The following is a 72089-nucleotide window of genomic DNA, read 5'->3' on the forward strand; positions in this document are numbered from 1 at the left end:
CAACACCGCTGAGCTTGCAACCTATTCTTCTCCCACTTTTCTTTTTCTTGATGAGCTAAGGTATGTATGTACATCTAACCCAGATATTTTGAGATTGTTATAGGAGGTGTTGAATGATTCGGATCACCATCTAAAGTAGAAGAATCGAGGTAGTTTGCTACTAAATCGCGGATGCATTCGAGTACCTGCAAATGATGGATTGCGGCAGAAATTATTAGAGCACTTCCCCCAAACTTTAGAGGCTGGTCATGAGGGTGTCTTGAGGACTTATATGAGGATATCTCAGAGTTGTACATAGCCAGGTTTGAGGCACGATGTGAGGAGTTTTGTTCGTGTTTGCGAAGTCTGTCAAAGGGCTAAGGCAACTACACTAAAACAGGCCAGATTACTTCAGCCTTTACCTATACCAGATCGTGTTTGGGAAAACATTTCTATGAATTTCATCGAGGGTCTTCCGCTAGTATGTGGTTATTCCGTTATCTTTGTGGTGGTTGACAGATTTTCTAAGTTTGAGATTTTCTAATAATAACATTTTATAATAAGAGTTTGAGATTTTCTAATTGGTTTTGTTTTATAAATATGATTCTCACTCAGTTTTTGAAAACTAATTCAAATTTATTTTATTTTATTGACTTTTACTTTGATTCATTTTTACTTTCCATATCTCCTAACCTAGTTAGTTCCCAGCTATCTCCCCCACAAACTTTCAATTGGTATTAGAGCGGGTTCCTCTTCTCTAAGAGAAATTTTTGAGATATAGACTTACTTAGAGAATGTCTCTACTATTATACGTCCTCTTCGAGATAGTTCTAAGTTCTAACTATCCTTATTGAAAAGCAAGAATGAAGATCTTCTTTAAGTGAATTAATGTGTATGAATGTCAGTGGTATGAGGGTGTTACAATCCGACTATATGGTTTAAGTCAGTCGAGTCAATTCGAGTTGAGTCAACTTAGTTAATTATATTTATTTATTATATTAAATTTAAATAAAGTAATTCATATGTGGATCCAATCCGCTAGGACTTTACTCTTATAAAAAAGGGTCAAGAGTTGATTTCATCATAGAATTGATCGTTGAGTTTTGTTATTTTATTATCTCGTTTTTATCTTTTACTATAGATGTTAGATCATTTTGTATTTTTCTAAAAGTAGATCATAACCATAAAACACATCCAAGCTTCCAAACCCTAACCATCATCCTCCACCGCGAGCCACCCCACTATACAACCATCCATCACAACCCTTGACCATCCACCACCCTCCAACAACCGCTTCAACATCAGATATTTCTACTTTTATCTCGTTCTAACCTTCTTCCATTGTTTTATTTTTAACTTTTCATCCCAACCTTCGATTTATGTAAAACTAAAGCCAGTAGATTTATACCTTGTGAGGCTACCACTACAAAAGTTCTAATAGTTTTATTACATCCATATTGGTTCAGATCTGGTTCGTACCATTAGTTTCATAGCCAACGTTCCTCAGACAATGATTAACACGTGATCCAAGACGAACAAGGAAGGAGCAACAAAGGAGGACTAAAAACTCATCTTTGTTCTTGTAGGAATTTCTCTGGTGTCGCCACCACCACTAACAGCTACCATCGATGACGAGCCACCCATGTAACAACCTTAAAAAAAATTTATTTAGGCTCGCACGTGCCCTGACTTAAGGGTGTCACGTGCACCTCTTTCCCTTTTTCCTTCCTCTTTCTTTTCTTTCTTCTCTTCTTTCCCTCTTCTTTTCTTTCTTTCTTCTCCCCGCCAGTAAACCTTTGCCCCCCCATCTCCTTCCCACCACGTCAGAGTGCCACCGAAACCACCAACCCCATGGATCGAAGCATCGGAGCTACCTCATCCTCTAGGTAAGTCAGATCTGTAGTTAATTAATTTATGTTGAGTTCTTTCCTTCGGTGTGCCCTTCTCTCGATCTTGCTGTGATTCGATCGGCCGATGGCTTCGTGCCTTGCCACGCCGGTTTGATAAGATTCCCTTCTTCGCAATGATCCCCCCAGTCACTTCCTTCGAGGCCCTCATGGCCTGTGCCCTCGGGTGGCTCCTCGCCTTAGCCGGCAGCCAAGGCAAGGTGGGAGTTCGGCTTCCCCTCGACTAGCTTCTACTTGCCAAAGGGAGCGTGTTGGTGCATTCGACTAGGTTAGCCAGCGGTTGGGTTAGCTGGCAACCAGCCTTCCTCCCTCCTTTCGGTCGAGGTGAGGAAGAAGAGGGCAATCGGACTAGGTGCAGCCTAGCCTAAGCGTCGGGTTTCACTGGGTGGGGCCAAGTCCATGAGGCCTTTAGGCCTATTTCCCCTAGGGCTTTGAGCCCAATTTTTCTTGTGAGTTTGTGCTTGGCCTTTAGTCGGCCAAGCTGATTAGTTGCTTAATAATACTTTTAATTTATGCTAGTCATAGTACTCTTTTATTCTTGTCCACTTAAACCCTAATCATTAATCATTTCTTTGTAGATAGAAGTGTTTGCTTTATTAATTGTCCTATAAATTAATTTTAATGAATTAGACTATGGCCTGAGAGTGGTGTTATAAATAACATATAAAAGAAGCTAACTCTAATTTGGGATTTAGCGAGGTCGTGTATACTTGGTTAAATTAATTTTAGTGAATTGAGTGGGTGATCTGGGTTTATTTATATTAATTGCTCCTACCGGTGAATTAATACAGATTATTGTAGGAAAAGTATATTAAGCATATCATCTTAATTAACGAAGCGGATTAATCTAGTGTGCCTATGTGATTTACTTAAATGATAATAATCAGTGGAATAAAAATTCAAGGTAAATTATTTTAAATTATTTTTAATAACGTGTTAGGTGCTAGTACAACTATACTAGCTCAACCTAATTAATAAATATGGAAATTCGCAGATGGACCTACCCAAACCTATAGTGAACATTAGTAAGATTATTTAACTAATTAGTAGTAAGAATTTTGTGCTCATTTTTCTATTTACTTTTTTTATTGAGATGGACTCCGTACTCTATGAGAATGATCTCGTGGCGTTATTACAACTAGTATTAGGAAAGCGGTTCAGACGAGTGAAACTTACATAATCTAGGAGTAGTGTAGAGAATAAAATATTGTACTTATAAAATCATCACATCCATATCATGCATGTGCATACGTTTTTCTTACCGTTATTATTGCACATTATGCATAGTAATTATATTTTGCGATTCGATAAAATTTCATATATTATAATGTCTTCGCATATTTATTGGGCATGATCACTTGTTTAGCATGCAAAACATGATAATGGTGGGTGTTACATTATGCTTGCTATATTGAAAAATATCATGCCACTTGCACACGTGCATGACCATAAAAGGGGTAACTGCTACGCCTCGACAGTACTTAACACCTCCCTAGCTAAGGTTAGGGGCGAGAGATATTCTTATACTTATATATATTAGGGCCCCACGCTTGAGGTCTTAGTCCATTGATCCTATATAATCAGGCAACCGTTTCGTAGGGCAATGGGTGATTTACTATTGATCAATGAGTCATACTCTTTAGGGTATTTAAGATAGAGAGATAGAAGGGTGAGATGATGTAGACCTACTATTTAAGATAAAGAGAGAGAAGGGTAGATGATGTAGACCTATCGGTACCCGATGACGTGTTGTATAAATACTAATAGCGGTGTGATAAACCGTGCTGTATGAGTACTCCACCCAAGGTAGGTAAGCTAGCCATCTCTTCAGTTGCTCCTAGGCAAAGCATCACAAATATTGCTCGAGACAGTGATTAACGACCTCGGATTGTCCATCGGTTTGAAAATGATATACCGAGCTCATTTTCAATTCAGTACCTTGTTGCTTGAAGTACTCTTGCGAAAAGTGACTCATGAAGATTAGGTCACGGTCTGAAATTATTGACCTTGGCATTCCATGCAACTAGGCTACTTCTTTCACAAAAATTTTTGCTACATTCCTCGTAGTGTACAGGTGCATTAGAGCTGAAAAGTGCGCACTTTTCGTCAACTAATCGACCACCACCATTACCACCATATGTCCTCTGACTTGGGGTAGTACTTCAATGAATTCAATCATCACATCTTCCCAAATTTTCTCCGAAATGGGTAGGGGTTGTATCTCCCCAAATTTTCTTCGAAATGGGTAGGGGTTGCAGTAGTCCCGTTGATTTGGTCAAGTTCACCTTAGCACATTGACAAACTTCACATGCTCGGATATAAGACAGCACCTCCTTTTTCACCCCTGCCCATACACAATTTTATGTCAACCACTTGTAGGTTCTAAAGGTTCCTTCATGCCCCACCATAGGAGTATCATGAAAGTAGTGAATTAAAGCCACCTGTAGTTTGGGTTTGGCTGGGACTTGTACTCGCCCTCGGTCTAGTAGTAAACCGTCCTTCACTTCTAGCCAGGGATAGCTAGATGGTTCTTCCTTGACTTTCTTCATGAGCTCCCTCATCTATGGATCTTCCACACAATGCAACTCTAATCTCCGAAAGGTAGGTAAATATCGAAATAGAAATCATGGCTAATCAGCCGGTTCGAGTAGCCACGATACTGTATCGATGCCCAATTTTTAGTTTCCTTCTTGTACACCAAGTTGTAGTTGTACCCTCAAAAACTTTGTCACTCACCGTTGTTGTGCCGGAGTGTGGATCTATTGCCCAAGAAAGTAAGGAAGAATTCGCTGGTCTGTATGCACTACAAATCGCCGACCGATGAGATATGGTCTCCATTTGGTGATAGCATGGATAATGGCTAGCATCTCGCACTCATAGGTAGACATCATCTAGTTCTTCATTGATAATACCTTGCTTATGTATGCCACCGGCTTCCTTCTTATATGAGTACAGCTCCAATTCCAGTTCTTGACATAACGCATTCCACCACAAAAGGCTTGGTGAAATTGGGTAAGGCTAAAACTGGAGCAGTGGTCATTACCTTCTTCAACGCTTCAAAGGTCTTCGTTGCCACCTTAGTCCAATGAAACTCTCTTCTTTAGTAATGATATCAAGGGATCAGCAATCTTGTCGTAGTTGGCAACAAATCAACAGTAGTAGCCCAATCCAAGGAAGCCCTGCAATCTTACAATGTCTCTAAAATTTGCCACTGCACCATGTTTTGCACCTTGGCAGGATCAGTTTCCACTCCCGCCATTGAAATAATGTAGCCAAAATACTCCACTCTCAGCTGGCCTCATAAACATTTGGACTCCTTCACCTTCAACTTATTGTTCTTTAAAATCTGTAACACTTTACGAAGGTGAGTGAGATGTTTTTTCCATGAGCGGTTGTACACAAGGATGTCGTTGAAGAAGACTAGCACAAACCGCCTCAATAACACCCTAAAGACATCATTCATTAAACCTTAGAAGGTGGAGGGGGCATCAGTGAGTTCGAAAGGCATGACCTTGAATGCATAATGCCTATCATGGGTGCAGAATGCAGTCTTGTGCACATTCTTGGGCCTTACACGAATTTGATGGTAGCCGGCTTGTAATTCTAACTTGCTGAAGTAAAAGGCCATCAAAAGCTCATCCAAGAGTTCTTCAATGACTAGTATAGGATACCTATCCTTCACCGTGATGTCATTGAGTGCATGGTAATCCATGAAAATGTCATGTCTCATCCTTCTTCTATACTAGGAGCACTAATAGGGAGTAAGAGCTTCGGCTCGATTAGATGATTTCGTTGTTCAGCATCTCCTTGACAAGTCTTATGATCTCCTTTGGCATAAATGGGTACCTATAGACCCGCACATTAGCTAGTTCTGCTCTGGGAGTAATCTCAATGCAGTGGTCTTCGGGTCGAGCCAACGGCATGCCGCGTGGCTCCTCAAACACCTTGCTGAATTCTTTCAGTAAGGTGGACAAATTAGTGGATACTTCTTCTTCCTTTACATAGCCTACTTGACTCTAGATCAATTCCACTAAAAGCCAATAGCATCCGGCCTTTGGCAGTCCCACCATTAGTTGAAGTTGCGCTCCAAGACATGGTCAAATTTCGTCTAACTGCACTCGTTTGTCACTTCATTTGAAGTCCATCCACATCTTCAAGAAGTCAAAGGTCATTGGGCCCAAGCTTTGCATCCATTGCATCCCCAATACAATGTCAGCCCCTCGTAAAGCCAGTGGGTGAAGATCCAAGGTGAAGGAATTGCCTTGAATCTTTAAAAGAACCCCTCGACATATGCTATTTGCTTGGAGAGTCGTGCCATCTCCCAATGCTACATCAAATCTTGAAGTAGCGTCTATAGCCATCCCTATCTCCTTGAGCACTCGCTCGTCTGTGAAGTTGTGCATGCTCTTGATGTCGATGAGAATCCTTACCATTTGATTATTCACTATGCCATCGACCTGCAACGTCCGAGGTGCATTGGCGCCAATGTAGGCATGCATGGATATCTCGGCGTGGATCTCCTCACTACCCTCCAATGCTTCTTGGTCTTCCGCCACATCCTCTAGTTCAGCTTCCATTATCTCCTCTTCCTCCACATTCTCTACTTCATCCAACACCATCACAGTAGCCGCCGGCCAAACACATTTGTGCTTGGGAGTGAATCGCCCATCACAATAAAAACATAGCCCTTTAGCTCTTCCCTCTTCAACTTAGGCTGGAGTAAGTCCTCATAGTAGTTCAAGAAGGTCCCCTCACTTCTGGTTGTGGCCGTGGAGGTATTCTTGCACCCGTTGCTCTCGGTGGAGGCGCCGACACATGATGTGTGGCTGCTATTTGCCGAGGCACTCCTCTAGATTCCGTGGTGCTCTAGCCCCCTTTTGCCACTATTCGTAGCTCTCAAAGCTTCTCTTCCATCAATTGAGCTATTGCAAAAGCCTCCAACAACATAATTGGTCGAGCGACCTTCACTTCAACTTGAATGGCCTATCAAAGGCCACTAATGAAGGTGCTCTTGAGTTGAGAATCCGATCAGCCCTACACTCGATTGCTAATTTGCTCAAACTCCTCTTGATATGCTCTCACCGTAGTCCTTTCAGTTAACTTGGTAAGAGCAGCTTGGAAATCCTCATAGCTGGAGGGTCCAAATCGGACGCAAATCGCGTCCACAAACTCCTCCCACGATCGATAGGGTTGAGCTCGATTTGTTGCCTGGTACCATCGAATGGCGGTGTCTTTGAGATGGAAAGATGCCAACAATACCTTTTGGGCATAGGTGTTCTTTGGTATTTGAAGAACTACTCCTCTCGGTAAACCCAATCGAGTGAGTCTCCTCCATTTAAGGGTGGGAAGTTGAGGCGAACCATCTCTGCACAGACACCTCGTTCTTCTTCTTCATATCGGTTGGGCCTCTATTCTCTTGGGTTAAATCCAGCATCCCTAGGATGGTGTCGTAGGGTTGCTGGTTCATCATAATTCGCTCACTCGTCATCATCACTGTAGAGTGATAAATCCGGTGCTCGATTATGGTGATGAACCGGCAGTGGTATATCACTGGGAAAGACTGGCAGTGGTACGTTGCACCTCTCGGCTGGTGTGGGCAGCAAGGGTGTTTTGGCATGTCCACCCATGGGATCTTCATGGTCTTCCTCCCACCTGGTATGGAGTGGTGGAGGCGATGTCCTTTAGCAAAAATGTGGTGCCCTTGGCGGTGTAGCCTGGGCTCGATTAGGGAACTCAGTCGTCGCCATACCCCTTAGTGCACCTAAAAGGGCTTGAGTCATGACTTCCATTGATGTTTACATAGCTCGTTGTGTCTCTATCATATCCGCAAACATCTTGATTAGATCTGAGTTTACTATAGAAGTCGTTGGAGATGTTTCAATCAGTGAGTTAGGGTTAGCATTTGATCTGATAATCTTCATGGCTTCTCCCTCCACGGAGGTGCCTTCATTGGGTCTTGATACCATGGATCTCGTGGTGGGCATGGTGGCTAAAGAACGGTGGCTCTGATACCACTTGTTATTGTCCAAACGTTCGCTTTCCAATCTGGATAGAATGCAGGAAAGCAGCCCGTGCAGTCCAGATATTCTACAGTAGTCAGAATATTATTAAACCAAGGGTGGTTGATCTGTAACTTCCTGATCTACGTTTTTTATAATTACACCCTTTGCATATCCAGACTGCAACTAAGATGAAAATACATAAAAGTGGAGTGATGGTGGAAGTGACGGGTGGTGGTGAAGGTAAGGTTAAGGATAATAATGATGATAAGGGTGGATGGTTTGAGATGTTTAGGGGATAAGGATGAAGAGGGAGAAGGGGCTGAGATCCTAAAGAGGAGGGAGGACTTAATAGACGAGGGAGATTAGGAGTTCACCGTCGTCGAGATGGCGCACAACTAGGGTGTGAAAGAAGGGGGAGGGAGATTAGGGTAGAGAGGATAGAAAAGAGATAGAACTCAATATTTATTCATCATAATCTTTTTAGTTGCCATCCACATCTTAAGAGGCTAACCAAACAAGCTAAATTTGACAATTATTAGCCCTAGAAATAGTTAATTCTTGCCGACTGCGTACGAATGGGGTTGAGCGCTTTCGAACGCGTATTTTGCATTCTCTTGTCGATGCAAACATATGCAGGCGTTCGCACTAGGGCATTCGAACGGGGTGTGCGCGTTCAAACACACAAATTGCATTCTCTGTCGATGTGAATGCCTGCAGGCGTTCGCAAGGGAGTTCGCAAGGGCGTTCGAATGCACCCCCTCCCACATTCGAACGCGACATTCAAAATCCTTATTTTTCTAGAATAAATAACTAAACACAATAAGAAAAGACTTCCATAGGGTGTATCCATGCTCGAGACGACTCGGTGAAGTCCGAACCACATCAAAACCCGATCCTGATCCATGCCTAATTTGGATCAACCGATTCAGATCAGGATTGACCAATATTAGTTAAACAAGGTCAGATGGATCTGACTCAGAGGGCATCAATTATTGATGTCCTTAAGCCAAACCACTTTTTTACTATTTTCTTCTCACTCTCTCTTTCTTTCTCTCTTTCACTCATTTCTCATTTTCTTCTCACTCTCTTAGTCTTTCTAACAGAGAGATCTAGCTCCAACGAACTTTGGCGAACTCTACTAATGCAGATCTAGCTCTGACAAACTCTAGTATATAATTTTTTCTCAATTTTTTAATTTTTTTTACCCTTTCTTTCTCTCTCTCTCTTCTTTTTTCTTTCTTCTTCTCCTTCACTGCACCATAATTTTTCACTTTTCTTTTGGTTTTCTTTCTCTCTTTCTAATCTATTCTATTTAGTGAAAGTCAAGAAGAAATTTTTTTTCTCTTTTGATATTCTTCTCTTTGATCTCTTCTTCTTTTTCTTCTCTTATTGATTTTTTTTCCAAATAATAACTCTCTATAATCTAAATTGTTCTTTGCTGAATTTACCAAAATTATAATTAAATATTTGCTGAATTATTTAATTTGCTGAAATTAAGATTAAATATTTTTCTGAAATTAAAATTAAATATTTGCTGAAATTTAAATTAAATATCTACTAATTTATTTTAATTTGCTAAAATTATAGTATTTAATTCATATATTATCACATGAAATAATATCTACATGAAATCCAAATAAATATTTACTGAACCTAAAATTGAGATTAAATATTTAGTGAATCATTTAATTTACTGAAATTAAGATTAAATATTTAATAAATTATATTTTTATTTTATTTTTGAATTATTTAATTTGTTGAAATTGTTTTTTTTAATTTTTAAACTATAATTCATATTTTTAATTTGATCTCTAGTTAGGTGTTTACATTAAAATTAAAATGGCTCCAAAAAAAAAAATTCACAAGATAAAGACATTGGTTGGCAACATTATGTTGCTCTTAGCCAAGATAAAAAGTGTGTCAAATACAACTGGTGTGGAAAGAAAATGAGTGACCGTGTCAGCCATATGAAAGAATATTTGATTGGAAGACAAAAAAAAATTAGCAGCTTGCATTCAAGTTAGTTTGAAAGTCAAAAGAGAAATATTGACTCATCTAATAAACAAAAATAAGGATAAACAAATGTTGAATCAAGAATTGATATATGACCATGAAAATATTAATAATGATAGCAATGAGTAGAGTGGGGAGGATGATGAGAAGAAACAGATAAGAATGACAATGAAAGAAAACAGAAATACATAAAAATATGAAGAGATAAAAAGAAATAGTGGTCGACTTGGTGGTAGCTTTTAAAAATTTAGATCAGTTCATCTATAGGAAGAAGGAGAATATGAAGGCAGTAGTTCTAAGACTCCTGATATTACGAGTTTTACAATAAAGTCTAAAAATATTTGATCAATAGATACATATATTCAGAGAAAAATAAGTCATACACAGACTATTATCAAGATAGCTCTTAAAGTAATAGAAAGATGCAAAGAAATATATTGGTAGGGCTATCTTTCTTTAAATTCTTTTTTTACAATCATATTTGTTTCAATATAACTGATAGCCTTTATTATCACACAATGGTAAATATTATACAATCAGTAGAGCCTGATCTTCCGCCTCTTAGTTCAAAAGATATTGTTATTAAATATTGTGAGCAAAAGTTATAAAAAGTGGTAGAAGTTGATTGACTCCAGATGAAATAAACAACTACATAAAAATATACACGCTATTGGTAAGCATTAGTTTATTAATTTATTTTTTAAAAATACTTTGAGATTTGAATTCTTACAAATTTTAAATTACAAATTTCTATAGGATATTTTCCAAGTCTCAAATTTTAACTCTTTACAAATGTCATTAATGATACTATAGTATTGCTATGGGTTAGAAAAGTAATTAGTATATTAGAGTTTGTTATTTATAAGCAAATCATTTGAGATAGAGAAGTGAGTTATTATTTAATTGAATAATTTTATTATTAATTATTTAAAGTTTTAATATATTCAATTTTTTATAAAATGTATTCAATAATATAAATCAGATGAAAAAATATAAATTGAGAGTTGGTCAATTTAGTACTACTAAAGTTGCTGCAGTTATATCTTATAATAGTTAACTGAATGATGGTCAATTAATGAATGGGAGGAGGCACCAAATTTGATACCAATAGCAAAGAAGATTTTAAGTCAAATTGTGTTTTCATCATAGTGTGAAAGAAATTGGACTACCTTTTATTTAGTTATAATAAAACACGTAATCAATTGACAATGTTGAGTTTAGAGAAATTAGTATTTTGCCATTATTATATAAAATTAAGAGAGAGAAATTTAAAACGAAAGATAAAAAATGATCAATTGATTGATTTAAATCATATTTTACCTTGACTCCATGGATCGAAGAAGTGGAAGATAGATTATTAGATAATAAAGATAACTCAAGGTTAGATGAGGCATTAGAGGAGATCATGACGAGAGCAGAAGCTGGTACAAAGTCATTCGACGACGAGAGATAGTATAGCTACTAGTGCTAGTAATAATCTTGATGATCCTGATGATACAAGTTAAGAAGACATATATATTGAAGATAGAGAAACTAAGAATGTATATATATATATATATATATATATATATATATATATATATCAACGACATCGTTATCAAGATGTTGCTTCCTATGACTATAGTTCATTAAGTATTAATTGTTTGGAACCATCACATGATTCATATGTTGGTTATTATCATCCTTAGTGTTCTTAGACATAAGATCCATATATTAATTATTATTCACCTCAAAGACAACAAGATCTATTTATTATGAATGATATGATACAATTACTCTTTGGAGCACTAGGCCCTAAACATCATTATTTATAAACTTATGGTGATTATGATGAAAACAACCATAGGGATTTACGAGAGCCAACTCAGTATTCATCAAAGTTTTAATTTTTGAGTAAATTAGTACTTTTCTTTGATTTTTAGGGCTCATATGTCAATAATTATTATTTTCTTTGTCTTTTGTCATGTTTTCTAAATTTTTAAAATATTTCTGTATTTTCAAATAATATTTAGAATTTCTTGTAATTAAAAAAATCTAATCCTATCTAGGCGACTATATGGTCGATTCGGCCGATATGTATCATTTTTGCGAAAGGTCGATCTCGATCCTGATTTTTTAAATCTTAGTTTTATCATAAATTGTCAAATTGAGAGATTGTTAGGTTTTATTAAGTTATATAATTGGTAAATTATATTTTAAAACATAATTTTTGTTCATGTAATGTGTCTAAATTCTATGTACGAGCATATGCAAGAGTTGTGACAAGTTATGAGATATTTGATAAAGAATATTGATATAGAGATAGATCTAAATGAGATTGGTTCAACTATTGAGTCCATTATAGTAGATCTAAATGAGATGTTTAGATGCCAAAAAAAACCCTCACATTCTTCGTAGCAAATCTAGCATTGTTCGGGTTTTTGTGCAGCTTTGATGTTGAGGGAAGAGAAAGGGGAGCAACAGGAGAAAATGGAAGAGAAGAAAGATGAACAAAGGTTGTGGAAGAGGAGAAAGAGAAGGCTAATGAAGAGCAATAGGAAGAGAAAGAAAACAAGAAGATAAAATGAATGAGAAAGGAGAGGAAGAGAAGAAGAGAGGAAAGAGAACGATGAGGATGAGGAAGAGGGGAGGAAAAAAAAAGTAGAGAAAAGGAAGAAAGAGAATGTTGATCTAGAGGTGTTACATATCAATATTTCTTTGGTAAACTTATAATTAGATGTCATAATGAGAAAACTAAAATGTGTTATAAAGTTGGATCCACTATTTATTATCTAACTTATTGATTTAGTAGAGAAAATTGTGACCTGAATGAATACAAATATGTACTGAAAGCCTAAAATACATATTTAAAACATTCACAATCAGCTAACTTATTACAACTTTGTATAATACTAGAATCCCTCTTCTCAAGCTCATAGAGGTAGCTCTACAACCACTTATAAGATTCTTTATAGCTATCATGAATCTATTGCACTGCTTTACGTTTAGTGCAATATGTCTTATAGTAACCTATTGAAACTCTAAATTTATTTTTTTATATGTCCACTTGAATCATCTTAATTGTGTATGTTTTAGTATTTTTTAACATTTGCTTATGCACTTCTTTCCATATGAACAAATTTGTACATTATATATGATCCCTCTTAGATATACCTCTACTACATGCGTATTATTCGATAATGATCCTAAATGTATTTACACTTAACAACTTTATAGTGTTTCTCTCTTATGGACATTCTTCTGAATTGCATCGAGCAACAATCTTACGTAAATTAGTTCTAACCAATTTAAATTTAAATATATATTTGATAGCAAACAATATTAGTGCTTTTACAAACTCTAATAAGTTTTGAAAAATCTTCCCAATAAAAAAATATTATCTGAGATAAATTATAACATCTTAGCTTTATGAGTTTCTAAATATTATGTATGAGATTCTACATATTCATCAATACCTTTACTTGATATGGATATATCTAAACTAAGCTAATAGTCACCATCAGTTGATATGAGTATATTTACAAGCGAATGATTCTACGTTCATCATAAAGTTGGATGCATAAGTTTATCAACATATCATTTTTATTGGTTAGTGATAGTTCAATAGAATCCAAAAAACAAGAAAAAAAAAACTCTTCATGAAGATTCGGACATGCTTTATCATTTAAAAATAAATTGATCGAATCAATAATAGATAAATCTTGACTAAAATTCTTGTTGGGTTTGCCATTACTATCCTGTGGATCAATAATATTTATTGTAACAATATTATGAGAATTACATATAGAAAAATTAACTTTACTATCATGTATATATTGTCCATTAAATGCAAATGATTGATTAGTAGGATGATTGAGATGTTGTATATATTGTCCATTAAATGCAAATGATTGATTAGTAGGATGATTGAGATGTCATAACCCTCGTGCCTCTAAATGATTCAAATTAATATTACTAGGATTAGACTGCTCATGCATGGAATTTTGTCCCTGGATTGATCTAATATAGAAAAATAATCACAATTAATGCAAACAATTGCTTAATATACGGAATATGTAATTTACTTATGTATTTTGTTGTAGTATAACTAATGTATATATGTTCAACAATTAATTTAATCTACATAATTTAGTTATGAAGTTCGTTGTAATTTAACTAATGTACATATTTCCAATTTTAACAAATTTTCATCCTTAAAATCCGAAATATATAATTTAGTTAAAATTAATTATAATTTGGCAGTGTTATTTTGCTGCATATATTTAAGTGCAACACATTAGGTATTTAAATTACGTCCCAAGCAATAGTTTAACTTAATAGAATAATAGTAAGAGATCATATATCTTCAGAAAATCATTATTTTTAAAAAATATTAATAAATACACTGTGATTATCGGAATAGAATATGTACTTCAAAATTCAAATTGATTTTAGAGTCACTTAGAAGTATCTAACTTAGACTTCAAATCTAACGAATTGTATTATTGGACCGCACTCGTACTGCCAAAATATCTTAATTTTGTCCAAAACAATAGCACAATTAAACAAAAAACAGAATACTTCGTTATAATCAGATGGTTCCCTTACTCTTAAAATTATAATAAATGAGGGCAGGATAAGATGAAGGAAAAAAAAAAAAAATCGAAGGCTGTTAAGTGTAAATTTCATTTTAGTGTTGATTAATTAACGCATTCTTAACTGCGTGATCCGATCCGAAACAGTTTTTGGTCAGGTTCGTAACTTTCAGGGGGATTTGCAAAAAATCTAACTAATGGATTTTCCTTAACTTTCTAATGAATTTAAGATCATAGGGTTTAGATGATTAGATCTTGAAATATCGATCGAACAGTGGTTAAAGGTCAATTAAACTCTAGCTTGCTAGATATATGCTATGTTAATTCCTTAGTGTGAAGGGAGAGAAGTTGTTATAGAAGAGGGGGATTAAGAGTTAGAGGAAGCCGACCAAAGACTTAGGTGGAAGAGGGTGCCAATGGCCAGAGAAAGTTGAGAAGAAGATAAAGGCACAATGTTAATTTTAATGATCAGATAAACTTTAATTAGAGTTTTCTTTACATATTTATAGAGGTTCATCCTAAACCCATCAACTAAGTTAAAAAATCCTAACAAACTAACAACTTTAGTCGCGGTACGTTCAAACACGATTGGTCGCGTTTGAACACGGAATTACAATTCTATGTCGTTGCAAATGTGTGCAGGCGTTCGAATGATCGTGTTCGAATAGCCCGATTTCATTCGAATACATAATTTGCGTTCTTTGTTTTTATGAACGCGTGTAGGCGTTCGAACGCCCCTCGGCAAAAATCCTTTTATTTATTTTTAATAAAACTCAACTATATAGATAGGCTTATCCCAATTAACTTAATATCTCAAGTGATATTGATAAGAGTTATCAAATGTCACATTTACGAATAAAAAGCTCGACCAGAACTAAGCCGCTTATAAGCTATAAATCCGGGATTTCCCTCGAAATAGCATATATATAACAAAAGAAGTATAAGTAACTGCTACCGTGGTCCCCCCAAAAGTCGGTCTTTCGGATTGGCAAAGAAAAACGAATCTCATAAATTATATACCACTAGCGAATAGATAAAATTAGTCAAGTCCATTCCAATCTTTTGTACGAAATTTTAAAACGAGTCCCCAAACAACACACGTTATTAATTTTATTTATTTGTTCCTCTCTCTCTCTCTCTCTCTCTCTCTTTCTTTCTCTCTCTTCTCTAGTTTCTTTCTCTCTCTGGATTTCTGGAGGTAGACGTCAGGGGAAGCGGGTGGTTGGTTTCCATTCTCTCTCTCTTTGCTCTCAACAAAGAGTCGCATCCTCTTCTTCTTCTCTCTCTCATTTATCCTCATCTCTCGCGTTTCCTCCACACGATTATTTTTTGTTTCGTTTCACTTAGTAGTAGTATTAGTAATCGTATAGCGTTGCCCTTGGGGTTTGTGTCCGACTTCAAAAGAGGAAGGGGTAATGGCGAGCCTTCCGCAGCCTAATCCGGCGGCGAGCAAGATCCTGCTCCGCTCTTCCAACCCCGTGTTTTTGTCCTCGAATCGAAGCCTCCTCTTGGGGGATATTGGCGCTCTCTCGCGCAACCCAAGGCGGCTGAGGCAAGTGAGTGCTCGTAGGCGGAGCTGGTACTTGTCGTCGGTAAAAGCTGCGCTTGATTTGGATGGCGGATCCGGTGCTTCTCTTAAGGCAGTTGGGGTGTCTCAGATGAGGAAGAAAGATGATCTGCCTATTAAGGTATCTTCTTTTTCTCTGTTTTGATGCAAAGGGTCAGTTTGAGTTTTTTCGATCAAGTGCTCACGAGTTTAAAGTAGACCTACGTAAGTTGAACGCTCTGTTTTTGGCAACAACAGTTCCATTTTGATCTCTTATAGTGATAGACCTTTGGCGTCGTTGATTCGTTTGAAAGGAACTGCTATGTAATCAGAGCAAATCTATTTCATTCAAGGCGCTTGGTGGATTTAGAGTCTCACCGGCTAGGTGGTTGGGAACTATTGGTTCACTGCGGGGAAGCATTTTAACCTCAATCTAGTCGATAAATTACCATACTGTTGGCCACTTTGAGTCGTCACATTGATACATTAAATTCTTTTTTGAAGTTGCTTTTGACGTTGACATAGCATTTTGGGCTCATCGATTTAATACATAAAAAGAGGCTCCTTTTAAGTACATTATTATACTATGTCCTGAATGGTATTCAGATTGCCAACATATATGTTGATATTTTTACTGATTATTTCCAACATGTAAACATGTTTACTAGGGTGCCCAAGATGCATAGGATATCATAAATGCAAAAAAATATCATGATTTTGGATTTCCTTTTGAAGGTTAGAGTTTCACTCAACAAAAGTATAATTCTTTTGATGTTGAAATTCATTATTTTCAGTAGAAAACCATAGAGCTAAATCCCTTGTTCTGACGTCCTCTCTTGATTCGTCTTTCTTTTCTTGAGTTTAGCTTGCAAAAGTTTCATGAACCCATAATGAATTCTTTGTTATGCTTATCTAAATAGTTCTAGTCTTTCTGAAAATAATTATATTTTCCACTAAGCATATATTAGTTGCAATAAGCATTAAGTGAGTTTTCACACTGACGATCTTACTTGTAGTGTTTTCACATGGATCTAAGTATCAAACTAAGAATATCATGGTTAAGTTCCTTGAAGTTGATTGAAAAGAAATAGAGATACAAAAGTTGCTCTTTGTGTACTGTGAACATTATTTTGTACTTTGTTTCTTTCTATTTATTCAATAAGTTTGCTATTTATTTAGATTGGTTCAACATTATTTTTCGTTTTGATTGTCAATGGTCTATACTCTAGAGGACATGGAATTTGTGAAATACTAATGTCATTTTTGGAACATCAATTGAGCATAGAAAAGCTGAATCCAGAAACATAATTGCATAAAGAACCATAAAGAGAAAGAGTTGATTAATTCCTAATAAATGGATGCAATTTGGATGTTATTGGTATGAGAACTAAGGCCACCTTTCTTATTCACCCTTACTATATGGATGTTGATTGGCCTGATGTTTCTTCCTTTCTCTTTCTTATTGGGATATACTTGGGATATATAACCAACAAATGAGAAGATTTTTGGGAGGCTCTACAACAATGGTTGATTTGAGGCCCTTTTGGCTGATTGTGTTTTGTCCTTGCTATATATATATTTATATATATTGAGAGCATGCTTTGATTGTGTTAGAAGTTACAAGGCTGCTTGTCTTTGCTTCTCCACAAGCTCTGTAAGTTCACCTGTGTCTTTCCTTTAAACCCCCCCTTAGTAACCCAAATTCCTCTATCATAATCTTTTCCAAAATATCTTCTAGGTACATCCAAATAAATGTTCAGTGCCAAATTTTCCTTGTTGCGAACTTCTTCATAAATACAGCATCAAATCTTTGTTTCCTCAATCTGTTAATTAGTATCCCTGCTCCCATATGCTTAGCTTTATAACATGTGTCAACAATATTACCAGGAGAGGCCAAATTTTGATATTTTATATTCACACTTCAAAACTTTAAGAAATATCAAGCAATGCTATATGGAAAATCATCTAATCTTATGTTAGTATCATTGAGAAGACATTGGTGCTTCAACAAGAAACTATGTTTCTAATGTGACATTGAACTAATGATCTGTAAATTACATCAAATTAAGGAGAATTGATCTCCATCATTATCCATAATACTTAAATGTTGGTGTACACGTGTATACATGAATGAATTAGAGGAGTATCCAATGATAGATCTTATGTTTCTCATGTCAAATTCTTCTTGATACCTAATATGTTCTTGGGGTACAGTGTTGGAATTGTTATAAATTTATTTGATATAAGGTTTATAAGAATTTCTGACTTGGAGAAAATCTAAGAATTTCATGCTTATGTCATTTTGATGAATTGTTGATTTTTAACAGCTGAAATAAAAATGCAGTAAAATTTTCAAGTTCTCTATTGGATTCTGTTATTAGTTGTATACATCTATATTGCACATAAGTGGTACCAAGGCTAGGTTTAGACTCTAGGCCTATAAGTTATTGCTAAAAGTTCAGCATTAGCCTGATTTTTTCCTATTCCAGGTTGCCAACTATATATCAATAATGGAACTTAGCTTGTATATCCCTTTTGATCCTTGGTTTCTTGCTACTTCCTTCCCTTCAATTACTAGGTTCTAGTCTTATTTTTTTTTCTGAAACTTTACCTTTTCCTAGTTATCTAGAATTTTGTAGTGAAACAAGTGTTGCAGTGACGTATAGAGTTTAACTTGTTATATGCGAGCATCCTCTCATCTTTCTTGTGGTTTAGTTTCTATTGCTGGATGTTAGTTCATATTGATGCATTTGGTGAGAGATGCAAAACTAGAATGCACAACATGGGCTACCTTTTATAGTTCTTAGTTCTTATTTCCATTCACTTATTCAATAACCCTGCACCGAAATAAATAAGCTAAAGAGTCCTGTAGGCAAAGATTGCAGTGCAGTGGCATGAGGTATTCTGATATTGGCTTGGCATGCCCCAGCGCCGCAAGCACACACAAATATGACCTTGGTATACTCTTAATGAAGGTCCCTCAGCACTTGATATTAGTGTTATACATCCAATTTTGTGTAGAAATAGGAATATGAATCACTGTCAAAGTAGAAAAGTGTCCTGAAGCTAGAAGTTGCTTATACATTCAAATCACATTTGACGACAAAGGTAGATCTACTTAAATCATATAGCAATTAAAATTCAATTTGATGATTTTCTCCGGTTTCTTTCTTCAGATTTTTTCTTTCAAAATTTTGGGCCAAAGGTTGGAAAGATACTATTTTTGTATTACTATATATGATTGCAAATGACCTATATGGAGTAGATTTACACTGATTCTATGTCAATTTGACTCCAACTTTATTATTTTTCTACATTATCAATTTCAAAATTAGGGTAGAAAATTTGGGGAAAGTCCAAAATTTCTATTTATTAGGAAATTTCATCCAATAAATGCAATTGGGTTAAAATTAATCCATATGCAGTACATTCACTCTACTTCAAGCTTACAACTATTAAGCACAAATTTGATGATTTCATTTCTGATGTTTTCTTAATTTTGCTTAATTAAGCTCAACGTGAAGTGGCAGGAGTATCTTGGCATGGTCGCGTGCCACGTGCTGGCACTCCATCGACACTATTCGTGTTGACTGGCTTGATAATGCTTACCTGAAGGCACTAATAGGTTCTTCTATTCTAGAAGTGACTGCAAAGAAACTAGTTGTTGCCACAACAACCATCATGCAAAATCTAGTTTTTTATTTTTATTTTTTTATAATAAATTTCTGGGATAACATCAATGTTCTAAAGGTGGATAAAATATGTGTTCAGTTGGCTGTATGTAACATACACTCCTAGAGTGTTTTTGTGTTTCTACATATATAGCTCCAATCTTTGAAGGTTCAGATGCTATATTGAGATATGCATTCCAAAATCTTAAGTACTCAGTTCACATTATAAGTACATCTATTTATCCCTTAAGTTTTACCAAATGCCCTTCCTTATTAAACCCAACTAACTTTGTGATTTGTCCTATTTTAGTTCCTTTTTTATTTTATGGAATAAATTAAAGCCTTATTATACCTTGATCCTTAATGACTATCTATCAGGTTGCAAATTTGAATGATATCCTATCTGAACGAGGAGCTTGTGGTGTTGGGTTCATTGCAAACTTGAAAAATGAACCTTCTTTCAAGATTATTAGGGATGCTCTTACAGCTCTTGGATGCATGGAACACCGTGGAGGTTGTGGAGCAGATAACGACTCTGGTGATGGGGCTGGCTTGATGAGCTCCATACCATGGGATCTGTATAATACCTGGGCCAGTGAGCAGGGACTTCCTTCACTGTCGAAGTCAAAGACTGGTGTTGGCATGATTTTTCTTCCCAGAGATGAAAAGTTCATGGAAGATGCAAAATCAGGTAATGCATCTAACATTGTTTCTCGATAGATTTGTATATATTCTTTGGGAAGTTATTCATATCATATTTATCCGCCAGTAGTACATGCTTGGAGCTCCCTTCATCTGTCACTTTTCTACTATTATATTTGTTTATTTCTGAGCTGAGATAACTGTTAAAAGTTAAAACCTGAATTTTTGTATTTTTATGTTATAATAGTGTCTTAACATGATTTGCTGCATGATTACTGCTTATATCTGTTGCTTCAAAAGGTAATCTTGTTCCTTTTTTTCTTCTTTTGAAGTTTGATGTTCAAACTTATTGCTGTGTTCATATGTTATTGTAGTATCTGCTTTTTTTGGGAAAAAACCTTGTCCATCTTTGATTACATTCACCGATCTTTCGAAATATTCAAGTAGGCAATATGTCCTTTTACAGTTATTACAAAGATTCTTTCAGAAGAGGGTTTGGAGGTTCTTGGGTGGAGACCTGTTCCTGTAAATACATCAGTAGTTGGTTACTATGCCAAAGAAACCATGCCTAATATTCAACAAGTCTTTGTCAACATTCTGGAGGAGAACAGTGATGACATAGAAAGAGAACTATACATTTGCAGAAAGTTGATTGAACGAGCTGCAAAATCTGCAGAATGGAAGGATGAGCTCTATTTTTGTTCTTTCTCAAATCAAACAATTGTTTACAAGGGCATGCTTCGCTCTGAAGTTTTGGGACAATTTTACTTGGACTTGCAAAATGAGCTCTACAAATCCTCTTTTGCCATCTATCATCGAAGATACAGTACCAATACTAGTCCTAGATGGCCTCTTGCACAACCAATGAGGCTACTTGGACACAATGGCGAGATCAATACAATACAGGTTCCAGATGTTTCTTATATTTGGAGTTCTTACTTCTCATTTTGCAGAGATTGTAGTTTTGATATATTATCTTGTAGCATTTAATCTCAACTGTTTGTGGGGTACTTACTTACACAAGAAATTTTCTACTAGGGAAACCTGAATTGGATGCAATCACGAGAAGCTACAATTCAGTCCCCTGTTTGGCGTGGCCGTGAAAATGAAATACGCCCGTTTGGTGACCCCAAGGCATCTGACTCGGCAAACCTTGATAGTGCTGCAGAAGTAAGAGTCAGAGTTTAGATTACTTCAATTTTTGGTTTACAAGGATCTCTTGCGATTTTCTTTTCTATGTTGAGTATGATCATGCATCTAGCTAATCATGTAAACTGATAGTACAATAATAGTTGTAACATAATGTGATGATATACTTACTTGCTTATATTCTAGGATGTTATAATACTATGTTGCTAACTTCTTTTGTTATATTTTCCGAGAGGTAATTAGTTATGCCCTGTTAAATTTCATTGTGGTAATGAAAGGGGTACCTAGAATTGGTTGCAGCAATGTGGGATATGGTGAGTGAGGTTTAATGGGGAGGGTGGAGGATTATAAGTTTATTAGGGTAGTGGAGTTATTGAAAATTAGTGGGAAGTAGTGTAGGGCAACTAATAGGGGTTAGTGGTTCTATAAGAAATATGAGAAAACCAAGGGCTGATTTTGGGCTTAGGAAAATGTGGAAGGTATTAAGCATGTTGAGATCCTAGAATAACTAATCCATCACAAGGATACTTGGATCAAGGAAGAAGAATGCTGTTGAAGAAATTTCAAGCCACTCCTCATCTTCTCGCTGTCATATGATCCTTTGATGAAAGAGTCCTTAAGTGATACAATGCAAATTGGATGCATGGAAGAGCTTTCATGTTGTCTTTTGAATTCTTTGCATCCGGTGAAGGTTGTGGTTTACAAAATGATGGAAGTTTATAGTTTGTATGCACTTTGCTGGTTGTAGGTTTGGACAATGGTTGATAGACATAATTAGGTGGTTATCTGAGCTTTGGTTGCCTAGAAATGGGAAACATGAGAAAGGACTGTATCAAGAGCGAGGTTGAGGAGGGTTATCTTAGCTTTCTAATTATGATCTTCAATAAGATATGATATCATGTCGTGATACAAATATTAGTACAAAACTGAACATTAAATACTAACTGCACAAGAAATCATGTTAGGTTAGCATACTCTTATTTGCTATGTTCTGTAAGTTGGAGTACTTGCAGTATATGATTAAAAAATACCTATTTGCTTCAGCAATGTATTCGTTATGATTGCTGGTTTTATTGCAATTTCCTTTGGGCCATATATATAGCTGCAAATGCATTCTTGTTTTACAAACGCACGTAGTCAATGATGCTGGACTTAAATCTTTCTACTTATAACTCATTGAAACTCTAACTCTATTCTTTGAGTTCTTTAATTCTTGTATTTGATTGGTTACATATGTTCCATCTGATTAGATATTACTAAGAAGTGGTCGAAGTCCAGCAGAAGCTCTTATGATTCTTGTTCCCGAGGCATACAAGAATCATCCAACTCTAACAATAAAATATCCTGAGGTAATATTGCTGAAATCCTGGTTCCTGTTGAACTCACTCAAATGCTAATTTTACTTAATTATTATTTCTGAGCTTTCTTTCTTGGATATGAAATTTTGCAAATATTTATAGCAGCAATCTCTTATGTATTAGGTTATTGATTTTTATGACTATTACAAAGGTCAAATGGAGGCTTGGGATGGACCTGCATTGCTTCTATTTAGGTACTTGATGTTCTCTGAAAAGTTTAATCAAAAGTTTATATGTCAAAGTTGGATTCTTTTTTTTTTTTTTTAACCTGGTAGGTTTATTGATTCTGCAGCTTATTTACATTAGTTCGACTTTTTATCTTTTTTCCTTTTATTACTCTTGATTTTATGTAAATGATGTATTGATGGGAATTGGCTATTCAATTTTCTATATTTGGACCTAATTTCTTTAGGTGAAAATTGTATTTATTTCTTATTTGGTCTAAACTCCTCAAATTTCGGAGGTTTGGATGCTAGTTTGTTTGTTGGTAACTTTTGATAGAAACTTATGATTTGGCTGATGTTGAATTTAAAAACATTCTTGTATGGCTTGAATAGGATTATGAAAAGATTCTTTTTTAGTTTAGACATTGTGATTTAATGCTCTCGTTATGTAGGGTTGTGATAAGTTAAGAAATAATGTAAGTTTTATCATGAAAAAATAGAACAAAATTTGTTCTTTTGGAGGATTCCACAAGTATCTCTTCTCCCCTCCTTTCCCTTCTCCCTTTTGTGGTGGATTTCATGTTTTCTCTTCTTTTCTGTTGGACACCTTGTGGGTTGATTTTATTTCCCTCACGGCTTGGTGGTTATCTTCCCTCTCTCTTCTTATTTCTTTTCATGCTTAATACGGGAAAGGTTTTTTAGGCAGTAAAGGGGTTTATTTAATCTCCTACCTTTCCTCTTCTTGGGCATCGATCCACATATCTCCTTATCTTTTCTGTTTTGGCACATTTCTTACCTTATGCGCATCATGCGTTTCTATTGTTTATTGATATACATATGTTATTGTAATTCGCTTATATATGCAAAGTTGATAATAGACATAGGTGTTACATTGGCCATACTGTATCTCAACAGGAATTCATGTTGGCATATTTATTACCAATGATGGCCTTGCCATAGGCATGGACCTTCCCGACCACTGACACGGACTTTGCCGACCACTGACACGGCAAAGCACGTGCCATAAGAGGGAAAGAGAAAAGGTAAGAGAATACTCACCTTCACTCTTCACCGTGTATTGCTCGTTGAGTTGCCGTTGCCGCTCGCACCCCCATCGGGTGCCCTAGCCACACACACACACATACACACACAGAGTCGGTCGATTAAAAGCTTAAATTACGGATCCGATGAAAGTGCTAGCGGCAGCTAGCGGCAATCGGCGATGGCAAGCTCGACGACGAGGTAGATGGCAAGTAGCGAAGCTACTAAGAGGGGTGCTATGTGGCACCTCTTGTGCCACGTGCCGGTACACCGCCAGCATGGCCATCCATGTTTATTACATCTTATTCCTTCTCTCTTTTTTTGATCTGCAGTTTGTGCTTGCCCCCATGTAGTATTATGGTTCATAGGCAGGAATACTATACAACCATATATATGAACCAATATTCAAGCTGCATGTTGGGTACTTATATTTATGATTGCAAGATTTTATAAAATGGTGAGCCAAAGGAAGGTACATTACTACATTTCCACTTCTTATGGAGCCTTCTCATCTTTAAGCTATGGTCTACATGACCATATACTGCTGGTAAATGTTTTGGATGTCAGGTTAGAGAAATGCCATCTTCAATAAATGCTTCTTATAAAACTCAGTGGAGCTACCTAGACTGCAATCTATAATAGAAATTGAAAGCAAAGTTAAAAAGATCACAAGGAATTATTACGTGGCTTTCTAACATCAATAGGAAACAAAATAGGTAAAAGAAAACAATATTTCAAGACAGGTGCCTATATCTGGAATTTTTCTGTTGTAGGACTTTTATTGTTGTGGGATTTGTCGGCATCAAAAGGAAAATAAAGAAGAGAGATCAAGAGATTTTGGTAGGAGATATTGGACTCTATGTGGTTGATCCAAAGAGAATTCTTTTCTTGTTAATCATGTCCATATTGGCCTAAAGATGATAATTAAAAGAAGATACAACAACAGAGAAATAGGAGGATAATGTTTAGAAGGAAAAAGTATGATTATCACTTATCAAAAAGGGAAGGGCTTTCGAGTGTTGTGAGGAGGACTTTGAGTGGTGAAGGCTGGGCCGAACGTTGTTTCACCCGAGATTCTGGGAGTTATTTCTGTAGCCATCTCCCTGATGGAAGCATGACAAATCTTGCTCCAAGCTGGAACTAGAGGGTACTGTACCGGTTCATGCACATTGCATGGAAATTTTGGTCATTCATAGTTCAGTGTGATTCATCACTCATGTGGCCACAGATATGCATGCACAGATTGCGTGCAGTGAAGAATTATTTGGAGTTTGACGGCATGACACCACATGATGACTATTGCTGCTGAGCTTGCTCCAAAGAAGAGTTGAAGTGAAAAACAGATAAAAGAGTTGAATTCTTGAAGTGAAAAACAGATAAGAGAGTAGAAGTTTAGAGCTAGCATTTTACCATTCTCCCAGGGCTGAAGGATATTCCAAAATGCTTCATTGTAATTGTAGTTGTAGACTGATACTTAATTCAGTGCTATAAATGGTTCTTTGACAACCTCTAGTTTGATCAGAGAAATTTCTGAAAATGAGTCTGCTTATGAAGGTTACAGATTCGGTCAAGAGGAAGAAACTTATAATATCGTAGCTGCTCATGGTTATTTTGGCTGATTAATCTTCCAATATGCTAGTTTCAACGATTCTCATTCTTACATTTCTTCCTTGGTCTGTAGTTGGTATAGGTAGTAGTACTATGGCTTTCAACCTAAATGGTTTGAACTTCAACCAATCTGTAGTTGACAGTCAAGGTCATGCTACTTGGGCTGATATCATCAATCGTGATAACTGTTTATGTTGATTGTAAGAACAACTAAAATATGTACAACCGGCATTGTACAACTTCACCTACAAGGATTTTAAAAAAAATGCCCCGGTGTCTTTGTACTAAATTGATTGACTACCTCCATTTCATGGTTTAGATGCAATCTAGAAGAACATTTAGATAGAATATATCTGATGTAATCTATGTACAAAAAATTATACATGATATAATTTGGAATGATATTTGATGTGATTCTCTAGGGATGCCCTCGATACTTCACTTAGTAAGACATTTACTTTTAATATGCTAAGTTGCAGACCCCTGTGGGAAAATGTAAAGTCTCGTAGTCATGTCTTCAAGATGATGTTTAGCTGAAGACTATGTAGGAATATACAAATTGTGGTTCACTTTGTAGTTTGTACTATATAAGTACATAGGAGACAACTAACTTGCACCAAAGCGGTTATGATTTGAGCCATAAAAGCAGCCTCTCCTAATAGCCCTTTGAACACTGTATACTTCTAATAAATTCTAGCACTATACTGCCCTTTTGAGTACATAAGAGAGAAGTAAGATATCACCCTTTAGTGCAAGCCTGTGTGTGTGTATTTTTGTTAATTTATTTGTATAAAGGATACTGAAATTAAAGGCACAAGGCCGGCAGAAATATAAAACATTCTTTTCGCTTTACAGTAGTGGAAGCATGTGTTGGAGATGCACAAATGCATTAGTGACATAACAGAGTGTTAGATATAGATAGTAAATTTGTTGTAGTACATTTAGACCATGAATGCTGTGCCAGTCTGCCAGAGGCACAGGGTGTACCAGCCTTGGCTCAGCACGATATATATCGTTGGCATATGTTGTGCCAACAATGCACTGATTAGTCTTGTCATGCTGAAAAGATAATCTTTAAACACATTTCTAGTGCCTTACAATGGGTTTCTAAGGGCAAAATTGAAGTCAAGTCCTTCCATATTAGATATTAGTGTAACTTATGCAATTAGATACTAATATCATGATTTTTCTCAGATGTTCTAAGTTGGGGAAAATAACTTAGGAAAAATTTAAATTTTATTTTGATTTCTAAAATTTTGAGGTAATAAAACACTAAAATGCAAACAGGTATCAAAAGAGATGAAAGAGATTCAAAATTATATTTATTTAAAATAAGATATTCTCAATTCCTAATGACAAGCATCGCCGTATGTGGCCAGAAGGGAGTATCGAGATCCTCCCTCCGTATTGGTGTCAATAATTCGTTGGCATGATATATATTGGCCTGTGCTGATTCTGTTTATCGGCACGACAATTCATGCATTTAGTTTTAATCAAGAATTCAAGGTTTGAAGATGTTGGACATTTGAACTGATGAAGAGTATTCTGAAACTTCAATGATTGGGGGTTAGGTGGCGAAAGGGTGGTTAAGGTTTTATTTACAAAACCATTCTTGCTTGAGGGAAGAAAGCTAGAAAATTGAGATTGAAATAGATTATTTTTCATTTTGTTTTTCTTTTTACAAAGAACTACTTTCTTGTAGTAGTCATAATATTACATCAAATGTGTGGATACAACACTTTGCCTTAAGAAAACAGTGGATCTATTGGTTCTTATGTGGTCCATTATGTTTATAGAGTAGAAACATGTGATGAAAGGCTGTAATTCACTAGTAGAATTGCACTTGGAATACATTTTTCTCCTTTTATTAATATTTGATATTCAAGAGTGTTACATGCTAATAACCTATTGACCAAAAGCTTTAGTTGCTATGTATTAGACCAATAATGTATATAATATCTTTTAAGAGCCCTTCTCGGCTCCTATACACAACATGTGGATAGATGAAACATAATAGTGTTTGTGGCCCTTAAGAATGAAATGATACTAGACAAGATTTGAACTCATACCTTTTAGAAAATTTGGCTCTGAGATCATGTAAGGATAACTAGTTATCTAAAAACTGAAGTTATTAAGTAATGGGCCAACAAGTTACACATACCTTTAAGAGTATGCATACAAACAAAGTACATTGCTATGAGAACTTTGTTCTTTCACACCTGCATTATGACTGCCAACAAGAAGGGCTCATATGTCTACTTTGTTAGATGCAGATGGTCTCAGTGTTTTGTTATCACAGAAATTTCATTCATCAGGTTGAGAAAACCATTGGGTTGTATGGGTAGGATCATGTTTGTTCTTTATTGCTTTCATGATCCAAACAATGTTTCTTCAGTAAACTCGAAAGAGTTGCAGTGAATTGTCTACTGAAAAAAGTATCACAGATGATGCAACTTCAAACCTCTTGTGACCTGTGAACTGCGTCATATATATCTATGATGTTTGACTAATTATGATTTTCCAATGTATCCAGTGATGGAAAAACAGTAGGGGCCTGCCTTGATCGAAATGGGCTTCGTCCAGCTCGATATTGGCGAACAACTGATGATATTGTCTATGTTGCATCTGAGGTATACTATCTATTTAGTAATTACTAGATACGTACTTATTTGAGATCTTTTTTTTTTTCTTCGTCAAATTTCTACATAGGCTAAGGAGAAAGTTTATTATCCTTTGTGTCGAATATCTGCCAGTGAAAGTGTAGTTCTATGTCCTTTTTAGCTAAAACTTCTTTAGTAAATTTCTCAAATGATACATATTTATACTTCATAGCATGTACGTGGGAGAGTTGTGCAGCAGGGAACCAATTTTTTTCTTCTTTTTATGTCATCATTATTAATCTCATAAATATTTAAACATTACATAATCTCAAAGAAAGGGCAGGGCAAGCCGTTTCTCAGGTTTCACTTTTCAAAACCATGGTGTAATATGCAATCCCTTATTGTGTGTGATACACTAGGTAAGCTGATGGGCAGAGCAGTGTAATGCATCCAGCCAGTTGCACAACAGAGGCTCTACCAATCATGCCAAGTTATTTGAGATTGTTTGAATTTTAAGTTTTGTTAACATTGTTCAATAGTCTCCTTACATTATACAGGTCCTTGTTGGTTTTCTAAGAAATTGTTAATTTGTGAAGTTATTTGTTTCAAGACTCAGGAAATAGTGGTAATCTGCAGGTTGGTGTTCTACCAATGGATGAGTCAAAGGTCATAATGAAAGGACGATTAGGTCCTGGAATGATGATAACAGTTGATTTACAGAGTGGCCAGGTTTGTGACTCTGTTGATGCTTTTATTTCCAGCTTCTTCCATTACTTCTTGTTGCTTCATTTTATGTCATAATTGAAGTTCATTTTAGGCATGAAGTGTCTACTTATTTGCTATATACCTTCGGTGATAATAGATTTGATTAGTAGTTAATGCTATAGATTTTTCTTGTCATGAGAGTTACATTTCACATATGATATTAGTGGTTTGTTATTTATGATATGCCCATTTAATTGATGACACATGAGCTCAAGTTGCTTTCAAGTATGTATAGTTATTTATTAGTTTTATCTCTGAAATAAACTGATACTGGGTTCTTATTCTGATTAGGTGCTTAACATATGATAAGAAGGTGTCAGAAACTTACTGTGTTTTTAGCTAAACTGCAAGAATACTACAACTGATATTTATGAACTCTTGTTCCTGGCCAATCTATGACAGATAAAGCAAATAATTTTACATATCTTTGCTGTCTATCAAGAATTCAAGAAAATAGTGAATCATATTATCTACCGACTGGTTCACAGTACACTTGTTTGGTTTTGTGATAATAAAAAATGTGGTAAGCACATTCATTCACATTAGAATGGTTCTTATTCCCTATCCTCTATCATATGCATTTGACAGCTTGGATTAAGTTGCTTTTTGGGTCAAATACCAGTACCGCCCTTGGTGGGAAAAGAGGAGAATTTGGTGGAGGGAATACGTCCCCATTTTCTTGTCACAGGTTCTCCTTAGATGTTATCAAAACTTTAAGATGAAATAAGAATCGGTTTGACCCTCTTAGTGCATCAACCAGAGGGACACATTTCAATAGTTCCTCTTACATTCTTCTGCATTGGAGTTGCTGCCTTCAATTGAGTTTCATGGCTTTGATCAAGCCAAGTTGCCAACACCATGGTAGGCCGTACATTGTGTTGGTAAATATTTGCCATGTTGGCAATTAATATAGTAATCTTTGTCTAGAATTACCAGCTTCAATGAACCTTTCTATTTAGCCATCATTCAGTAGAATCTTGTTATTAAGGAAGAAGTTTGAACTTTGAATGCAATCCAAGCTTGGGCTACTTATTGTTAAATCTAGACATTGTCTAGCTAGTCAACTGTAATGACATTCAAAATTCGTTTTTAAATATCAATTTCAGCCATCAGATTGACAATCCTATAACAGGCAGTAGTGCCTTACTGTGGGTGCACTCCAAATGATGGCATGCACGGACCTAAACTATTTTACACAAATGCATAGTAGTATTTCATTTTTGTCACCTCCAAAATCTTAGGTTCTCTGTCTTGTGGTGAACTATTCTTCTGGTACTTTGGTTATTCTGGCCTCTTTACCAGTTTGGTTCTGCATATTACTAGAAATGAATAGTTGAACTCATCACACAGATTTTCAACTTTATTCTTAAATGTATTACATATATTCTTTGTGGATTTCTCCCATGTTACAGTCTGGTACCCTGTTGATGTCTGCATCTTTTTATAATAAACCAGATAAAATTTAAATATTATGCTAATGTTGCTACTTTGTAAGGACATCTAGAACACTCCTCTACGGTGCACCAAAAAATTGTACTGAGTTGCTGGCTGGACACATGTCATTTTGTCTGTCCTTTATAATTCTTTTCTTTTAAAGATTTGCAGACTCTGAACCTCTTGTCCAATCTTCTTATTTTAGGTTTATGAAAATACAGATGTCAAGAAGAGAGTGGCTTCAGAAAATCCATATGGGAGTTGGTTGAAAGAAAATATGCGTTCTATAAAACCTGTGAACTTTCTTTCATCTGTTGGTATGGATAATGAGATGGCTTTGAGACACCAGCAGTAAGAATCAGTTTCATATTATCCTTCATTCAATTTCAGTATCCAACTTTTAGCTAGTTGTTATATGAAGGCATTTTCAGAGTGTTATGTAACTGAACCACTAGAACTCAAGCTGGAATTTTATATCGAGTTCTTTTCCTGATGAGGCTGAGCAAGTCCATTGTGATAAATTAAAGAAATGTTCCAGAAAAAGAAGAAAATCATAGAATGTGTCCCACCATTTGTAATATTGCCACTTGACCATCTGTGAATGATAGTGCCACACCTGACCAATGCCGTGAATTTCTCTCTTTGCCGAACTATGGATTCCTTAGATAGAAGAAGTGAATGAAGCTGTCATCTCTAATTCATTAGTAATTAATCTTAAACTGTACCTTTCTGCTGTGCTTGTATATTAACTTCATTTTGGTAGCATTTTGGTACTAAAATTTGAAAAATACTCCTCCATTGATAACCCAGACTTGCTATTTTGTTATCATCCATTTCGTCATGAATCATCCTGTCATCAGAATTGAAATGTGTTAGTTGCATGAGGGTTCACTGGGTAACAAATAATATATTATTTCTTATACCTGGTTGGATGGTTTGCATAATATTTGATGAGCACCATGTGTGTTCATTTCTTATGGATATATGAGTTTATAAACTTATACCAACTAAATGAAATAAAATTTTTAGACTTAAAAAGAAAATAATTGAAACAAACTTTAGTAAGTATTGTTTATAAACACATATGTACTTTATGTGTAGAGTGTGCAGGTAAGTTATATTCATCTGAGCTAGTATATTTTGGCTAATGATGCTGTCAGAACTTGTGGTTGGCCTAGCAAGTTGTTATTGAGCATTTATACTATTAAGCATTTGTTCATAAATTGTTCTTTATATATAGGTGTACACATATATACATATAAAAAGAAAATATCTGTGCAATATTAGTGCCTATACGTATATGTGTGCACGGATGCATGCATATATATATATATATATATATATAAAGGAAATTATTTCATCTTTTGCTGGCATACTACTCAAATCTGTCATTCGTGGTTTATGTATCTTTAAAAAATATCTTTCCACATATTCATGCATATACTATATACATGATGGTTAGGCGTATCCTTGTATGCGTAGATGTGTATACTTTATTTTCATTTTTTCACTACTACATTTTCTGTAGGATGTTTTTCTTCTGATAGTGTGTAGTCATTTCAGGTTAGGTTGTTTTTTTTTTTTTCATTGGCTTAACCTTTGGAATAAATGCGAGTTATCCTCTTGATTGTGTTGGTTTTTTAGGGCATTTGGCTATTCAAGTGAAGATGTGCAGATGGTAATCGAAACGATGGCCTCACAAGGGAAGGAGCCAACGTTTTGCATGGGTGATGATATTCCATTGGCATTGTTATCACGGAAGTCACACATGATCTATGACTATTTCAAGCAGCGATTTGCTCAGGTATACTTGAAGTTACTCAGAAAGCACGATTCAACTTTTTGTGCTCACTGAACTGTATGGAATGCCTACTGTTGAGTTTCCTGCAAGTTGCCTCTATTATCCAAATTGGTTCTTCATTTTGATTGGATACTGTCTTTTTCTCTTTTTCTTATTAACTTATGATAGGTCTTGTTAGTACTTAGCAGGAAGGCTCCTTTTTCATGTTGAAATGGCTGTGGCTATGCTAATATAGATTCAGATCTCTTTCCTGTTTATTGAATATCGAGATTAATTGTGGAGGGGTTTCTGCTATTGCTTTGGTTTGCTTGGATACTGTTTACTGTTCAACACTTGTAGAATTGTCTTTACAACTTTTGATTTATTTCGTAGTGCGATGATGTTAGTCGTGGTTATTGTTTATAGGTTACAAATCCTGCAATTGATCCTCTCAGAGAAGGTTTAGTAATGTCTCTTGAAGTTAATATTGGAAAACGTGGTAATATTTTGGAGGTTGGGCCTGAGAATGCTGCTCAGGTTTGTAACCTTTCTTTTAATTTTTTATCATTTAAATTTCCTTCAGTCAATCATGAGCTTTATTTGCTAATGCTAATTTTATCAATATGCTTTATCTTTTGGAATCTTGTCAGGTAATTCTGTCAAGTCCTGTGCTAAATGAAGGTGAACTAGATTCACTGTTGAAAGACTCAAATCTGAAACCTACAGTACTGTCAACGTACTTTGATATTCGAAGGGGTTTAGATGGGTCACTTGAAAGAACAATAAAAAGTCTCTGTGAAAAAGCTGATGCAGCTGTTCGAAATGGTTCTCAATTGCTCGTTCTTTCTGACAGATCAGACGAACTTGTGAGCAACTTTCACTCTGTCATTGTGTGTATATTTGTGTATGCTTCTGTTGACATATCTGAAGAGTCGTCGATGTTTCATGCTTGTCATTTTTGTGGGTTTGTAGTCCATACATATACGCATCCACACATATATGCACATATATATATGTATATGTATATATACATACATATTTAAATGAGAATTTCTATTGAGATATCTGAAGAGTTGTCTATTTTTCATGCTCGTCAATTTTGTGATTTTTTTAGTCCATACCTTTTATACACCTTGTTTTTTTGATATAAGTCCAATAAACTAATGAATATTATTTTCATCAGGAACCAACTCGTCCTGCCATCCCAATACTTTTAGCTGTTGGTGCTGTCCATCAGCATTTAATTCAAAATGGCTTGCGGATGTCAGCTTCCATTGTTGCTGAAACTGCTCAGTGTTTCAGCACCCATCAATTTGCGTGTTTGATTGGATATGGAGCCAGGTCTTATTTCTGTTCTTAATAATGCTTAAAATACATTCCTAATTATTATTCTCTTCTTTGTTCATTACTATTTATAAATCATGCAGATTGTGTCGGTTCGTCTAGAGGTTCGCTGTGATGAAATTTCTCTTGTTTTTTTGTCTTACATAGTATATTATTATCAGTTACATGGAGATGCTTACTCTTAAACATATCATAGTAAAATTCGCTTCATAGATTTACTATGTTAAAAACTTAAAATTCTTATAAAGATATAAAAGGGTAAACTAACATTATATCTTATCTAGATCAGATTATAAAATTTGACCAAATCTTGAATGCAGATAAGGATAAGTAGGTTAATACAGACAAAAAACTAATTGGATGCTACCCATCATCTTAATCCAAATAGTGGGTTGTAGGATTTCAAGTCCAGTGTTTAGTTGACATTAGATAGAGTGCATTGGGACCACAACTGAAGCTTTTTTAGTGCTTAACTGCTTGTGCATATCATTGTTCCCATAAGTACCATCCTAGTGACACCTGTAATAATATTCACAATGTATTACCTTCCTTTTCATAGTTATAATTACTGACTAGCATATTTCTGACTTTACTAGCTTAAATTTAGTTGGTAAAATGTTCTGTTGTTAATGCAGTGCTGCATTTTTTTTCTTAAATTCATGGTTGAAAGATGTTAATCCCTGAGTTTGACACAAAACTAACACAAAACTGTAGTGTTCCTGAAATAATGTCATTTCCTTTAAATTTGTTTCAGTGCTGTATGCCCATATCTAGCATTAGAGACTTGTCGGCAATGGAGGCTGAGCACTAAAACTGTCAATATGATGCGGAATGGAAAGATGCCAACAGTGACGATTGAGCAGGCTCAGAGAAACTTTTGCAAGGTCTGGACATTTCTTCCTAGTGTATTGTTATGCTTTCCTTTTTCTTTTTATTACTTGCCATTGTTTAAATATTTATAAACCACCTAGTATCAACAACATTTTACACGTGGTGAAAGAATTTTGGAGCCCTTGACTAGACCATACGCATTACTTAGCACAAGAAAGAGGCATTCGCGAAGTGACATCTTGCATCTGGCTTTGCTTAACGTTGTTAACAAAGTTGGACCACTACATAAAGACAATTGCTAGTCATGAGCGATAGTGAAGAGGAACAACTCATATTTGCACAAAGTTAGATCCTATTTGGATTGCCATAACTTGGTTGAGAGTTTTGGAGTAGAACGGAGTAATAAAACCTTGAAGAAGAATGCTTGCACCTAAATTTGTTTTACCTAGAGAAATTGGAGGCTTTAGTACCCTTCAAAATGTTTGACAATCTTTACTTCTTTTCCTTCTATAATCTCTGGTCACTCTCGTTCATATCCTTTTGTCCCTTTCTTCTTTCTTTGCTTATTTTTTTCCAAATCTAGATACTACTAGATTGCAATTTAGTGTGGGCCTACCTCATGTGCGTTGGTGTGTTTGTGTCATTGGAAGCATGCCAACTAGGGCTGTCAAAATAATCAAGCTTGGCTCGAGCTTAGATTGAACTTGACTCGATAAGGCTCAATTAAAACTTGGTCAAATTTGAAACAAGCCAAGCTTGAATAATTGGATCAAGCTTAAATTAAATTTGAAGCTGAGCTTGAGCACAACCTATGTGTGTGCGTGCACGTGCGTGCGTGTGTGTGTGTATAGTAAATAAGATTCAATATGATTACCTATCGATTTATTTTATGAAGTATAGACCACCCAAAAATCAATTCAAGCTTAACTCAATAATCTTGCATTTGCAGATTTGCTTATCAAGCTACTCGAGCTCAAAATAGGCTTGAATTGAAATTAATCAAGTTAGGCTTGATCTTTTTGCTTAGGCTCAAAATTAATATTAAACCAACTTGAACAAAGCTTGGGTTGGTTACATGCTTAGCATCAAAATATTAATGGCATACATTTGATGGCTCTAATCATGCTTTCCCAAGGTCCCCATGTATCTTCTTTTGGGTGTGATCAGCTTGTTAGATCTGCACCAATCTCGCATCCAACTGGCGGTTGGACCAACCCGCATTGAAACTGCTCTCCATACTGATGTGTATGAATTTTTGATCCTAAAGAGATCTATCCTGGGGTACTTTTATAAATATCAAAATAAAAAAAATAAAAAAAGTTAAATCATAATTACAATTAAGATTGACCTGTGCAGTGTCTTAACTTTTTAAGTACATTGGAAACTCCCATGTTCCCACCTGTACTTCAATGTTGGAAATTACCATAAGAAGAGGCATGAGCCATTTCTTGATGTAATGCTTTAGGCCTTAGTATACTGTCTCAGCATAGGTTATTCTGAGCAACAGGCTTTTATAATTCAGTTCCTATATTTTACTTCTTTCTTTTTTTTTTAATGGAATCCTTTTGACCTCCTTCAACATTTTCTGTGTGGGTTTTTAGATCTGTCAGCAACTTAATGATTGCTTTACATAGAATGTTGCCAATTCCTTTCAAAAACACTATTTGAAAACTCTATTTTGGTAGTTGTAATACGTCTGGTGTAGATCTTTTTCTAATGGTACAGAACATCTGAAAATATCTCGTCGAAGGTTAGATTTTTGGTCTCATTAGTGTACTACTAAATTTATTTTATGGTGTATCTAGCTTTTATCTTTTGATACTCTATTCTTCAATGAATATCTAGCCTGCTGCAGATATCTAAGAGCAATTATTAAATCATTATGTGGTTATCTTTAATTTGTTCTTCATCCCTCTTGTATGTATGTCCTATCCATCTCATGTAAAAGTCTTAGGAATCTGTCATTGATTATTTTACTTTACTTAATCGTCTATTATTGATATCTCAGGCTGTCAAATCTGGTCTTCTTAAGATTCTTTCAAAAATGGGCATCTCGCTGCTCTCAAGGTTTGTAAGGAAAATATAAATTGGATGCCAAAACTATGAAATCATGTATTCTTTTATATTATTTGCTAACTGCTCTTTTTCTTTTGTTTAGCTATTGTGGAGCACAAATATTTGAAATCTATGGCCTTGGACAAGAAGTTGTTGATCTTGCTTTTTGTGGAAGCGTGTCAAAAATAGGTGGGCTGACTCTTGATGAGGTAATAAATGCATTAAATGGAAAAGTTCTGGTATCATGTTGGTCCACTTTAACTTTATTACAAATAACTTTTTTAGGTTGCATCTTTACCTAGAATGTCATAAAATTGTCTAACAGCATCCCACTATGCAACATAACATTGCTTGATTTAATTTTATTTAAAGTTAAACGGCCATTTATTAACTTATTACATGCAAAACATTAGTGAGGTGTTGTGTGAACAAAGTGGCATTGTCTATATTGGAATACATTTATTTCCCATTCTTGTCAAGGCGATCATAATCTATTTTACTATGTTTCTTACACATTCTGCTTCTCACGGATTTTCTTCTCTCCTTTTCTTGTGAAGTTGGCAAGGGAAACATTGTCATTCTGGGTGAAGGCATTCTCAGAAGATACAGCCAAGAGACTAGAAAACTTTGGGTTTATTCAATTTAGACCTGGAGGTAACATTGATGATAGTACATATTATTAAACAATGTATTTTTTGGAGATTAAAATGAGTTTAGTGGTAGTTATGTGCAGAATTATGAATGTTGACTTTTGGTAATTCACCCTACATTTTGTTCCTATAAAATTGTAATCAGATAAAGAAATGGAGTAGAATCAGGTTAATCTGAATAGTCATTTAGCAAGAAAGTTGCATTAATGAACCTCTGGACTTATTTGGCACTGGCATGCACTATTATTCTTGGTCTGTTCTTTAATGTCTGATCTGGAATGATTTTGTTTATTAAATAACTGCTGGCATTTAGAGTTTTATGTGTTTAGCAAGGAGAAGCATACAGTAGATAAAATCTTCATTATAGTAAACTTTTCTTGTAACACGCTTTGGAAGCTTTGGCTGATAAATGCATAATCTAGACTGACGAGATATTGCAATATGTTTGAAGTAATCATGTCTAGACTCTAGAGGATCTAGACTATAGAGGATATCATAAGAACAGAGAAAAAAAATATTGCTTTCAATTATTTATTGCAAAATCTATCTCGTAATGAAGCGTAGATGTATTATACACATCTGCATCCTCTCTCCTCTCTTTGTTTACTTATGACATAGTAAATTTTTTTCATAATTAACATAAGAGAGAAAATCAAGTCTTTTTCTTACCATGCTTATTTGTTTAATTAGGTGAATATCATGGAAATAACCCAGAGATGTCAAAACTGCTTCATAAAGCTGTTCGCCAAAAAAGTGAGAATGCATATTCCATCTACCAACAGCACCTTGCAAATCGACCTGTCAATGTGAGTGCAAGCTTCAGCTTCCACCCACCAAATGATTATATTCTGGATTTTCGTTTTCCTTCTACTATGCTAGAGATTTTATTAATTATTGTGGTTGTATTCAAATTGATTCTATATTTAGGTCCTCCGTGATCTTCTTGAATTTGTAAGTGACCGTCCGCCAATCCCTATTGGCAAAGTTGAACCGGCATCTTCCATTGTTGAACGCTTCTGTACTGGTGGGATGTCTCTTGGAGCTATTTCAAGAGAAACACATGAAGCAATTGCTATAGCAATGAACAGAATAGGAGGAAAATCCAACTCTGGTGAAGGTGGTGAGGTTAGTCGAATATACTCTGCATTTGAGCTACAATTTTAATGTAGAACAGTAATTAATATCTTCACTTTATTAGATGTAATATACCTTGCTATATTATGTATATTTGGATTATCTAGGATCCAATTCGGTGGAGCCCGCTTACAGATGTTGTTGATGGGTATTCACCAACACTTCCTCACCTGAAGGGTCTTCAAAATGGAGATACTGCTACAAGTGCAATCAAGCAGGTCAGAATTTATCAGACACCGAGAATCTCTATTGTCCAAGTTGCAGTTAATTTGTATTAAAATGATCATGCCTTCAGGTTGTGAAGTTTCTGTGGAATTACTGTCTGAAGTGAATTACGATAAATAGTTACTAGAAAGTACTTGTAGTCATTAATGTGTACACTTATTTATAATTTTATATATTTATTGACATATATATATATATATATATATATATATATATATATATATATTACATACCTATATCTTATATTCAGGTTTTCTTAGAGTTTCGTTTTCCTTAAAGAGGTATGAACCATAACTTTTAAAAGTATCAGTACCTCTTTCCTAGTGAGCCTAACATTTAACTACCATAGGAGGAAGTATGATATAGCCATTGACAAAACAACAACTGAGACTTTAGCGCCAACTGTTTGAGGTAGGTATAATTTATAATTTATAAACTACTATTCATGGATTGTGGTACCCATTGACATAATCGGCATGGGTCAAATATCTATCGTGTTATTGGCATTAGTACAGGGGGAGTATCTCGATGCTCCTCATGGCCACCCATGCCAACATATGCCACTAAGAATTAAACATATCTTAATTTGGAGTCTTTGCATTGTGGTGCTTGATCTATAATTCTATATAGTTTATACTTCAAATTTTTCTGAAGTTAATTTGTCTTAGAAGGTCCTAGAAAAATTGAAAAATGAGAAGATTAGAATCTAATTGCATGTGTTACATTTAAATTCCTAAAAATGATAAGATTGCTTTTTTGATATATCAAAACTATTTAGTGTGCCAATGGAACAATTCCTGGTGAGATACGTGCTAGCAATATGTGCCATGCGAGCCAAGGTAGGTAGAACCATGCCTTCAGCACAACAATCTTTAATAATACTAATACATGAATTTTGATTTCCCAAAAGAGTAGGTAATATTGCTCATTAGGAAAATTTGTTCTCTGTCATTATGACTTTTCGAGAATCTCATTATTTCTTGCACATAAATTAGGAGATAGCAAGCATTAATTTTGGTATATTTTATGTTATAAGCAGGCTGGTGCACAGCAATTATATGCTAGAGAGTTATACTTAGCTGAAAAATCTTCTATTCAAGCCGTAAATAATTTGTGCAGTTGTACACCATTATAAGGCATTCTCCCACGGAAATAAATTATCTCAAGAAAGTTCTGGATGTACTTTAAGTTTGGACACACTATCAAATTTTTGTTAAGCGAATCATATTAGATATTTAATAGATTTAGCTAGGCTTAGAAAATAACTATTAGCTATTCTTTTTATGTTTACTACCAATTTATTATAATAACAAAATGGCAGAGATGCAATTTGAATGTGGTGGTCTTATTTGAGTACTTCCGTAGGTTATAATTCTTAAGAATGTCACCATTTGCAGTTCAGTAGCTATGATCCTCTAAGTAATCAGATTAATATTAACTTGCATGGAGAATATTTTCTAAGGAATTTTATAAATCACACCCTACATTTTATCTATTTTGTGATTCACACCTTATTTTTGAGAATTTTGTAACTCTGATTCCTCATTTTTCTCTATAATTCTCATTTAATATTCTGACGTTATTTTGACTAATTGATATTATCCAAATTACTAAATACTCCCACCACTCTCTCCCTTTTCTTTACCCCTGTATTAAAGAAGACATGGTAATTTAAATATTTATAAATTATTCTGTATATTGTAATGGAATAGTTAACCTATGATATTAAATGAGAATTATAAAAAAAAATGAGGGATCGGGTTATAAAATTCTCAAGGATGTGTGAATCACAAAATATGTCAAATGTAGAGTGTGATTTATAAAAATTTTTATTTTCTATAACATGTGGTGATATATGAAATGCAAGTAGAATCTTTGGATGCTTATTATAAGTATCTACTAACATGATTGATAATACATATCAACGTAGCTACAAGTAAGGCTGTCATTGGATTTCTATCCAATTGTGGATTCAGATTGGAGTCAGTTATTTGTGACCAGGTTACCAGCTAGTTATCTCTTAAAGAATTATACTTATATTATCAGGAAAAAATTTATCAGTTATCATTTGCACCATTGTACTTATATTGTCATGAAAAGGCTCTATTTATTTGCATGTAAATGAATTGTTATATAGAGAAATGTTTTAAAAAGCTTGTGGCATATACGTAGCAGCAGCCAAGGAGTTTCACGGCATGCAGCGGATGGCAGATGCGATGTGGTACATATTGGTTAAGAATGTATTGGAGTATGAATGATCTTGACTTCAATTCTGGAATATTATAGTGGATGGGCTTGGGCAAAGCGTAGAACATGATTCCGGTGGTGGAATTGGGCTTGTGAATAGTCTAAATTAATTAGACGAACGAGAGGAACACGTTGATGTTGGTGGTTTGGTCTTTAGTAGATAATAACCTTAGGTAAAGGTTACATAGTAGACTGGGGCAGATTGTAATGATAACTTGTAGGTGCTGATAACTTGATAAAACAGAATAAGGGTGGAAGGAGAAGTTGGATTATTCCTTAGAGACAAGGGGGCGATCAGTTGAGGAGAAAAAAAGTAATGACATCTCTAGATCAAAGCTAAACTGGCCAAAACTTGGAGTGAGAAAGAGAGCGAGAGAGATGAAGATAGATATCAATAAAATAATTAATGCATAACCAAAATAGGTTGCCTTGATACCTAGTTATAGGCTAAACCATGTCCTAAAATAATTAATGAGTACTTATGCAAGAAAAACATGTAAAAAAATCAAGTTCCATTCAAATTCCTCATCGGGCGTTCCAACGAGGTTAAGGGCATTCCAATGCCTAAGGAGCCCTTCTGCTCTTAGGCTGGGGTGTTCAAACGCCCGAGTGTAGTGATTCTAGGCTGATTTGGTTTGTATCACTATGGCGGGTGACATGATCCTGAGGCAAGGTTTGAAAAATATGACATAAAATTACTTTCCCCTAGCTATTAAACCTCTATATAATCCAAAAGGCATAAAATTAGGTAATTAAGTATGTATATCACAATATCACCCATAAAAAGAGCTAACATAAATTTCATGCAAATAAGTTAGTCTCTTCTTTTCTTTCTTGCTCTAGGTTTGGGATTTAGGGCATCGATAGAAAGTTTAACCTTTTAGGAATGTGTTTGAACCAGTTTCATATAAGTTAATTGAACCCAATTGAGGAACGGGTAAGAAATAGGTTTGAATTGGTTTTTAATAGATTAATTATTTTAAAGAAATATGTTTGCCTTTATTAATCATAATTTCCAATACAGGCCAAAACACCTTTTACACCTTCTGCAAGAAAAGTGTTAGTCTGAGGGTGGATTCTGCCATAACGGCTGCCTCAGAACTCCTTTTAGAGACATTGATATAATGTATGCTAGTTAGCTCTCTCTGTGTGTGTGTGTGTGTGTAGATTTTTGTATTTTATGGGAGTATAGGGGGGTTAGGGACATACATATCATGTGTACTTTGTATAATATATACTCTTGTTTGTCTTTTATATGGTGGAGCATACGTGGATACATTTCTTCTCTTTGTATATAAGGAAATTTGTGCTCTCTTTTCCAGAGAGTTGATGTGCAATTGCTGCAATGCAAATAAATGGTTGTCAAGAAATTTGGAGATTATGTTTTCAAGGAATTGAATTTTCCTGGGATACAATAATTTCAGGTTGCTTCTGGACGTTTTGGTGTCACACCAACTTTTTTGGTTAATGCGGAACAACTGGAAATTAAAATTGCACAAGGTGCCAAACCTGGAGAAGGGGGTCAATTGCCTGGGAAAAAAGTTAGTGCCTATATAGCACGTCTAAGAAACTCCAAGCCTGGAGTTCCACTTATATCTCCACCACCACACCATGATATCTATTCTATTGAGGATCTTGCACAGTTAATTTTTGACCTTCATCAGGTACAGTTAGCATTTCCTGTAGCTATTCTTTTGCATACAGTTTCCTCTTTGCTGTGTTTCTTGGAGAAGGAAGGCACAAATCATCAAGATTTTCTTAGTTCATGAGCTTTATTCCTCTCCTACTAACATAGACATGTAATATACCTGATGATGAAGCAGATTAATCCGAAAGCTAAGGTGTCTGTAAAGCTTGTAGCTGAGGCAGGAATAGGAACAGTAGCCTCTGGAGTAGCTAAAGGAAATGCAGATATTATACAGGTAAAAGATAAACCTCTTGCAATTAGCAGATTGCTAATTGCTACTCTTAACTGATTCCTTTTTATGTTCTTAGTTTAACTTGAATTCTTGACTAGTTATCTCGTTCATCTATTTATGTGCTCTTGTTTCCTTGCTCACTGTTATAACATTTGGTTTTTAATATTAGATCCTAATATTAGATATACTTTTAGCTAACTCCTCCTAGGGTGTATCAGCAATTATTACCTAATACCCTTAAGTGAAAGAAACAATTTTTCTGGATACTGATTCTAGGTGATTTTCAAGTGCTCATACTAGAGAAATATATGCAATATTATATCCCTAGAGAAGTAATTTGATATAGTACCTTCCTAGCACAAAGAAGGGATTTTTCTGGATATTGATTCTAGGCAAACGTCAAGTGCTCATACCTCACAATAGAGAAATATATGCAATGTTATGTACCTAGAGAAGTAATTTGATATAGTCCCTTCCTAGCAAAAAGAACAGGTAAGTATATCTTGTCAAGACAGTCCCTTTCTTTCTCTGAAAAGATCTGATGATTGTGATGAGGAAGCATATCATGATCAAATTGATGCAATCTGTCCACTTTGGAAGACATAATTGAGCTCGTACACAATATGCTTATAGTTTTACACTGGGCTATATCAATGTTCTAAAAAGCAATCAGCTGGTACATAATGGCCAAGTGGTTTCATGGTGGATAGTGGGTGACATGTGCCCAAGGCAGGGTCTCAAGAATATGATATAAAATTACTTTCCCTAAGCTATCTAACTTCTGTATGGTCTTAACAGAAAAGACATAGAATTATGTAATTGAGTAAGTCTATCACAATTTCGGTCTGCCACATTGGCCTCTATAAGCAAGAATGCCATTTAGGGCCACTACAGTAAAATGCATAGCAGTCCTAGCCTTTTTATGGAACATTGCGCTATATGGACTTCTTATTAGCGCTAAATTATTGTTTATTAGAGTAAAAATGTTAAGACATTGAATTGGTGAAATCACTAACATAGTAACATGTAAATATATCTGCTCAGATATAATTCATACTATAGGACACCTTGCAGTTGAAGTAGATTTTCTGTCATTTATAGTTGTGATTCCATCTAACAAACTGTCAGATTTAACATCATTTTTTCAGTGTCTAGCCAGGATCAATCTGGTAGTGTCAGTAATTATTTGATACAATGTGAACCCCGATAGAAATGTGGTAACAAGCACTGCAGTAGTTGCAGAACATGTTAATATGCCAATTGCTTGAAGAATAGGGGATAAATTTCACTTGCGTTCTCATCCATTATTTTTCTCATTTCTTATCCTCCATTTAGAGGTTCTTATATGGGACTATGAATAGTCCAAGTTTCTCTTGAATGGGATTATGAATATGCTAATTGTTCCAAGTAATTTTTTCTATCTTTTAGATATCAGGGCACGACGGGGGAACTGGAGCAAGCCCCATAAGCTCCATTAAACATGCTGGTGGCCCGTGGGAACTTGGTTTAACTGAAACACATCAGGTTTGTTCTATTTTTATTATTAATGATTATGTAGGATTTGTTCCCTAAGCAGTTAATTTCCCATGTAATGAGCATGATATACTTCTGTCAGATGCTCATTCAAAATAGTTTGAGGGAGAGGGTGATCCTTCGAGTGGATGGTGGATTTAAGAGCGGCATTGACGTCCTTATGGCTGCAGCCATGGGTGCTGATGAGTATGGTTTTGGTTCCGTAGCTATGATAGCTACAGGATGTGTTATGGCACGGATCTGCCACACAAATAATTGCCCAGTTGGTGTTGCCAGTCAGGTGGTAACAAGACAGTTCTTGTTGTATTTTTTTTTTCTTTATAATTATCTTGCTAATCAGTTTGTTGATACCTCTATAGAGAGAAGAACTCCGAGCCCGTTTTCCTGGTGTTCCTGGAGATCTGGTTAACTTCTTTTTATATGTTGCTGAGGAGGTAACGAAGTTGCCCATTACTTTTTAGTTAAAATAGTAGTGCTTCTTAAATCCTCTGGTCTATTGTACTTAAATTTTTTTTAGTTACGGTTCTCTCTTTCTGCAATGTTAGGAGTTAAGACCTTTATATCACATGCTCTCTATTTTTCTTTACAATTAGGAACATATCATAGATGTCTCAATATTAATTTAATCAATGAAATTCAATGTTTGTTCAGGTGAGAGCTGTTTTGTCTCAACTGGGTTATGAGAAGCTGGATGACATAATTGGGCGAACAGATCTACTAAAACCAAAACATATTTCAATGACAAAGACTCAACACCTTGATCTCAGTTACATATTAGCGGTATGACAATTGAGTGTTGAGCTATTAGATTTAAGTTTTCCCTTCTGGATGTAAGATTCTCGTTGTCTCATATTTCATTATGTTTGATTCAGAGTGTTGGCCAACCAAAATGGAGCAGCTCTGAAATAAGGAATCAGGATGCTCACACTAATGGCCCTGTTCTAGATGACATCATACTTTCAGATCCTGAGGTAGAAAACATTTCTGAACTTGCTTTGCTGGATTATGTGATTGTACTTTTTCTTACTTTCTATAAAGGCAATTCACTAATAGAACATGACAAGAAGTATATTCGCTCTATTTGCACTGTAATCATCAAGCATGGTAGTCATCATCCCAGGTTGTTATTGATTCCTAAGGATAAGTTCTATTTTGTGATTCTTGTTTACAACTATATCTTGTTTTCCTTCGATAAGTCCTATCTTATTTTCTTATATTTCCACCCACTTACTCTACACCCTCAACTACAATCTCAGATAGTTCTCTTAAGCAGTTCTCTTTAGGTACTTCCTGAATAAGTACATCTGGTGTACAAAATTGGTTTACAATTAGTATAATTTTTTACTCCATTTACATATAATCTTGCTCAATACTCATTATTATTTTTATGTTCTAATTTTGCCACAAGATATAAAGAACTTTGTTTTCTGTTTGTATCAAGACATAATCATCTCATGTATGGTAATAACCTAGGATGCCAGTATCTGTTGATCTCGATACCACCCTGATCCCAGCATATTCGTTGGATTCAGGGTTGGATTGTCCAGATTAGACGATTCCGTCCTATGTTGGACCTGTCTCGACCAGATTGGCTGAAACACCCGATATGAGTTCTTGAAATGAGTCAACTACATGCCTTCTTCTACCTTGGTGAAGTCTGCGACATAGATGTCCAGCAACACATCTCTCTGTCTCTCTCCTCATCTCTCCTCCCCCTTTCACCCCCTCTCTGCTGCAGCAGCAGCAGAGAATGAGAGAGGGAGGGAGTGGGGGTATAGGGGACAGAGAGGGGAGGCACATGATTAGAGAGGGAGTCAGAGAGTGCTTTTAAAGTGAGAATGGGAGATGGCAGAGAGTGGGAGAGAGTATGAAGGAGAATGAATGGGAGAGAGTGGGAGAGGGAAAAATAGTATCTTTTTATTTGTGTGAGAAAGAAAGAGGAAGAGAGAAATAGAGATTGATAAATTAGTATATATTTTTTAGTTTTGTATTTTATCTGAGTAATTTATTGATCACAATATTTGGGACCTTGGTTATTACAGAAAAAATATGCTTGGTTGTATGATATCTGCCAGTTCAATTATATCCTAGAAGAATTTCTCCATGTATGAAACTGTAATTATAACATATACGTGATCAGCTCTCCTTTTTCTATATTATCTCTTTTTGCAGTTGAGAGAACCAGTTATGATAGGTCATTCCTTGTCCCTTTAGTTTCTTTCTTCATTTCCATGTATACTATTCTACTTGCATGATGATGTATATCCATATCAAGTGAGGAAAAATGAAGCGGTTAAAGGTCTCCTTGATCTAATTGCCTATTGACCAAATACAAGCTTATATCAAGGAAAAAGCTTAAATCTGTCATGCGAAGCTCATGTTCAGCAACAATTTCTCTATCTAATGAAGAGTTTGTCATTTCCCTCAGAGCGGTAACAGATATTTTATGATTCTTTAGCCTGATTTTCATGCATATAAATGTTTTTTTATATGTATTGTCCATATTCACTTTTCAATAACTCTCCTTCAATAATCTAAAGCAAGAGATCTGCTAAATTTCCTAGCTTTGATCCTAGTAGGTTGATTACAGTTTTTCACCATAACTTCTTTAATGTGACTGTATACCAAGCATATTAAGAAAACTGTAGTAGCATGGCCTTGAAAGAATTTGTCTTTGTTTCTCTACAAGTCAACATGCATTCTTTGAGCCTACTATTACCAAATAGTCTCTTCTTACTCGCTGGTGATGCCTTTTGTATTTTGTTTTGCCAATGGTCACTAGGGATTTTAGGTTATTTATGTCCTTACAGGATATATCTCTTAGCTCTCTAATTCCCTGATATTTTTCTAGTACAATGTCATGTCACTATGCCAGTCATTGAAGATCCAGTCCTTAAATCACTTTATAGATCTCAATTCGTCCTGCATCATGGCATGCTGAATTTCTTCATTTTGCTTGCCAATTATAAAGATTTAGCTTTAAGATCACACTGCATAATTCCAGACCATATTGCAACTGTCATTTTAATTATCTTCTTTTATCCAGATATTGGGGGCTATTGAGCATGAGAAGGAGATCACTAAATCAATAAAGATTTACAATGTTGACCGTTCTGTTTGTGGCCGTATAGCTGGTGTCATTGCCAAGAAATATGGAGATACAGGGTTTGCGGGTCAGCTTAATCTGATGTATGTGATCTGTCTTATGTGTGACGTTAAATAAAATCTGTGGTATTTATCATAAAAAAATATAAGGAATGACAATTTGATTATCTGTTTCCCAGATTTACTGGGAGTGCTGGACAATCTTTTGCTTGTTTCTTAACTCCTGGAATGCACATTCGGTTGGTGGGAGAAGCTAATGATTATGTGGGGAAGGTAGTGAAATTCTTCCCTGTGGATATATCGTGTTCTTGGAGGCTGTGCCTTATGGGAGCTTTTTCTTTCAGGGCATGGCTGGTGGAGAGCTGGTAGTAGTTCCTGTTGAGAATACTGGATTTTGCCCAGAGGATGCTACAATAGTTGGAAATACCTGTCTGTATGGGGCTACTGGCGGTCAAGTCTTTGTGCGGGGAAGGGCAGGAGAACGATTTGCCGTTAGAAATTCTCTTGCCCAAGCAGTGGTTGAGGGCACTGGAGATCATTGTTGCGAGTACATGACTGGTGGCTGTGTGGTGGTACTTGGAAAGTTAGTATATCTCTTCTCTACACTCCTATTAGGGAAATTAGTTAGACTAATTACCAAATTATTGCATTTTGTTCTCTTCTCCAACAGAGTGGGCAGGAATGTTGCTGCTGGCATGACTGGTGGTTTAGCATATATTCTCGATGAAGACGATACTCTCATTCCAAAGGTTAGTGTCAAAAGACTCAGAACTTTCAATCTCCCTTCTCTAATTTATTTTAATTATTATGTGTTCTTATATGTTACTTTATGAACATAATTTTAGTTCTAAAAAAAATGTCTCTTTTTTTCTTGATAATGAGTTTAACATTTAGCAGGTTGTGACTAGTATATCTGTGCAGTAAACTTTGATCACCCTCTTGTTGAGTTTCATAGAATTCCATGAGCTTCATCTCACAGGATGTGCAACTTTGCATATCTTGTTTGTTCATATACAACTCTAAACCTTAGTAGATGTGCTATCATATCTTAACAATCTTTTCTTGTTTACATCTTTTCTAAGGCATGCCTCCCTACTTGACCTATATTAACCATTCCAAGATGTTAATTTCTAGTATCTTTTCAGTAAATCAACTCATGAAATAGGTTCTCCTTTCTCGTTGCTCTAGTTTTCATTTACCAAATGCGCTTTGATCCTCATCTTTTATACATTTGAAATTGATTTCCCATTGTTCCTTTCTCTTGCCTTAACAAATTTTTCTCTCATATATTTAGCATATACTTTGTGATATAGATAACTGCAGACAGTATTTCACTGACTAATTTTCTCTTCTGTAGCTCTTATTGATTAATATTCTCTTGCTTTTACTTTTTCTTCATGCGTTATAGCATTCAATTTTTTCTCATTACTTTTGAACCTTATTGATCCAAAATGAACTCACTTTTAATGAGAATCCTGTGCCTTTTAGGTTCAAGTTTCTTCTCTTTGGTTCTAAAATTCATTTCATGTTGTTGTTGTCATCTTGTGCAGTAATGATCTTGCAGCTCAGAGTATAAACAAGATGTGTCGCCATGTCACCAAATAGAATAGAATAGTAGTTATGAGTGTTTTTGCACCTCTATTGGCATACCATGTGGTTTTTCAATTCATTATGTGATTTTTTAGTAAAATGTGCATGCTACATCGTTCATGTTCATTTATTTCCACATGCATGGCAGTGAAGCATAACGTAAGTACATGCCACAAAGACAAATCGGTCTAAGCACACTAAAATTAAGATTATTATTATGTAGGAAAGGATACAGAGGGAATCCATATTCCACATTACCTATAATAATGGATCAAAACAGACTCTTATCGTACTATTAAGAACTAGTTTACTTTGATATACTAATGTAGCACATATGCCCTGTCAAACCCTTCTGTGGTTCTTGGTAAGGCACTTGCATGATACGCAATTGTCAACCTGACAAGTATGTATTTGATTGACAAACCTTTTAGGAAATAGGTTGTTCTTGGATAATATTATCTACTTACACTATCTTCCATCAAGAAGCAAGGTTTATGCACCATAGCTAACATAAAATAATAGCAAGTTATCTACAAGCAAAATATGAAGCAGGAAGCCCATGTTAGGTACTTGGAATCCCTAGGGCAATATTTGCAATTTATTTGCTTCAGCTGCTATTATTGTTCAGCATCTCTAATACTTTTCTTACCTAAGTGGCATCTTATGAGGTATTAGGTTTTGATGACTCTTTTGAATTAATAAGACCACTCAAATCTGGCAAGTGCAATTTCTTCAAAACATTTGTGGAATTTATTGACAGGGCCATAATCCAGAACATGACAAAAATATGGTCAGTTTTAGTTTTTTCTCTGTTCATAATACATGATCATTCATGATTTAGATGATCTTTACCTAAGACAGCTGTCGGTTTACCTCACATATTATTCATTTCTTTTGGTGGATGAATGAGAACAGAGAATTATTGATTCTTTTCTTTACCGGAAAAGATAAGTTGGCTGGTCTTTGTAAAGGATTTGTGATTAAGCATTATATGACGTAAATAGATAAAGCATATTCATTGTCTTTGTCTGGTCATCAGCTCCTAAGTTTAAGATGGCAAGTCTCATAATAATAGAATTTGATTTTTGTACAAGTTATATTTTCTTCCAATAATTTTATGAACTATAATGAGACATCTCCTTTTCTTTTCACATAATTGGAATTGTTGGAACAGGTTAATAAGGAGATTGTTAAGATTCAGAGAGTAAATGCTCCAGCTGGACAGATGCAACTGAAAAGTTTGATAGAAGCCTATGTGGTGAGTAAAGCATCCTAGAAGAAATTCATAACTCCTTCATATATGTGCCCAATACTTATTCTTCTAATTTCTTTTGGAAGGAAAAAACTGGGAGCAAGAAAGGCGCTGCTGTCTTAGGGGAGTGGGAGGCTTATCTGCCACTATTTTGGCAATTAGTGCCACCTAGTGAAGAAGACACACCCGAAGCTTGTGCAGAGTTTGAAAGAGTAGTAGCTAAACAAGGAGTGACACTGCAATCTGCATAAGCTTATGAAATTACTCTGGGATATGTAGCTAGCCAGCTGAATTATCCTCAGGAGTATATTGAACTCTTATAGTTGCTGTCAAATGAAACTCTTTTCATTGATGGGCAGCCAGATTGACTACAGTCAGGTATAAAGAAGGGGATTACGACCTTGGTAATCTATCAGAGAAGACTCCTCTTCTTGAGATTAATCATTGCAGATCATCCATTGCTGGTCTTAGGAGTGCTTGCATCCTAATTTTACTTGTAAATTTTAGCTGCTGCCAGTCAGAAGGTGGTGGCACTCTCCAATCCTGTATAGTGATTTCGTCTCTTGTAATTACCTTCACATTTGAATACAAGACTGCAACTTTTGTTTCATTGTTTTCTTATTCATCTGGAAGTTGTTAATTTGCGGCAGTGACTCCTGGGTTTTCAGTAGAAAAAGCTGGATTATCAAGTATGAGTTTCAGTTACATAGAGCTAATTCTACTGTTGATTGAGCACTGAAGAGTCGTAATTTGAACTTGTAGACTATTTTTTTGGCTGGCCCTAGATCAGATTGAAAGTAAAATTAAGTTTTTATCTCATAATTTTGGCAAAACCAAGATGGAGAAGAATTGAGTTGAAAAATAATGTCATTTGCAAATATGTGATACTATATTTGAAGTTATATTTAGGAAAACTGTTATCAAATATGGCTCAGCAGAAGTATTTCAATTTTTAATACCAAAAGAAGAGGGCTAATACTAGTATAAGTTATTGTAATATTTAGTTCAATATTAGTATAAGGTGTAATAATTATATTTGATGTGATATAAAGTTGATATTAAAATAAGGTAATTGTATTGAAAATTAGTGATGTTTTAAATTCAATGATGAAAATACCCTTAACTATATGTTATTTTTTTGAAATAATATCTTTTTTTATTAAAACTATTGATTTAAAATATTTTATATACCCACATTATGAATAAATAATTATGTACTGTGAAGTAATGTAGGGTTATAAGTTTACATTGTAAAAGTAATCTCGCACTCTTTATATAAAATAACCATGCACTAAATAAAGAGGCACTATAGGGTTATAAGCTCGAAATTATGAGGTAATGTAGGGTTATAAGCTCACACTCTATCTAAAATAACTATGCACTAAAGAGAATAATAAGACACTATAGGGTAATGTAGGGTTATAAGGCCACACTTTATGTAAATTAACTATGAACTAGAGAAAATAAGGAGATACTATAAGGTAATGCGGGGTTATAAGCCCGCACTGTGATGTAATGCAGAGTTATAAGCTCATATTGCAATGTATTATAAGGTTATAAGCTCACACTTTATATAAAATAATTATGTACTAAAAGAAATAAGTAGGCACTACGGGTTAATAGATGGTTATTACAAGCCCGCACTGTAGTGTAATGCGAGACTATAAGCCCGCACTCTATATATAATAATCATACATTAGAATAAATGAATAGACACTGTGGATTAATATAAGATTATAAGCTTGCACTAGCGGTGTAATGTAGGGTTATATGATACATTTAGTTAGAGTCTTTTCTTATTACAGTAATTATTTATTTTCATTAAAATAAATTTTCTGTAGGTCGCGTTTGAACGTGGTTGGGGGCGCGTTCGAACGCCTTTGCGAACACCTACATTAGGTTCGTAAAACTAGAGAACGTGAAATGCGCGTTCAAGCGTCTGCATCACGTTCGCATCAACAGAGTATGCATTTTGTGCGTTCGAATGCGATCGGACACATTTGAACGCGATCGACGGGAGTTCACTAGAATTATGGTTAATAATTATTATTTTGGCTTATTGATTACCCTCTATAAAAGTGTGGATGGAAGCTAAAATTATTATGCTATTGGATTATTGATTTCTTGCCTCCTATTTTTTCTCTATCTTCTTTACCCTAATCTCCCTCCTCCATCTTCACCAACCTACCACTTCTACCCCAAGGGCTAAAAAGGAGAAAAGTTGGAGACTATCTTTTATTAAATATATATATACATATATATATCTAATATACATAATTAAATTACATGGCATAAAATCTAAAACAAGCAAGCATTTAATCGATGCCAATTAATTGACCTTTTGTTCGTTCTCTAGTAGCAACAACCACCCACAAATGTTATCTACATGTCCTTGCTTTAGGGGCTGGTTTACTTAAATGAGAAGATAATTGAAAAGGAGAAGAAAAACATCTCTCCTAACTTCTAATCTCCCTCGTTTGTCAAGTCCTTCCTCTTCCTTGGAATCTACGACCACTTCTTTCTCTTCATCTTTATCACTTAAACAACATCAACTATCCACTTTCATTGGCATTATCATCCATAACCTTAACATTCACTCCACCCGTCACCACCACCATTATATGCACTATATCATGTTTTTATTCCAATTGTAGTTTGAATCTGCAAAGGGCGTAAACACGAAAAACATAGATCAAGGAGTTATAGATCGATTCCACTTGGTTTCGTAATTTTCTGACTATAAGAAAATATTTGGTAAATATTTTCCCTCGGTTACACGGATTGCTTCCTATAATAAATCCAAATCTTAAAGGAATCGTTCTGTAGTCTATCATTGGTATCAGAGCCAGGCGAACCTCAGCCCTCCATTAATGATTGAAACAAGGAAGATAACATCGACAAAGAGACCAATGAAGAGCACACTAACAAGGGAAGACTCAATCCACGATAACCCTAATCGTGAGGCCGATTCCTTTGGAGTGATCACAGTAGAACCGAGTCAACCAACATCCATAAGTGTGAACATGGGCTTGGCGGATGAACTTAGAGGCATGTTCCATTCGTCATCTCCTCGATGAAGATTGATGACTCAAAAAGGACCAGTGGTGGGACCACACCGAACTGACACCCTATAAGTCCAGGTGTGATATGTCAATGTCAATAATCTTCTTTTACTTATGTCTATACATCATCCCCCACCTTTGACACAAAACCTAAGACCGGTGGTGGTGGAACCCGAGAGGCGTGCGGCACTGGTGCCCTTCGTCGATGAGGAGGATTGGCACTTTGAGGATGAGGTTAATTCTTTCGGAGATGGTGATAGATATGCTTAAGGATTTAGAGAAGGAGATCAACAAGCATAAAGGTTCAAACTTGAACCAAGGATCTTTCGCGAACCCGACAATGCTATCCGAGGGAGAACCGCACGTTTGGACTTCCCAAAATACTAAGGTGGTGATCCGACGGATTGGGTGTTTTAAGTTGAGCAGTACTTTGATGTCAAGGGACAGCGGAGAATGCAAAGATCCAAATGGCAAGTTTTTACCTCCAAAGAACACATTGCATGAAGACAAGCTTTAAGATAAGTCTAATTAAGTTATTTAAGCCATGAAGACAAATCCTAGTTCAAGTTATGTAAGCCCATATGACTAATCCTAATATGACTCATTGTACCTAACCTCTATATATAGAGGGGCTAGACTGCTTTGTTAAATTATCTAAGTAATGAGAAATTATTTTAGCTTTAGAGAGTAAGAGCAAGATAATCTAGAAATAGAAATAAATTAATTATAGTAATTTATTTTCTTAAGAGTATATCTAGCTTAGAACTCTAATTTTACCTCCAAACTTTAGCCACCATCATTGCTATGAGCCACTCTTAGGGGTGAAAACGGATCGGATATGGATCGGATAGTGCTCAACCCATATCCAGATTCATATTTTTATTCTGGATACGGATTCGAATACGGATATTGGACGGATAGTAAAATTTAAAACCATATTCTAACTAAACGGATACGGATAATTTTCGGATAAAGTATCGGATCTTAAACGGATATTAATTAAATTTAAAATAATTATAATATTTTATTTAGATATAATTAACATAAAATTATTAAGAGTTTTACAACAAATAATTTTTTTGTATGTCAAATATATAAAATTAGAGAAATTAATCTCTATAAATAATATATAAGTATTATTAGTAACAATATTAATATTTACTATTTAAATAAGTAAACTAAAAACTGTAAATCATTTAAAAAATATGCGGGTAAACGGATATTCGATATCCGTATCCGAATCCGAAAAATATATCCGACCCGTATCCGAATCCGTATCCGAATTTTTTTCAAAACTTCTATTCATATCCGAATCCGTATTCGAATCGAATAGAAATTTTTTATCCGAATCCGATCCGAATCGGGTCGGATAGCGGAGTTAATCCGACCCGTTTTCACCCCTAGCCACTCTACCTTACGGTCATCCACCACCACATTTGGCTGTCCGCCACTCTTTGATGACCACCTCAACGTCGGATAATTACTAATTTGTCTAATTTTGACCTTCTCCACTATTTTAATTTTATCGTTTACTGCAGTTTAAAATCACGTGAAAGTAATAGATCTAAATCACGCCAATGATAAAATTGGAATCAATTTGAGTTTATATTAGAATTTATATTTTAGCGAACTTGGTTAGAGATTAAAAAAAAGGTAAAAAGATATTTAGTTGTTGAACTTAGTTAGGTCCCTAACAAACTCAAAGCTAACAAGGGCTTAGAGAATTGTGTAGGAATTGTGTTTCATCATGAAATTGCCAAGGGGAAATTGTAAGAGCAATACTTTTTATAATAGAAAATTTATGGGCAAAATCATATTTAATTGAGTTATACAAATTAGATTCATGTATATGGTCAAGTCATAGCTTATGAAATATCCAAATGTGTGGAAATTTTAAGTCTATTGATGCAAATTTGTAATTTTTATAATAGAAAATTTATGGACAAAATTACATTTAATTGAGTTGTACCAATTAGATTCATGTATATGGTCAAGTCATAGCTTATGAAATATCCAAATGTGTGGAATCAATTGATGCAAATTTGATTGGTACAACTCAATTAAATCAATTGATGCAAATTTGAGTTAGAAAATAATATTTTAGGATAGTGTCTATGCCTTCTTCGTCTAATGACTATCCTACCTTAACTTGTTCCTAAGATGAATCAAGAGAGCAATGGAGGGACAAAATTTTGGAGGAAGCTTAGAAGTTCTGAAAACATATGAACTTCCTAGATGGCTCCGTAAGCATCGAAAGAGAACATTCAAAGAAATAAGGATACAATCCTCGAAGCTAGGACCAATTCGAAGAAATGCAAACTTTGATGCGTGTCCAAATCACCCTTAGTGCTAGTAGAGGGAAGTACCCATATTATTTAATTAATTAATACAAATTTCTAAAACTATCAAGGGGCTCTCAAAAGGGCCACTCGTAATAGACGTTTTGATCTTGCTCATACTTTTTATGAGTCAATTTTTTTTCCTATTGGAAACTAGGGTTAACATGATTGCTTGCAAGCTTGGCAAAAGCTAAGATTTTTTTGTAGTCTCCAACCGTGGGCTATCAGGCAACATCATCATGCTCTAGAACTCTGTTGAGGTCCTTGTGTCAATAATCAGAGCTTCTCATCAAGCTATCCATGGCATAGTAATCTCTAAGATCTTAAATTTCTCTTGTTAGATAGTCACAGGTATTTATGCAACTCCCATTTATATAGAAGAATGTTGTGTGATGAATAAATTTTTTTAAGCTCCATTGATTTAGCGTGGCTTTTATGGTGGCTCTGCAAGCATCAAAATTCCTAAGTATAACCTGCTAGGGTTTCAGAATTTCAGCCCATTTTGCTTTGCAATTCGACTTATCATCTACTTACAAAACTTCTAGCCAATCGACTGAAGCTTCAATTGGGGTAGATCATCACCCTAAGCAATCAACATTCGTGAAAAGACAATACATTAGAGATAATATCCTGCCAAAATCTGTTTATGATCACTCATGACCTAGCCAAATTAGTGGAAGGTCCTCCTAGTTATATTAAGATAGATTCCAAACAACTGATCTATTTTCTTGCCAAGGGAAAACGAAAGGAAAATGACAATAAGATACTTAAGATTCTCGACCTTACTCATACTTTCAATAGGATAATAATTATTCACATCTTTAGAGAAGCAGTGCGCCAACTCCCTCTAGGTTAACATCTTTATCATTTTTATAGGATGACTTAGGTATGTCTGAGGTCACATTTATTTTATATTTTGATGTCACTAGCACCTTGCATAGCGAGGCAGCAATGAGTAATTATTTTGGGTGACTTGCCTTTTGATCAATATATTTCTAATTTTCTAAAAGGCCTCCCTTATTGATGTTCCTCTATATCAAATTCTACGAATAGAAAAAGAGCTACTACAAGATAGATTATCTTCTATAGCTTGGATGCATTTTGGCAAACATTGAATTTTATTCTATCTCAAACTCGGCCTCCACAGCTCGACACTTTCATAGTGTGCAAAACGTTCTAAAGACTTGCTCTCATAATTTTATGATTTAGATAGAGAAGTATTAGCGCGTAAAGACATAGCTGGACTAGTAAGTAATCGTAGCCTGATTAGAACTTCTCGTTAGGAGGTCTAATCCAATAAACGGGCCTACCAGTTGGTTGAGCGTAGGGGAAACAAAATTTTTGGAAATTGGTGTTTGGAATGAGACTCTGAGTGCGATGCGAGGAATATCCGAAGAATCACATAAACCGAATGCTTCGGACCACATGGGGATGGAGTGCTGCTGACGTCACGTTTATCTTTGGCTTGTGGTTCGACCTTCATCGCACGCACACCCGTCGTCACACGTGCGTGCGTCTTCCTGAGAGAAAGAGCTCTTAACGCCATATTTGATGGCCAAAGGAGCGGTGGATCACCGCCACATACATGATACACGATACATCCCTCTTTTCTTTTCTGAGCCTTCCTTCAAATCTCCTCGCTCCCACCTCTAACACTGCCTTCCCCAATTATTCCCCGTCAAAGTTCCATTGTCACTACCCTTGCTTTCGGGTGGTATTTTATGGTAATGATGAGGGGCAAAACCTTGTGGGTTCCCCCCATCTTAAATTTCCACTTCCTCCAACTCCTCCCCTCTCCTCTCAAAATTCTCTCCAGTACCCAGATCGTCGTTTCCAATCCCGATTCTGATCCCTTTATTTCACCCCCTCCCGCGTCCAAGAATGCATATTTCGAGGATTTCTTTAGTGGGTTGACGAGATCTCTCCAATCCATCATCCCATGGAGGCCTGGGACTCAGACTCAATTGCCCGTTTCGCCACTTAACCGTCGATCCGATGCCGGTTGCTCTCTCCCCCTTTTCCGCCCTTATGTTGCCAAGGTCCCATGGCACGGTGGGCCCCGGGCGTTCCTCTCGCAGTTGTTCCCCCGCTACGGCCATTACTGCGGCCCGAACTGGTCGAGCGGCAAGGACCAGGGATCGATGCTGTGGGACCAGCGGCCGATCGATTGGTTGGACTTCTGTTGCTATTGCCATGACATTGGATATGACACCCACGACCAGGCCAAGCTCCTCAAGGCGGACCTGGCCTTACTCGAGTGCTTGGAGAAGCCGAGGATAGCCACCAAAGGGGGTGCCCAGGCTGCTCTTTTGTATAGAGCTATGTGTATTGCAGGTAAAGTTGTTAGCTTGCTGCTCCTTTTTTTTTTCTTACTCGTGAAGGTGCTTACCAATGTGTTTGGGAGAACGCTTAGCACTACTGGTCTGATGTTGTAAGTCCTTGTGGCTAACTGCAGGATTGAGGAGTATACTCATACCTTACAGGACACAGCTGGTGAAACTACAATCTGGGCCATCATTCGCTGTTATGTTTGGTAATGTTATTAGCAAGCTTGCATCTTCAGGCAGGATGAGGACTGACAGCCAGAAGCAGAGATTGTGAAACATAAGACGTTTCTCAGGATTATTTGTGGGAACTTTCATGCAATTTAGCATTCTTATCAGGAAGGACTTGTTGAAGCTTTAATTGAGGTTGGCATCTCAACAGATTGCACATAGTATTTTCTTTGCCCTTTTCGTTAATGGTGGATTATCCTGTATGGGACCTAACATGTTCATAGTACAAGTTTCCTAATTTACATGTAAAGAGACCATGTTTACCTCTTGGTACTTTAGCACAAGATTACTTTCTATTTACTTTTGTCATCGTCTTAAGTTACTGTCTTTCTTTTTCTCTTTGTAGTTCATTTAGTATATACCTCCTGATGAGGGCTATAGATGATCAGTTTTCAGTTTGCACATATTGTTTCAGATTACTGTATTTGCATATCTTGCTGCAGTGCTTGTTTCATATCTTATCATTTGTTCACTTCTATATAATAGAAAAAGGAGACTCTTGAATTGTCATGAATGCATTACTAGGGCGCTGGTTTAAAAAACATAATGCATTTAGATGAGATTATCATGCTATAATTTTTAGCATTAAACCAGAGTAAAAAACATGCAGGACACATGCATGAGTAATCTATGTCACATTCATTACTGTGAAGAGTTGTAGTGTGCTTTGTTTTGCCATGAAAGGTAGATATCTAAAACTTAAGAATGTTCTTTTTATTCACTTCTATTCTTTCATCACATTATTGTTCTACTACTTAGCATGGGCTAGTGTCACTTTTGTTATTGTATCTAATATGATATTGCAACATTATTCTGATGGTTGGATCCTAGTATTCTGACATTTTAGGTAGTTTTTTTGTGTTCATTTTGCTAGGAATAGCTTTGCAAACCCTAATTTATGTATACTACTGTTTGAAACTCTTAAGTCACTAGGATTTATTCTTTGGATGTTTCTAGCATCTTCTATACATATAGTTTATATGTTATATTAAAATAATTTAAAAGTTACTATTGTTTTGGGTTAATCTGGAGTTATTTTAGGTAGTGAAATTGAATAATTGATAAACTAGAGCTATTAAGCCTTTAGGTGTAGAGAGTTTTGGTTGGTTAGTTGCAAACTCTTTTAGGGATTATATAGTATTATTACAAAAATACAGAGCTCTTGGAAGCTCTTTTTCTTTGCTGCTGAAACATGAAAGAGGGAGGGATGCATCAGCAAAAACAGAAAAAAGGAGAGAAAGAGTGACTAGAACGGAGAGGTGGGCTGCTGCAGACAGAGGAGGATGAAATATTTACTCTCTTTTAAGGTTTATTTTGTAGTCTATGATGACTAAAGATAAGAAACCGTTAAATAACATTTAGTGGCAAAATTGTGGCTTGATAGGGTACGATAAAAGACGTGCAAAATGTAACTAGTGTGTGGCAGCGTTGGTCTTTTGAAGTGACAACTAGTTCAAAAATAAGAAAGTGCGGCAACATGCCCTTAAGTGAGCAAGGAAATTAGGAAGTAATTTATGATTATTTTAGTAGGCAACGAGAAGGAAAATAATTCTCAAAACCAAAGTGGAAAAGGTTGATGATGATAGCAATGGAACATCGATGAGAACTAAGAGCAGGATAGAACAAAAGAGAGCAAACAAGTGGTGATGACTTTGGCAAATCTAGATCGATCCATGTATTAGGAGAAAAATGAATATGAGTGTTGTAGTTCTAGGGCAAGCCTATCAGAAATTATCTTCTAGTGTGAAGATTCCTAATGATACATGGGAATCCAGACCTATTACACGTATGTTAAGGCTATTGCTGAATTTTTCTATATTAGCATAATGTATGATATAGTTCTTATTATCACACAGTGATAGAAATAAAAACAATCAAGAGGGACTAGTTTTGAGCCTTTTAGTATATAAGATATTGCGAAGAAATATTTTAATTTTAGGATATGATATCCAAACTTTTCTGGGACATTTATAATAGTGAGGTAAATTTGATTGTACTTTGATGTGTAATGAGTGGACCACATGGGACTAATTCATGATGTAGCAGAAGAGGTTGGTGAGAAAATGGTTGTCTAATTGGCCACTAATAATAGGGCAAATTATAAGACTTGTTCGCAATATCGTATCCATAAGGAGGCTGAACACCTATCGCTGCCGGTTGTCTTACATCTATTATAATGTGATAATAGGGACTATCTGATATATTAAGAGAGCATGGTTATAGTAGAAGAAAACTCTGGTGATAGCTCTATAGCTCTATCAAAATACTTTTTTGCATTTTCATCTCTTTAAGAGCTGTCCTAATAGTTGACTAGGCATGGCATTCTATTTTTATTCAGATATATATATATATATATCCCCTATTAGTCTTGATATTAGAAGACTCAATCCTTGCTAGGCTTTATCTAGAACTTATGTTTCCATATTCTCTCTCCTATATGTGGACTAATCTAGATATGTCAAATTCACCACCACTTCTCATCTCCTCCCTGTACATTATTTGTGCTCCCTCATTGCTCTTTCTTATTTGCCTCTACCCATCATCCTTATCATTATATTAGCTGTTATCATTATCAACCTTTTATACTTTAGGACTATGCATCAATTTCTTCTAGATGATTGATTTTTTTCATTTTGAGTATTGTTTTTTTCTCTTTCTTTGACTATTAAATAAATTATCCTTTGTTTTGATAACATCCATGCTCACTTTAGTGCAAGATGCTACATTTTTTCATTTTCTAACCAAATGTTGCTTCATGCTGTTGACACTGTCACTTGTCTGCTTTTCATGCCAGTTATATCTTACTAGTCTTTTACTAGACCAACCAAGCTAGAATATTGTAACCCAATGTCAGAAAGTAAGACACAATAAATCTAAGACCATTTGCATCTTCTCTCTAGTGTCTGCCTTTTTGGTCTCCCCCTCATTGTTTTGCTACTTCTTTAGTTTTAGGGCTGCTGCAGCAGCAATCCCTTCTCTCATGTCTGTCTATCTCATCTTTCACTCCTCTATCCTCTATTGTCTCTCTCCTGCTGAAACAATCGGCTGCTGCTGCAGTAGAGGAGAGAGAGGTTGAGAACCATAAGAAAAACAAGAGAGAAGAGGACTCATCAGTCTTCGAGAAAGCTATTAGTAAAGATTGTCGGACGTCGAGCTGTTGCGGCGAAGGAGAGTGGGAGGGACCAGTAAGGTGAGAGAGGAGAGAGAATAATGGGATCGGTAGTTTCTGTTGATCCAGCCAGATCAAGATAGACACTGCCATCCATGCTTTAACGTGCAAAAGGTAGAAGATGGGCTGACACTTGAATCAATAGTAGTACTGCTAACAGACAAAGGTATAAGATGAAAACATCTTCGCAGTTTAATATTTATAATTTCTCTGTTGATATGCCAATTCATGGTCATGGCTGAATTTGTTTCATTCTCTATAATATTTCTTGTTCAGTTTAGTTATTAAGAGGAGTTCTTTATTGTCGATATAGAATGAGAGTAATCGTAACTTTCTATCTATTAAGGTGGTACTCGAGTAGCAAGTCACGGATGCTACGGATCGTTGCTCTAGTTTTAATTCTTCCTTGTAGTAAGTGTTTATACACAAATTATAGGAGATTGTAAGATGCACATGATCAATAATGACATGATGCTCTAATTAATTAACTAAAAAAAGAACCCTAAGTTTTGTGACTGTTTTGTTTTTGATAAGGCACAACATAATAAGGGTTCTTGGGTTGCAGCTTAAACCACCCAGAAAAAAGCTCAATATTGCAACTAAAAATCTCATAAATTTGCTAACAAAAATCAAATGGTCAACTTTAGTTTGTTCATTATTTCGAACAATAAAAATTTCTGTGGAGATTATTTAATGCAGTTCAGGTTTCAGCACGTATAACAAGAAGGAATGTGCTGCATGCTATGGATTGGAAAGTATTTTCAATCATTCGAAGGGTAACTAAGGTGAATGTCATTGTTTACTTGTATTAGGATCGTGTATAAGAGCATGGTGAATAACACCACTGCTGCTCATGAGCTCTTGCAATCTCGAATGGATCTAGTGAAATTGAGACTGATTCACCTCTCCTTTGTAATTTGTAACTATTCGATCAGTGAACAGTCTACGGACATTTCCATTGAAAAAAGAAAAGAAAAGAAAAGAAAAGAAAGTATGCGACTTGGCATATCTGAGAAATCCATATAAGTAGTCTGGACTTTAGCCTTCTGAAAGCAGAATTATTAATAGAACAGCTATGCTGCAAAATTGTCTATCTGTTAGATTTCCTTAAACGCATAACTAAATCTTTCAACCTAAATTTTGAAATTATTGGGTCCACTCAATGGTTGGATTGACTAGTATTGATGAGTGTATTGGGTTTCAATCCTTGTAGCATTGATTTAATTGATATATTATTTTCTCACTTTGCATTAAAATAATAATAATAATAAAAAACTTACCGAACATATTCTAATGATATGTATAAGCAAGGATGTGTTTAACAACTAAAAAATTATTAAAATAATTAACTAAACCTTGGAATTTTCAATTATAAGAATAGATTTCAATTAAATGTATCAAACTCGGAATGAGAATTTTGCTTGATAAATTGAGATAGTTTTGATATAACCATTTTCTCACTTACCTTTGCTTTTTGGGTGGAAAAAAAAGCTTTGATTCTTATTTAACGCTAGTTTCTCAGTTATCAAAAGTAAATAGTATTTTTTCCAGAGAAAATAATACATTTTTGAACGCAATGAATTAAATATCTAGATAGTGATGATGATACTGGAAATAAGAGATTTGAAAGTTTAAAGAAAAGAGGAGGGAGAAATGGCAAGCTCAAGAGTCCAGGGAGGTATGACAAAAGATGACCTTGGAGAAGATTGCAGCTTAGGTTGAAAGAACGAGAGGGATAAAATCAAAAAAATAGGTAGAAGAAGGTATAAAATGATCAATATACTTCAATGATCTAAAAGTTGCTACCCACCACATACTTAGAGGCTAGCCTAACTCAAAAACAATTCAAAATTATCTCTAATCAGAATAACTTCGTTGTTGTGCATTAGAATAGCTTAGAGAGTCGTTCAAATGTACCCTCAGGGCTTGCTCTTGGGCTAAGGCATTCTAATGCTGCGCCAAGTCATTCAAACGAGATGGAAATTGATAAAAAATCGATGCTCTCGGAATGTGGCGCCATGACGCCATTCGAGTGGGGGTGTTTGAATGGCCCTCCGAGCTTTCAAACACCTTTTCTTAAGGCCTATGATAACTAGGTTCAACCTAATAAGCCTAATGTTCCCGTAGTGAAGTGATTCAATGAAGTCTTAAATTATATCATTCCACTACGCTTTCGCTCACTTTGTCTTTAAAGTAAGAATTTGGGAAAATAATTCTTAAAGTCAGTCTTGAGGTTCCCAAGATGCTTCATTTATAGGTTTGTTCAACCACTCCACCAAAACTGTTGTCACCCAGATATCATTTTGCTGAGTTTGCTTATTAGCTAAGATCATTACTAGTTTGGGTTCAACTAGCCCATTCATTCCAAGTTTAGCCCTCAAGCTCAAAACGTGGAAAATCGAGTGTGTCTTCGACTCTTTAGTTAAGTCTAAATGGTATGTCATTAATCCAATTCATTCCATGACTTAGTATGGATTGAAAAAACGGTATGCCAACTTCTGGTTAGGATGGCTACATTGTGGCTTATCGATATAGTTGTAGAGCATAGACTTTATTCCCCACCTCATAGTTGTATACTTGGTGCTTATAATTATAAATTTGCTTAATTCAATTATGGGCCATCACTAGATGGTATTTGAGCTACCTAAGTAATGTGTCTTAGTCCGCTAGTACCATGACCACCTCGATTCAATTCATTGAACTTGGTTGATCATAGGCCCTCAAGGCCGGTGATGCATGCTTATAGATTATCTCAAATGGAGTCATACCAGTAGTAGTCGTGTAATGTGTGATATTATAGGATCATTCTGTCTATAGAAGGTACATCAGCCATTATTTTAGTCGATCCTCTATGAAGCACTACAAGTACTTCTTAAGGCACCAATTAAGTATCTCAGTTTGCTCATTTATCTAGAGATGATAAATTGAACTCATGTTGAATGTGTTCTTTACTGTCAAAAAACATTTTGTTGGAAGCAACTCATAAATACTAGATCTCAATCTGACACAATGGACTTAGGAATGTAATGTAGTTGTGCCACATCTATCAAAAAATGTTAGCCACTTTCCGTGTGGTGTACTGGTGTGACAGAGCCAAGAAGTGGACGTACTTAATGAATTGGTTGACCAAAACCATGATAATTGAGTGCATCGTATATGAGGTGTGTCAATGAGCCAAGATTGACTCGACCAAATCGGTAGAGATGCTGCAACCCCTTCCCATTCTAGCTCAAATCTAGGAAAATATGACCTTAGTCTTCATCGAGGGGCTGTCCATAGTTAAAAGGATACTCAGCTCTACTAAAAAGTGGACATACTTAATAAAATGGCTCATTCATGCTAACCCATTTGTAATTTTGGATTAGTCGCTTATAGATATGAAATATCACCTAATGGCCTGCCATTGGTGTGCCAAAGAAGTGGTAAATTAAAGCAACTCGCAACTCGGGCTTAGTTGGTACTTGGACTTGTCTACCCTTTAACACTAGCTGTCTTGCAACTCGAGTCCTAGGTGGTTAGCTGGTTCCTTCTCCAACTTAGAAAATGAGCTCGACCATCTTTGGATCCTCTAATTAAGTAGGCTTCTCGCATGTAATGTTTTTTCTCGACGATGACGTGCACACCCACGAGCCTACACGGCACACGTGATGTACGTGACAGAACGGACGCGTCCATCAAATAGAGATAAATGCATCTAGAATAACCATACTAGACCACTATATAATTTTGTAAGACCCTATATAAGTCATGACAAACCATCAAATTTACAACTAATAAAAAAATTAAAAAAATTAACATGTACAATATCTTTTATTATACAAATCACACTATAACATAGTGGGATACAAATGCACATGTCTGCACAACTTAATTCTTACATAATTTATCTTTTATACTATCTCACTTCTTTTTCATCTCATATTTACTCTAAAATGTTTCATCATGATATCTTAAGTCACTATAAAATATCATATCCAAGAGTTATAAAAGAAATAAATAAACTCATGAACTAAAAGTTAAGTGAATAAATCTTATTATGAATCAGTAATGCTAAATAGAGAATAAATTATGTACTATATAATATAAATATAAAAAGAACATAACATTATGAATGAATATGTAAATGTATCCTTAATAATATATAAATATATATATCTATAAATACTGTTTTATAAATAGGGTTGTAAATAAATCTCTAACATCTATATCTCTTGTGATGAAATCATAATATAGCATTATCAAATATAACAATATATTATACATAATAATCATAATTAAGAGATAATAATTTTAAGTTTAAATTATAGTTACACCCCCTAATTAATAGCCTAGTAACACAATGACACCCTAAACTAAAAACCTTGACACTAACATCCCCTAAATAATAAAAATAATAATAATAAAAAGACCTGTTAGTACGTCATGAGGCATTTTGATAGAAACTAGTCACATTCTTAAAACATGGTCATGTATATTGTATTTTATGACAAAACTATCCTCATCCCTTACTTTAATAAAAACTAATTGACTAAAATGTATCTTTTTCTTCTTTTTCCCATGCATCTTTAACCCAAATAAACTTCTCTCCTCTAACTTCAATCCCTCCCTTCTCTCCCATTTTCTTAGCTCGCTTCCATTTTCTAGCTCTCCCCTCTTCCCTTCTCATAAAAAACTTAGCTACCCCTCCTCTTCTATTTTTCACTTGAAGCTTCATTTCTCCATTCTAGGTTGTATAAGTTTTAAGATTAGATTCAAAATTTCTAGATAATCTTATTGATGTAATTAAATAATTTTTTAAATCATTCTATTTCATTCATCATTTTAGAATCCCAACTCTTGTGATTTCTTTTATTAGTGGATCATCCATTATGTCTACGAGGCAAAACTTTTGGTAAGGAGAAGATTGATGGCGTGACGGAACAAATTGAAAGTCTATACTTTGAGAATGAACAATTAGAAGAAGCTAACTAAAAATTACAAAAAGTTAATAAAAGTTGCTAAAGAGATGTGAAGAATTGCAAAAGTAGATTACATTCTCTAAAAAAAGGAAAAAAAGATTTTTGTTGTTTGTTATCTTCTAGTAGCAAATCTAGTTTATTGGTTTGTATTAGTAATGAACCAGGAAATCCATCGAATATGTATTTGCTCTGAACTTATTATTAGTTGATAAGGAAGGATGGCTTGATTCTAAAATATACTATACCATTAATACATTTGAACCAAAAATAGAGCTGAAAATATTATTTCATATTACCATAAGTAACATCACTAAAATATTAGCACCATACCCGAAAGCTATTTCACAAAATAATCTAAATGTTAATATCACGAAAACATGTCTACAACATTACAATAAATTAGGAAATCCATCAAATATATATTTGTTCTAAACATATTACTAGTTGATAATAAAGGAATGGTTGATTTTGAAAACATACCATCCTATTAATACATTTGAAATAAACACAGAACTAAAAATATTGTTTCACATTATCATAGTTAACATTACTAAATATCAGCACCATATCCAAAAAAATTTTTAGAAAATAATTTAAATCCTAGCATCACCAAAACATGTCTGCAATATTACAATAACTATTAACAAAACCAAGAAACCAACAAGTTTAATATCGATAAAATATCAATAGTTTGACATCATCAAAAATAGCAACAAGTTTGATATCACCAAACCACAAACATTTTTAAGTTAACATTTTCCATAGTGAGTACTGATTGGAACATATCAGTTGGCTATTGATTCTTGAGTTCCTAAGATGATGTAGCTTCTTCCTCTTCCTCTTCCTTTTCCTCTTTTCCTTCCTCTTCCTCTTCCTTTTCCTTGACCTTTTCCACTTCTTTCCCCTCTTCGAGTACCTTCACCTCTTCCACTTTCACTTCTTCCACTTCTTTGCACACTTTTGCACACTTTTGCCCTTTGAAAAGATTGCTGCTAAAAGACAATGCAAACGGTTAGAAAATAGTCAGTCATGTAAATATTGATGGTTAGACAATAGTCACCTTAAAACTACTCCTGCCTTTAGATGTTTTAGTTGATTTTGCTAGTCTAGAACTTGCAACTGTTTTGGAACTTTTAGCTGATTCTATTGTTCTACAAGTCTTACCATTGTGGACACATTGTTTATGATATCTACACCTTAAAGAGGCATGTCTCCTTACAAGATAAGGATTTCTAGGTTTATCTTCAGCTTTTTTTTTAGCTCTTCTTAGGTCTACCAACGGCTTTTCTATAATGTCGTGGCATGATAGGATAAACCAATTTTGACTGATTAGGGATAGGATAAAACATATGGTTGTAAGTCTTGACAAAAATTTTGGTAAGGAAATAATCAGTAACAAAATCTATTGGTTGTCTTTGGTCAGCAAATATTACAGCAACTGCATAATAACATAATTTCCCAAAGATGTTTCAAATTTTGCATATGCATATCTTGGATTGTAAGTTAACAATACAAGATCTAAAGGTGATCTTAACTTCCAAAATTAAACTCCCTACATACAGTCTCACACTCTCTAGGTCCATGATTTTTTTTCTCTCTATATAGGTGAAAGAAGCTTTTTCTCCCTTTGTGAGGCTTGTAAGTAAGTCATTGGTGTTTGTCTTGTTTCTTCTTTTCTTACTCTTACTTCTTACTTAGCTCCTCATAACACCAAATTAGCCATCTTCTTTAGACAATATCAAATTTGACACAAAACACAAAACTAGTCATTTTTTTTAAACAACATCAAATCTGAAAAAGCCTTTTCTAACCATATATAAATAGACCTAAAATCTAAAAATAAAATTCAACATATAAACCTCAATTTTTGTTTAAAGCTTTCTTCCTATTTGTTCAATAATAGACTTGCCTAAACAAAGATCCACTTTCATTTCCTTAGCAACAGATTGAGAACAAAATCTAATAAAATCCTCTAACATAACAACCTTGATTGTCCTTAAATTCTTCATTCTTTATATCTAGTATTAAATATACCACTAAGGAGATTTAGAAGAACAAAATTAAAGATTATATCAGTTACCTCTATCTAAGTTAGATAAGAGTACTATTAATCAAGGATGGTCGTCGGTTAGCACACCTCGCGCCGACTAGCACGGGTGTATGCCGGTTAGCATAACCTCGTGGTGAAACGTGTCATTTTGACATGTCTAATACCTAAATTTTATTTTAAAATATTCCAAATATTTTTATTAAAAATATATTAAATGTATGCCGCACGACAGGAGCATGTTGGTCCATGTTGATTGGACCGACATGTGCCACTAACAAGACCATTATTGCTATTAATTCTTCTATTCAAATAATATACCTATATTATTATTAATTCTTGTATTCAAATAAGACATCGATAGATGGTACACTCATAACGAGCCACTGACAAATCTAATTATAAATAAACTGTTTAAACAATAGTATGTAAATGAATGCTTCTTCTCCTAAAGGATTAGGATACCAAAATCTGCTTAAAATAGTATAGAAGATATATAGTCCTAAAAATAATTCTTGTTAGAGTTTTTTTTTTTTCTCTATCTTTCATCTATGAAACAATACCCTAAGTCTATATATATAACTTTAACGTAAAAGCTCCAAATTCTAGTTCAAGTTCTCTTTCTCTATGCCTAGTCACTAAAATCAATATATAAAAATTAAGAGAATATGAAAACCCATACATTTAGTAGTGAAATGTCTTTGAATTAGCTATTAAATGCCTCCAAATAGAATTTGTTTTTTTCATTCTCTTCTCAATTCGCTTTTCTCCTTTTTCTCATCTTCTCCTCTCTATTATGTGGACAAATTTTAAAAATAGATGATTGCCTAAGTGTTATTATCTACATCCAAGCAAAATAGCATGAGGTATTCGTTATTTCACATACCAAGTGTCACCTAGAATTATAAGAAATTAAGCAACTTAGTTTGTAGAATTATAACAAACCTAATAAGAATAGAGTTCTAAATTAATGAAGTACTCACTTAGATAATTATTCTTAACTATGAAACATGAAATTGAGTAGCTCACTTTTAATTATTGTCACTAATCTAGTTATTAACTCCAAAATCTAGTTTCTTCACAACATGATCTCCTTGGAGAAACAAAACCATTCCTTTGATCCTTGCCGTGCTTAACTAATTCTTTTAGATCTAATAACATGATTTTAAATTTAAAGGAATTTACTTTCTTTCTCTCAGTGAAAGAAGCAAACCAAGTGAATGTGTATATAAAACTATTACGACCACTACAATTTCCTTAGACTCTTTCCAAGTTTAGCTAGCTCGCGTGGGGCCTAATAATGAGATTTGAATAAGTATAACGAGACATTCTTTTATTTAAAATCTAAATGAAATGAGTAACTTATAGTGGATACCACTAGACATAAAATTATAATTTATCAAAGATTATGGGTCTCCACATTCTAAAATATATTTCATTATTGAAATAAAGTATTTCTCATTAGGAACAAAATAGGGATCTTTTTTGAGTTAAGATCCACTACATTCCTACTAACATAGAAGTAAGTTTTAACCTCAAAACTGAGTTAATATTATTAGAGATTATGCTAATATACATTCTTTTGTCCAGAGATATCACACTAATGGCTCACATAGGAGGGACTCGGGCTCAAAGGGGACCTGCATTCAATCATGAAAAGAAGGGAGGCAAAGAGGAGGATTAGGAGAAGCTAGTACGAGGCCTTTGCCTCACCAGAGAACATTAGGGAGGGAAGGTTTGGAAAGTAGAGAAATAAGAGGCTAAAGATGAGGAAGGAGAGTAAGCCAGTCTCCCAGGAGGAGATTAGAAGGTCTGGCTTCGTTGGTATCATGGAATCATGTAAACTACTTTACTTACTTAGGTATAATCTATCTACTAAAATGTAGCACGATGCATCAATAGGTGTCAGAATATCTTGATAATAATAAAATAAAAATAAATTAACGTACGAAGATCTATTATGAGATTATAACCTTTTCCGGATTAAATCAAGCATGACATTATATTGTGAGAAAAAAGTATGAAATCATTCATCAAAAAATTACACATTAATACAACCATTCAACTTAGGCTTCATCTTCTCCCACGAAAGAGAATTAGCCACTCATCTATATCACAAGCATGTCATAAGTAATATAACAGTATAACACAATAACAATAACATGATTCTCATTAAAATTAATTAAAGAGATTCAATAATGGTGTTTGAAAAAGAGAAAACAAAACAACAACAACAAAAATAAAACTAAAATTCGAGGAGGAAACTAGCCGAAGACTCAGTGGAATATTGATCTCTTATATAAACTTTGATTCGTCATCTCTCCTTCTGTAATAGCAACAATCAAAGGCTTTTAAAATCAGCCATCTTTATCTTTTATATTTTTACGCTTATTTTTGGCCTTGTAAAAGTTTGAATATGGAAATAGCTATTATATATGATTTTGTGATCCTTTAACCCCTATTTACTTTAGAAATAATTTTTTTTCTTATTCTATAATATAACTATTTTTTCAGAATAACAGTTAAATACTATAATAACTCTATTATAAAGTACAAATATTATTCATCAAAATTAAATTTTATACCACACACTAAACCAATTATTAATTTACTTTTGATATTTATCTCATCAATTAACTTTATATTAAATCAAATGATATTAATGGTAATTTCGAAAAAAGCAAAACATATTTTTCTATCTTTTTTCTTCTTTTTATTTCACATCAAAGATAATTATTATACTCTTCTTCTAGAATATAAATGAACACAAAAATAATATTCCTAAAATAAAAATCTAAATTTAAAAATAAAAAATACATACATATTCTAGAATTGATCATATTCTTAAATACCTTTTCAATGCCATTTGAATTAAATCAATCAGAGACATGATAAGAAAGTTACGATAAAAATTCTAAACAGGTTTTAGTAACGGATTGGGTGACAACCAAAACATCAATCTCTTTCCATATTAGTAATGATCATAATTTTATTCCATTTTCTTCACCCACCACAGATATTCTGGGGGAAGGTTTTATATAGGCTCCTTTATTCTACAAAACTGAATGAAAAGCCCATTAAAACAATTATTATAATTAAATCGTGATTTTATTACTTTTCACAGATTTGTCTATGTGACCCAAATTTTATAAAAAGTTAAAAGTTAGATGAACATTGTATAAATTTAGCATGAAACTCCATATATAAGTATACAAAATATATGAGTTAAACAGATATTCCGGCATTTGTAAGTACCAGTAAAACAAAGATACTGAATATGAGGCATTTACAAAAATGTCATTGAAACATAATTTATTCTGGCACTCGAAAAGAAAATCTAGTAAAACTTTGTATTGGTGATATTTTCTTAACTATCGGAGTAATAAATGACACTAATGCTCAAAATTCTTATACTGAAATTGAAGTTAGATTTTCTTTGGCGATCCTTTCTGGTGTATAAACGTCACCGAGTCCCATCTCTGGACGGGGTTATGAAACTGCTTTGTTGGATTGAATTACTTTCTTCTCACCTGAACTTGAGTTTTTCATTTTTTGCATGATTTAATCTTCCATAAGATAAGTGATTAGACTATATACATGATACAACTCTAATACAAGTGCTTTTGTTCACGAGTTTGTAAGTTGTCTTGATCATCTTCTTCTTCAGTGTGAGTTCATCGACCCTTTCTGGGATTCATTCCTATCGGAATTGGGTTTGTCATCCTCGTCTATGTCATTTGCTACCTACTGGTCTTCTGGTAGAAGGGTCTTTATGTAGATTGGTTAGTTGGCTGTCGACCACCTATTCCGCCTTCTTTTGTAGCTTCTTTGGAAATAACAC

The 72089-nt window shown here is 35.0% G+C and overlaps 2 protein-coding genes across 3 annotated transcripts; both read left to right on the forward strand.

Annotated features, from left to right (window-relative positions):
- Nucleotides 1-15694: 15694 nt before the first annotated feature.
- LOC140775561 (ferredoxin-dependent glutamate synthase, chloroplastic) lies at nucleotides 15695-50728 on the forward strand. 2 transcript variants are annotated; one of them, XM_073118938.1, is made up of 33 exons: nucleotides 15704-16163; nucleotides 20071-20383; nucleotides 20801-21240; nucleotides 21373-21504; nucleotides 22734-22832; nucleotides 22965-23035; nucleotides 28188-28284; nucleotides 28891-28983; nucleotides 30659-30804; nucleotides 32098-32257; nucleotides 32660-32770; nucleotides 32884-33099; nucleotides 33417-33574; nucleotides 34332-34461; nucleotides 36417-36475; nucleotides 36567-36672; nucleotides 37021-37117; nucleotides 37804-37919; nucleotides 38041-38238; nucleotides 38355-38465; nucleotides 42144-42383; nucleotides 42543-42641; nucleotides 44067-44162; nucleotides 44254-44451; nucleotides 44531-44605; nucleotides 44823-44951; nucleotides 45044-45142; nucleotides 47218-47360; nucleotides 47456-47549; nucleotides 47621-47859; nucleotides 47947-48025; nucleotides 50041-50124; nucleotides 50205-50728. In XM_073118938.1, exons 1-33 carry the CDS (start codon nucleotides 15891-15893, stop codon nucleotides 50367-50369), a joined length of 4866 nt encoding a protein of 1621 aa, XP_072975039.1. In that variant the 5' UTR covers nucleotides 15704-15890; the 3' UTR covers nucleotides 50370-50728. The 2 variants fall into 2 exon arrangements, with proteins under 2 accessions (XP_072975040.1, XP_072975039.1); XM_073118939.1 differs by lacking the exons at nucleotides 47218-47360; nucleotides 47456-47549; nucleotides 47621-47859; ... (1 more) ...; nucleotides 50041-50124; nucleotides 50205-50728 and adding an exon at nucleotides 45704-45889 and having other exon boundaries at nucleotides 15695-16163.
- Nucleotides 50729-57043: 6315 nt separating this feature from the next.
- LOC140775924 (uncharacterized) lies at nucleotides 57044-58392 on the forward strand. The gene is made up of 2 exons (XM_073119421.1): nucleotides 57044-57853; nucleotides 57975-58392. Exons 1-2 carry the CDS (start codon nucleotides 57241-57243, stop codon nucleotides 58118-58120), a joined length of 759 nt encoding a protein of 252 aa, XP_072975522.1. The 5' UTR covers nucleotides 57044-57240; the 3' UTR covers nucleotides 58121-58392.
- Nucleotides 58393-72089: the final 13697 nt, after the last annotated feature.

This window comes from Typha angustifolia, chromosome 14, assembly GCF_048772165.1.
Source record: "Typha angustifolia cultivar Huaian chromosome 14, ASM4877216v1, whole genome shotgun sequence".
NCBI lineage: Eukaryota > Viridiplantae > Streptophyta > Magnoliopsida > Poales > Typhaceae > Typha > Typha angustifolia.

Coding starts and splice junctions, on each gene's coding strand:
- LOC140775924 (XM_073119421.1), top strand. CDS start 57,241: ATGGTAATGATGAGGGGCAAAACCTTGTGGGTTCCCCCCATCTTAAAT. Junction 57,854..57,974: donor TAGAGCTATGTGTATTGCAG/GTAAAGTTGTTA, acceptor GGCTAACTGCAG/GATTGAGGAGTATACTCATA.
- LOC140775561 (XM_073118938.1), top strand. CDS start 15,891: ATGGCGAGCCTTCCGCAGCCTAATCCGGCGGCGAGCAAGATCCTGCTC. Junction 23,036..28,187: donor CCTGCATTGCTTCTATTTAG/GTACTTGATGTT, acceptor CAATGTATCCAG/TGATGGAAAAACAGTAGGGG. Junction 37,920..38,040: donor TTGCAAATCGACCTGTCAAT/GTGAGTGCAAGC, acceptor TTCTATATTTAG/GTCCTCCGTGATCTTCTTGA.